Here is a 70,152-nt window from a genome sequence, read left to right on the forward strand (position 1 = left end):
AGAATCTCTTCAAGCTCATCGCTGGGTCTGGGTGTCACGGGCCACGGGAATGCTGGAGGCTGCTGCCCTGGAAGGGCCCTTAGAGCGCAGCCGGGCGGTGGCTGTTTCTTCCAGAGAAAATGCTAATCTCGTCACGTGCCCGCCGGTGTGACTTGACTTTTGCTTTCCATCGTGGGCAGCGCTGCCAGAGGGAAGCCCCGGGCTCTGCTTGGAGCCCAGAGATTTCTTCCCCAAAGGGCGAGGAAAAGCTGGGGAAACTGCAGCGATTTGGTAGCCAGGGAATCAGTCCTGCAATGGGATCAACTGAAAGAGTCACGGACAGTGGAAATCATCGCAACAAACCCAATGGAGTCTGATCCCACCCTGGAGATTGTAAAATGTCTCAGAAGGACCAATCAGGCAGGTTCATTTAGCTTCAGAATGATTCCTCACATCCCCTCATGTGTCCTGCTCATTGCCTGGCCGGATTGTTACTAACACAAAGATTAAATAATCCGAGGTCATTTATTTTACTCGTTATGTAAACACTATGTTCCAAGTACATTCACAGAGATTGACACTCCGATGCCTTTCAGATTCTTGTCCTAGCAGCGTAACTTGGGATTTGTGCGGCATGTTGGATTAGTCATTTGCTTCTTTTGTGGGTATGTTTCATTCAAGAACACTGGGCCCGATCTTGTTCTCAGTGACGTCCCAGGGAGATTTGTAACAAATAACTTCCTGTATTGAGAATACCGGACGAGATTTACTGTGCCACCCCCAGCTGTTCTGTCCTTCTGCCTGTTAACGTGACAGTTTCTACCGCTGCCTGTGGGGCTGAATCCTGTTGTTTCTGACACTTTCAAGGGAAAAAAGGAAAATTATTTCCACAATCAATCAAGACAGAAAATTGCATCCTGTTCTCCTTCTGAAGTGAGGGGGAATTAAGCATGTGCCTAAAGCAGACCATGAGCTCAAGTGTGCTGCTGAATAGGGGTTTCATGACATAATTTAAAAAGAGGCAGATTTACACAGCGGTTGACAGATCATCTCCTACTGTGGGAACAGTCATTGGAGGGGAGATTTCCCGAGGAAATCTAAAGGACTAACGGTAGTAAAAAAATTAATTGTAAAACACTATTTCACAACAATAATTCACTTTTGTTTTGTTTGAAATATTTTTAATTTCCATTTTTAATCAAATATCATTGAAACAAAATTATTTTCGTTTTTCAAACATTGTTATTCTTGTTTTATCAAGAATAGGGGAAGGGTCAGTAAAATGTTTGGATTTTATTAGCATTCCTCTTTTGAATCAATTTGAACTGTATATTCTCACTTAGCATCATTTCATTGAAAAATTAGAAACATTCAGATAATAGGAAAATTCATTTTTAAAGTTTTTTTCTAAAATCATTCTATTGAAAAAATAATTTTTGTTTAAACATTTTGGAGAGCTACAGTGTTGTCAGCTCACATAATTTTTTTGTGAATGTTAGCGTTTTATTTTAAGTCTCACGCTATCTGCTAATTTTCCTAAAGCCCCAGATCTCTAATATTATGATTATGTGAGAATCTCAGATATCATTTAAGTAAAAACTAAAGTTCTCACCCTCATGGTTGCAGACAAAGTTTAGGAATATGACCTGAGTGCTCCCTCAGGGGTCAGAAACCAAAAGGCAAAAAATGAGAACTTAAAATGGATTGTTATCATTAGAATTTTAAAGCTCATTATTTTTAAGTCAGTCTCATGTCTGTTTTTTGACCTGATGTGATTTTGTGTGTGTGTGTGATTATTTTTTTAATTGATTTTCATAAAAAAACAGACATTGGGAAATAGAAAAAAAGTAACTGAAGTACAGTTTACATCTTTTCCTGAATACCTCATTCTTCCTGGGTTGTCCTATGACATTGTACAGTTTTACAATTTATCAAAGCTGCAAGACCAGACAACACAAAACCAGATAATACTACACAGACATAATATATTAAGGAGGGCATAACACTGACTTTTGAGTTTTGAATATTGGGGTTGGCAGTGCTGCAGCTCTGTTTCAAAACAAACAAACAAATTTGAGATTTGTACAATAATTCATCCAATCTACACAAACCAAGGAATCGCGTTTATTAATTTCACCCCTCAAAGTGTTGTTGTTCTTTGGCAAGGAAGGTCTGAAGGAAACATCAGACACTCAGGGTGGATGAAATTGATTTCATTTTTAATTACAAATATTTTTTTATTTACATGAGTTTTTTAACTTGGATTTTTGAATTAAAGATAAGATTTTTATTTTTTAAAATAAACCATTTCAAATTTAAATTTAAAATTCAAACAACTCACATTAAATCCTAAACTCCTATAATCTGTTAAAATCATTTGAATTAAATATACATAAAATAATATTCAAGCAGTACATGTTTGCGGCAGAAGTTTTAAAGACCGTCAGACCACTGGAGTCGTAGAAGTTACTGGCTAAGCACCTGGAACCAGGGAGCTTGCTGAAGTGCTAAACTAGTTTTTGACAGCAGTAGCCTCTTAGGCAGGTTCAGAGAAACAGAGAAAATATTTTCTTAATTTCAGTGTATTCAGTTAGCTCAGTTCAATGACTAGTTCATTCAGAGCTGAGAAACTGTTTGAGTTGAAAAAGTAGGAAAGCTTTTTATCCTCTTCCAATCTATGAATAAAACGTAAGGTGTGGGAGGATGAGCTCTACCTGTTCTAAAATCTTGAAGGACGTGGTGACCTTAAGAAATCAGTTCAATTCACTAACTACAGATAATAGTTCCTCTGTTAAAGAAATCAATTTTAAATGCAAAATTTGTTTTGATCAACTTATTTTTTTCTTCAATATCCAGCACATTTCAGGAACTTTTATTTAACACATAAAAACAGTTTTAAAATGCTGGTTGTTTGGATGGTTTGTTTTGTTGTTTGTCAGTTTGCACAAGTAAAAAAATATCGAGTAAATAAGAAGTGTGTCATTCACAATTGTTAACATAATTAAAATGTGAAAATGTAAGAATCGGAATACATGAATGAATCTGAATAAACGAATCTCAGTAAATGTACGGAGGTATAGTGCAGCCTCCTGGTGAGCACAGAGAAGTACCAGATTTAGTGTAAATGTTATACAGCAGAATCTCAGAGTTACGAACACCAGAGTTATGAACTGTCTGGTCAAACGCACCTCTTGGAAACGGAGGTGCACAACCAGACAGCATCAGGGCCAAAAAAAAAGACAACAACAAGGAAATACAGTACAGTGCTGTGTTAAATGTAGACTATTAAAAAAAAAAGGGTAACGTCAAAAAAAAAATTTTGCTAAGGTAAGGAAACTGTTTCTGTGCTTGTTTCATTTAAGTTAAGATGGTTCAAAGCAGCATTTTTCTTCTGCATAGACCAGTTTCAAAGCTCTCTTGTCAATGTTCAGTTGTGAACTTTTTAAAAAAATAACCACAATGTTTTGTTCAGAGTTACATACAACCTCCATTCCTGAGGCTCTACTGTATTTAGTGCAAATCAACATATTTTAATGAAAAGCAGTCTTTCTTTAGGAAACTCCTGGGATGGGGGTGCAAACAAGGTAAGGGAGGGCATGACCAAAAATGTTTGGGGACCACTGTCCTAGACAGAGGAGCTCCCCTAGGGGGAGAAGCTGCCAGAGAGGACAATGACAGCAGCAGCTGTAGAAGGACAGAGCCCTGGAGAGCTGTCCCCGGCAGGAGAAAGTGGACGCAGAGAATAAAGGCACAGTCTGAAATGACCCCAGCTCCAGGAAGGAGGGCTGGAGTCATCTGATTCCACGATGGAAACTAATCCAAGCCCAGCTCCGGGAAGGAGGACTGAGGGCTCCAGACTTGAAGACAGTGAGGAGCTTGAGTGAGAGCTGGAGGCTGGAGCAGAGTGAGGGAAAAGATTTTATTTTGGGGTTTACTTGGACTCAGAGTGGACCCCAGCAGAGGACTTTTTCTCTCGCATCTTTTAGACTGTGAGACATAATTTAAGGAGTGCCGAAGAGGGTAAACTTAGGCAAGTTGCTTGCCAAGACACCCTGAAGCGGCTGAGGATGATATGTGAGGGCGCCACCCCATGACGAGTCTACAAAACTGGAACCCATTTAACAGAACTGCTGCCCCTTCCCCATGCAGACAGACCCTCGCTCTCTTCAGTCTGTCTGTGTGGGCCCCTCACCACAGCATCTGACCCCAACAGAGCCTGCATCACAGAGTGGGAAGCTGGAGCAAATACCAGGTTTTGGGCCACCCACCTGGCTTCCAGTGACCCTGTCCCAGCTCCCAGGCTGCTCCCACTCCCCCAGAGCCTCCAGCTCCCCCTGACCTCAGGCTGCCTCTGCCCTGTCCTGTTCCCTGGGGGGTGACCCAGGGCCCAGCATGGAGCCATCAGGGTCACTACAATACTGTCTATCACACCCAGAAGACAGGCACAGGGTGGGCTCAGGGAGTGGCTGGCCCCACAACGGGACCCTCGTGTCCCCTCCCTCAGTTCTTGCTGCTGCCCTTGCTGGGCCTTGTCTGCACTCAGACCAGGAGCCCTGTGGGGCTGGCAGCCCCTTGTTCTGTCTCTGCAGTGCCTGGCTCACTCGTGGGTGCTATACCAATAATAACACTCACTGCCCAGCCCCGAAGGACTGCATGACAGCGCGGGGCCTTCCCCATTGCACACGGGGACTCTGGGGGTGCAGGGATCCCTGGTTACTCTGCCCCACACATTCACCCAGCGACTCTCCCGAGCTGCCGGACCCGGGTCCCTGGGGTCAGAGCACGGGCAGTCGAGTGGCACTGACCGGCCGGGGCTGCTGGGGTGGGTGGCAGGAAAGGGTTAATCCCAGCGTGGTGGCGCTTTGCTGCCCGGCCCTGGCTGGTCTCTGCCCTCTGGGTGCAGCACAGGGCGTGTGTCTCTGAGCAGGTCCCTGCCCACTCGCCTGGCCACTTGCCCCAGACACAGAGAACCCAGGTGCCGAGGGAGGAGCAGCCCCAGCAGCGCCGCATTGGCCCTGGCACAGGCTGAGCCTGCGAGCGCAGCGGCAGAGGCAGCGGCAGAGGGGGGGGCTCAGCCATTGAGAGCAGCAGGGTCCCCCCACCACCACCCGCAGGGGAGGGGTCAGCGCTGGGACAACAGGCCGGGCTGGGCCAGGGGCTGGGAGCTCTGGCAGCCAGCGCGGTGCCAGCACCAACGGCCCTGCTGGAGACCCTGGGCCTGGCCAGCCGGGAGCAGCCAGCGAGTGACTCAGGGCCTGGGGCCCTGCCCAGGACGGGGTTTCCGGGGGGGTGACAGGAGGCTCCCCAGGGGCTGGTGATCCCCTAGAAGGAGGCACAGAGGTGACTGGCTCAGGATCCCGACAGGCTCAGGGGCCAGGGCTGTGGAATGGCCCAGAGCCCAGCCGTGTTCAGGGTCCGGTGGGCACAGACTGTGCTGGGCTGGGGGCAGCGAGGGGGGAGGGGAGCAGGGATGTGCTGGCTCCAGCCAGCCACAGAGAGGAAGCTGCTTCCCCCACAGCCTGGGGTTCCTGCTCCCCGGAGCCCTGAGATCCTGGCCCTGCAGCCGGCACCCACTGGGCAGCCTCCATCGGCCGGGACAGACACACCCAGCTAGGCCCTTTCGACTGCCCCCTGCTGGGGGTGGGGCGTGGGAAGAGAGGAGGGCGGGGGTAGGATGAAAGGGCCAGTTCAACTATCACAGACCGAGCTCACTGAACCTTCCCACTCCCCCTCTCCTCGGCCTTAGTTTCCTCTCTGTCCCTCCTTGTGGTCAGGTTTCTGCCTTTGCCCCCGGTTTCCGTGCTGGGGTTGTGGGGAGGGGTTTGGATGGGGGCAGCTCACGCTCAGACGTTGTGACAGGGTCACACTCTTGTGAGTGAGTCTCACTCAGTGAGCAGGTTTCAGAGTAGCAGCCATGTTCGTCTGTATTCGCAAAAAGAAAAGGAGGACTTGTGGCACCTTAGAGACTAACAAATTTATTTGAGCATAAGCTTTCATGAGCTACAGCTCACTGAATGCATCCGATGATTTTAACCCCAGTTGTTTGATCTTTTGTGTGATGTTGTTCAACTGTGTGTTGATTTGGAACTCCCTTTTCTGGAACTGGGCTCTGCACTGGGGACAGGTCAGGGCACCATGAGGCATTATAGTTACCAAATACAGAAACCTCCCCCTCCGTTCCCTTCTCCTCACTGTACTGGGTGACGCAGGCTCGGCAGAAGTTGTGCCCACAGGCGATAGTCACCAGCTCCGTCAGATATTCCAGGCAGATGGAGCAAATAGCTTCATCTTGTATTTCCCCTGCTGTAGCTGCAGCGGCCATGGCAGCCGGGTGACCATCTGTTCTCCCTGCCCTTGGCTGTGCAGTGTGGGCTTGTGCTGACACTGGGAGGGGCGGCCTGCAAGTATCTGCTAGTCCCAGCCACAGAAGGAGAAGAAGAAAAAGGAGGAGCCAGGACGGGGAGGGGGAGAAAACAGGAAAGTGAAACTGAAGGAGAGCAAAAGAGGGGGAAGGACAGGGAGAAGGCAGGAGAGAAGGAATGGAGGGAGGTGAGGAGAAGGCATCGGAGAACGGGGGCAATGGAGAAAGGGGGAAGAATATGAACCAATCTGATGTGTATTGCTGGAAGGCTGGAAGGGAGCGCATATCCCCTGCCCCACAGGCAGGAACAGTCTACCCCACCCCAACACTGACTGGGGATTGAAGTGGGGACCTACAGCGCCTAGCACAAGTCTCTACAGCTGGAGCTAAAGAGTCAGTCTGTGAAGTTCAGAGCTGTAAAAACCCACAAAATAAGGTCTGGATGAAGCATGGTCTGAGGATGCTTAACCCCCCTCTCCCCCCACACCCCGCAGAGACCAGGGTGAAGCCCTAGCAGTCCGGTTTACTGAGCCCTGCCTCAGCGCACAGGGCTGGATGTGGTGATTTCTCCGGAGCCCATCCAGCCCCACATTTCTATCAGTGAGCTCTGGCCTGTCTGAGACTCTCCGGGCCTTGGAGCCTGACCCGGCGCCCCTTGCAGTCAATGGTCAGATTCCCACTGGCCATTGGATCTGGCCCTCGCGCACATCCCATCACCTGTGTATTGCACTCAGGGCCGGTGCAAGGATATTTTGCGCCCTAGGCGAAACTTCCACCTTGTGCCCCCCCTTCCCCCTTGTTTCCCCTCCCCGTGTACTGCTTCACTACGGTACAAAGTGGCAATGACAATATCAATATGACAAATGTCAACAACACACGCATATCGGCACGTAAACACACACACTCCAATACTGAACGTACCCACACAATGGACACAACGTATTCGCGACGTGATGCAGCAGCACTTGCCAGAGTCTGAGATCTGAAACAACTCCACAGACATCGTGAGCCTCAGTCGACAACCTCCGAAAACGAGTCAACGTAGCACGATAACCAGCCTGTCAGAACGGGTGACGGCCGCGCGCAATGAGGAAAACGACGTCACACACACACACATGCGCGCACACACACACATTCTGGGTACCCAGAGCGGGAGGTTTCCATGTTTGGTAACTATAATGCCTCATGGTGCCCGCTTGTCTCTGCAGTGACCAGCTGTGGCTCCAGGTGAGCACTTCCCATAGAAATCCTGAGACGGGTAAACTGCCCCAAGAAATTTAAAAATGTCCTGGGCTAAATGTAGAATAAGGGGGCAGGCAGGGGTCTCCGAGGCTGCTCGCTATGGGGAGCTGGGGCACCAGCAGGAAGGCTGCGGGGGGCACACGGGGAGGCAGCGGCAGGTACCCAGGTACCCTCAGGCTTTGGGCAAGGAATCCCGCTCCATCCCCCTAGCACTTGCCTGCAGCTCCCATCTGGTCTCGCCACGGCCCTGCTCCATGAACAGTCCCGCCTTAGGGGGACGAGCCTGTCCCACCTCACGGGCCCGTGGGGGCTGTGCTCTGCCCCAGAGCAGGCCGGACCCCATGCTCCCTGCCCCGGAGGGGGCTGGCCTGGCTCCCCCCAAGGCCGGATTAACTTTTTGTGAGCCCGGTGCCAAACATATTTGTGGGCCTCCCTGGGGAATGAAGAGGCCAGGGGCAAGAGCACAGCGGGCAGGGTGGATTTGATTTAAATCATGACTTAAATCACTAGTTAGGAAGACTTGATTTAATCATGGGTTTCTACATAAAAGTGCATTCTTGTTGGTTGTTATAACCTTAATACATATTCTTCACAACTCAGAGACAGATGTAGGTTTCATTTTTAGAAGGCAAGCACTATACATTTGTAAACCGTGATTTATTTTGAAAACTTTTCAGATGAGTTTTACAGCTATATCAGAAAATGAATGATTGTTTGGTTATTTCATTTATCAAAGATAATTGAAGCAGATATTTATGAAGTCATTGGGAGGTGAACTATCTCCAATTCAAGAGGTTAATCATGACTATTTGGAGGATTTTCTTGCCAGGCTGTATTAGGAGGAGAACACCACCAGACAGACGTTTAAATTGTTTTATTTAACTAAAACAACAATGTTAAGTATTTTTTTCTTCAACAGCAAACATAATATTTTAATAAAAAAGCGTATGTCCCTCACTTCTCACATTTATCTCCAGACTTCTTCTCCTTGTCCAGATCTATTCCACCCCAAACAATCTTCTATTCATTGAACTTTTTGAAACTTTTCACTTTTAAAGAGAGGTAAGGGGTTGACCCTGTGTACACAAATTTGCAGAGGGACAATAGAGTTGAGGTCTGTTATTTCTCACCGCTATACATTATTTATTTATTTTAAAACAGTTTTGCTGTTAACAAGCATGTTACCTCTGGAGACACAAATCCACAGTTTGAGAACTGCAAAACTAAGCATCTCTGATGGTATTTTCTAGACTGAGCACTGAGTCCCATTGGATAGATAGAAAAATTAACTTAAATAATCTATACAGAAGCCCCTGGAACCCCATAAGATTGGGTCCCTAATCCATGAACTATTAGAACTCATTTACAAAACTTTTCTTAAACATTACATTAATATATTGTCTCATACTATAGAATTAGAATTTATAATCCCTATCCCATGATATAATGTATCTTAATTAAAACTATCTTTAGATAGTTTTTTCCCTCAAAAATCCGATTTAAATTTGAAAAATCCAATTTTTTAATTTTTTTTTAAAGTCATTGATTTTTATCCACCCTGACAGCTGGGCATGGTGGGGGGGAAGGATTGGTCCCCAGCTGGAGCGAGGCAGGGGCCAGGGGCAAGATGAGCACAGTGGGTCATGGCGGCAGGATTAGTCCCTGCTGACTGGAGCAAGGCAGGGGCCGGAGGCAAAAGCACAGCGGGGTGGGAGCTAGGGTTGGTCCTTGGAGCAAGGGAGGGGCCGGGACTAAACTGCAAACGCAGCAGGGCTGGGGAGGGGGTAAACAGGATCCCTCCCTCACCCCTGCCCACATAGAGCTGGTACCTACCTTCTCCCTGGTTCTAGCCCATCCTCTTCGTCTCTCTCTGCACCGAGCTGACGGTGGGGGTGCAGGGTCTGGGAGGGAGTTAGGGTGCAGGAGCAGACTGGGGGTTGGGGTGCAGGGTCTGGCCAGGAGCTAGAATGAGGGAGGGGGCTCAGGGCTGGGGCTGGAGGTTGGGGTGTGGAGCACTTCCCTGGGGCAGCTCCCATTCGGTGCGAGGGGTGCAGGTGGGGATGTGGGGGGCCGGGTTCAGGAGCTCCCATTTGGTGCTCAGGGTGGTGGTGGGGATGTGCAGGAGTCAGGGCATGAGGTGGGGGGCTGGGTATATGTGGGGGTGCAGGAGTCAGGGCTGGGGTTCTGGAGGGGTGCAGGAGTCAGGGCAGAGGTATGGGGGTGTGTGAGGGGGTGCAGGAGTCAAGACTGGGGTCATGGAGGGTGTGGGGGGGTGCAGGGGTCAGGGCAGAGGGCTGGGTGTGTGTGAGGGAGTGCAGGAGTCAGGGGTGGGATCATGAGGTTGTGGGGGAAGGTGCAGGAGTCAGGGCAGAGGCCTGGGGGGTGGAGGAATCAGGGCAGAGGGCTGGGTGTGTGTGAGGGCGTGCAGAAGTCAGGACAGAGGCCTGGGGGGTGGAGGGGTCAGGGCAGAGGGCTGGGTGTGTGTGAGGGCGTGCAGAAGTCAGGACAGAGGCCTGGGGGGTGGAGGGGTCAGGGCAGAGTGGCTCATGGCAGGGGGGGTGGAGGGGATATGTCCCAATTCCACCGCTTTCCCCAAGGCCCCACTCCTGCCTCTTCTCCGCTTCCTCCCTCTCCCTCTCGCAGGCAACAGCTGATGGGTGGCAGGGAGGGAGAGGGAGTGAGGGGGGAGGCGGGAACCCAGCACGCTGGGGAAGAGGCGGGGGACGGGGGAGCTTGGTGGCCGGCACAGCCTGCCCTGTTGAAGCAGGACAGAGCCCCGGGAGCCGCAGCACCAAGATTCTGCCCCAGCAGGGGAGAGCAGGGGACGGAGAAGAGCGGCGGCTGGGGCCCCTTCGGAGTGTGGGCCCAGCGCCATAGCTGGTGCCATGGTAAATCTGCTACTGCCCGCGGTGCTGCCCCGCCCGCCGCAGTGAAAGCTGGGCCCGCCCCTCCCCGCCGGTCCGTCCCCCGGCTCTGTGCGCTGTACAGTGGCCAGGCAGCGCCCCTGCTCCTTGGAGAGAAGACAAGTTAAAAAGTAAACAAAAAATTGGGGGGCACCGCTTTTTGGCGCCCCCAAATCTTGGCGCCCCAGGCGATCGCCTAGTTCGCCTAAGGGTTGCACGGGCCCTGAGTGCACTGTGCGTTGTTAGGGGCCTAGCGGCCCCCTGGGTTATTGTTACAGGGAGACACTGAGGTGAGCTCACAGAGTTCTGTCTTGTCTGTTAAATCTCCTCTGGGTTTCCGCCATCCTGCCCCTGAAAATGAAAATGTCAGAAAGTAACAACAGCCCTGGGGCTGCTCCGAGTGACTCTGCAGAGACCCTGCAAGTTCTCCTGCTCCCGAGGCTGAAGTGCAAACCCCAGCCCAAGCCAGGTGCCAGATAAGCCTCAGGCTGCAGCTTTCAGGTGAATGTGGCACACCCCAGGTAACTGAAGAGGAAGGAGCAGAGGGAAACTAACAATGTGATTTTATCGGCTATTGTTTCATCTGGCCACATTATTTTTTTCCAAGAAAATAGGCTCAGTCCAGTGAGAACAAGGGAGAAAAACAGCATTTCAAAATTAAGGGGAAAAGTTATCAAGACACCCTAGTTAATGACTAGCTCTACCCACCATTCCCAGGGTATTCTAACCACACACTAACCCACAGAAAGCTTCCTACCAACACTACAGAAAGATTCTGCGTGGACTCCTCCTGAAGGTCGAAACAACAGACTGGACTTCTACATAGAGTGCTTCTTCCGACGTGCATGGGCTGAAATTGTGGAAAAGCAGCATCACTTGCCCCATAACCTCAGCCGTACCGAACACAACGCCATCAACAGTCTCAGGAACAACTCTGACATTATAATCAAAAAGGCTGACAAAGGAGGTGCTGTCGTCATCATGAATAGGTCAGCATATGAACGAGAGGCTGCTAGACAAATCTCTGACACCACATTCTACAGGCCATTACCCTCTGACCCCACTGAGGGTTACCAAAAGAAACTACACCATCTGCTCAAGAAACTCCCTAAAGAAGCACAGGAACAAATCTACACTGACACACCCCTAGAGCCCTGACCAGGGGGATTCTATCTGCTACCCAAAATCCATAATCCTGGGAATCCTGGACGCCCCATCATCTCAGGCATTGGCACCCTAACAGCAGGATTATCTCGCTATGTAGACTCTCTCCTCAGGCCCTACACTACCAACACTCCCAGCTATCTTCAAGACACCACTGACTTCCTGAGGAAACTACAATCCTTTGGTGATCTTCCTGAAAACACCATCCTAGCCACGATGGATGTAGAAGCCGTCTACACCAACATTCCACACATAGATGGACTACAAGCCGTCAGGAATAGCATCCCCGATACTATCACGGCAAACCTGGTGTTTTCTGAATTTCTTGACTTTGTCCTCACCCATAACTATTTCAGATTTGGGGACAATTTATACCTTCAAGTCAGCAGGATTGCTATGGGTACCCGCATGGCCCCACAGTATGCCCACATTATTATGGCTGACTTAGAACAACGTTTCCTCAGCTTTCGTCCCCTAACGCTCCTACTCCACTTGTGCTACATTGATGACATCTTCATCATCTGGACCCGTAGGAAGGAGGCCCTTAAGGAATTCCACCAGGATTTCAACAATTTCCACCCCACCGTCAACCTCAGCCTGGACCAGTCCACACAAGAGATCCACTTCCTCGACACTACAGTGTTAATAACCGATGGTCACATAAACACCACCCTACTGACTACTATACTGACCTACATGCCTCCAGCTTTCATCCAGACCAAATCACACAATCCATTTTCTACAGCCAAAACAGACTCCAATGTGAAACTGTAGAACTGGAATTAATTTGCAAACTGGACACCATAACATTAGGCCTGAATAAAGACTGAATTAGGGCTGGTTGGGTCATTACAAAACCGAAACCTAATTTTCCTCATACTAATTTCCCCCTACTGTTACTCACACTTTCTTGTCAACTGTTTGAAATGGGCCACTCTCACTAACACTACAAAAGTGATGTTTCCTCCCTTTGTATCCTACTGTTAGTTGGATTGTCTCGTTAGACTGACCTCACACTTGGCAGGCAACTCCCATCTTTTCCTGTATTTATACCTGCTCCTCTATTTTCCACTCTAATGCAGAGGGGAGCCTCTGAGGTCAGAGTCTCCTTTTTTATTGCACATCATTGAACTATTGCCTGACAGACGGACCCTGAGTCAGGGCACCAGCGACGCTGAGCCTGTGTGCCCCAGAACACACTGACAGGGAACAGTCATTAAACACCCCACTGCCTGTGCTGACCCAGCTCAGGGGATCTAAGACGCTTCAGGTGCGGCTCTGAAGGGAGTTCCAGGGTAAGGTGCAGAATTCCCTGCTCCGCTACAGACTCCCTGTGTGGCCTTAGGCAAGTCACCTAGGCCCAGAGTTTCCAAGGTGTTTTGATGTCTATGATGCAGATAGGCGCCTAGTGGAATTTTCAAAGATGCCTGGGCACTTAGCTTCCAATGGGAGTTAGGCACCTAGGTGCTTTTGAAAATCCCACTAGATGCCTAACTACATCTTTAGGTGACTACAGACATTCAAAACTTTGCCCCTTAGTCTCTGTGCCAGATTTGCAAAGCTATTTAGTCTCCTAAAGATGCAGACTGGAGCCTGGTGGGACTTTCAAAAGTGCCTGCGTGAGTTAGGTGCCTGAGTCCCCATGAATTCCCTTTAGCTCCTGCCCCTTCTGCATTCATCCTATGCATATTCCATCGACGGCGCTTGCCGGCAGGAATGTCCATGCAAACAAAGGATTTCTACTAAATGTTATAAAATATTCCTGGGAAGCAATGTCTGAACATTTAGGTCCTGACCCAACAAGGTCCTTAAGTATGTGTAGAACTTTCATCAGGCAAGGAACCCCACCAAAGCATTAATCACAAATATTTGCACCAAAACCCTGTTTCTAAGAGTTAAATTCAGCCAGTCAAGAAACAGAAACAATCCCATGTGACCTATGTGTGCAATCATAACTAACCCCACAGAAATCAATGTATATGACAAATGTATTTGAACAAATAAATGTGAGAAAATTGTGATCAGTGTGTGGGCAGCTGACAAACAGGAACAGAAACTGAGCTCACTGGACAGGTCACATTCTGCACATTATTTCCCCAGCTCTGCTTTCAGCCCTTCTGTCCTCCCCCGGCCCCTGCCCCACCTGGTCTTGGTCTCTTGACTTTTATTTATGCCTTTACTCTGCCTGGAGAATTACTGGTGTTACTATTATTCCATATTATTTCTGTAGCCCCCTCATGGGCATATTGTATGGTCCCTGCCCTGGGTGCTCCCAAGCAGGGCTGGTCTCAGGGGCTCACTAATGGGTGTATGGAAGGAGAAGTCTGCAGGCCCAGGGCAATAGGTCAGGGTGGGCATCCAGGCATGGAGGCAGGTGCAAAGATAAAAGAATATAGGGTGGGGTATAAGCTAGGTAAGAGGCTGAGGTGTGGAGAGGGTTGAGGAGCTTCCTGGGCTCCCAGGTCCCATTCGCCCATCCTGGACCCCTTGCACACACAACCCTGGGGCTGGGCTCTCCCTCCCCTTCCCCAGCTCTCCCCACTCCCCATCCCCACCCCTCCCTCCATTGCGCTGAGACCAGTTTCCCTGACACAGCTAAGTTGGCAGCACAAAGCAGCCCGTACAGCAGGGCCTGGCACTCTCACTCTTGGCCCCTGTGGCTGTTTCACTCCTCGCCATGGGCAATGAGTCCCTCGGGCAGTAAATGCCGGGACATTCCCTGTTGCTCACTGGCCCCATCGCACTCACTGGGATCCTGGGCTCGGCTTGTCTTTGGGAGTCAGACCATGCAGTTATTGGTCCTGAGGGGACCTGGGAATCCCCCCAAGCCAGGCCTGGAGCCGACCCCACTGGGCTTCTCCGGGAAGCTGCGAGGGAGGCTTTAGAATGAGGGGACTTAGGTCTCCTCCCCTAGAACATTCTGAAATCCCACTGCAATTTTCTGAATTTGACACAATAATAAAAAAAAGTTGAGGCCAAACATTGCAAGTGCCCAGGTGGGACCCTGTGTGGGGGAAGCAGCCTGTGGTGAGCTGGCCGAGTCGTTCAGGGGAATTTTCAAAGGTGCCTGGGCACCTCGCTTCCAATGGGAGTTAGGCACCTAAGTGCTTTTGAAAATCCCACTAGAAGCCAAGCTACATCTTTAGGTGTCTACAGACCTTCTGAAATCTGTCCCTTAGTCTCTGTGCCACATCTGCAAAGTTATTTAGGCTCCTAAAGATGCAGAGAGGAGCTGAGTGGGACGTTCACACCTGCCTTGTAAGCCGATTTATATTTTTTTAAAATAATGTAAAAGTGGACTGGAAACAGGAAGCGTTTAACAGTTTCCCTCTATTCCACAATATCACCATCATAAGGAAAATGTATATAACGAAGAATATCAACTTTATTCATACTCTTTTGAATACAGAAACAACCCAGCACTCTTGGATCAATAGCTCTCAAAAGCAAATACTTTCTAAAATTAAAACAAAATGTCGCCCCTTCTTTTGCGATGTTCTTCAGGAGGCAGCAAACACTTTTCATTGTTGTCCAGTGGGGGATGGGGCTGCCCCTTGCCCAGCCTGGGGCAGGAGTGGTAACTGCGGAGCGGGGGCGGGGGGTGGAGGGCAGGGTGTCACGACACTCACCCAAGCCACAGCTGCTCAGGTCCAGGAAGCCCCCTCGCCTCCCTTGTGGTGGGTGACAGAAGGTGGGGGAGGGGGCTGCTGTCACTTGTGCACCTCCTCCCCTGCTGCTGCCCCTCACCATAGCATCACTGCGGGTGGGGGATGGGGCATCTCCTTGCCAAGCGTGGGGCAGGAGAGGTGACTGCGGGCGGGGGCACGAGTCCAACACAGACCCATGCCCCAGCTGCTCAGGTCCAGACTCCAGGAAGCCTCCTCGGAGTTGGAGTCGTCTCCCAGTAGGTGCCGGGGGGGGGCTGCCATCACATGTGCACCTCCTCCTCTCCCCCCTCCGCAGGCGCAGCGGCCACCTCAGCCTGCCGCCAGCGCCGGTCCCTGTGTTGTAGCCAGCAGCGGCCGGTGAGGGAGCACTGCGCGGAGCAGCTGGCGGGGCCGGGGGCGCTCCAGGGGAGGCCCCTGGGGGCAGCAGGTGGGGCCGGGGCAGAGACCTGGCCCCAAACATTGGTGGATCCAGGCTCCCGGGCCCTGAATATTGCTGGAGCACAAGCACCACGGGCCCATATAACTCGCCGACCCTGCAAGGTGAATTTATGCAAGTTCTCAGTTGCAGAAATTTGTCCTGTATTTACTTACTTCTGAAAAACACCAAAAGTTAGATTCTGACTGTGTGGAGACATCAACTATTCTAGAAACCACATTATAATGTTTACTTTGCTTACTATAGATGGGATTATAATAAAAATGTCATAGGAAAGATCCAAATGAGAACTCTAGCCTGTGTTCTTGCACATAGGTTGTTAAAACTGGGAATTGCTGAGAGCAGATTTAATCGGGCTATATCCAGTATCCCAGAAGCGATACCAGTATGTACTGACAGCTACAGATGATTTTTCAAAATAGGTAGAAGAATTTCCACTTAGAACTATGAAAGCACATGAGGTGGAGAAGAAGACATGTGAAATTATATATGAACATGGCTGTCCAGAGCAGACACTGGCAGATCTAGGTTCTGAATTGAATAATGAGGTAACAGTTTACATTTGGTGTTATTTTCACTATATGGTCAATTACATAATCATGGCCGGGTGACACATAGCTTCAGCAGACCATGCCACCTAGACAGCAGCAGACTGGATAAAAACACAAATGAATCCATCACAAGATAATGTTAGGGTATTTATTTCCAAATAATCAACGTAAGTTTCAGGCACTCTGCCATGGATGGCATACTGTGAATAAATCTTCAAAACTGAATTATTACATTGAAAATGTTCATAACGCATCACATTTAAAACAAAAAGTAGTCCTAGGAATGCCATGTGATGTGCCTCCCATCATACTCTGCTCAGCCAGCTCTTCAAGAAATTAGGTTCAATCGCTAATATCAAGGAATTGGACCAATCGGTCACTATTTTTACAGAGCATTCCAGAAGGTGGTGGTCAGAACCCAGAGGAATGGTGATGAATTTCCTGGAGCAACTTTCTTTTCTTTGTACTCTAAACCTCACATGACAACAAAAATAGCACCCTTTCGACTGATTTATGGCCGAGAAGAAAGGTCTCCCAATAAAATGTCACCAAATGTCATGTTATGTGTCATTAAGTGCCAGCATCTTTACTACAATTAAGTTAATTTGTGATGATTCAGTAAAGGAATACAACCCCTTCTCCATTTCTTTATCAAACTACATTTGTTGTGTCCTTATAACCAAGAACATGGAAACCCTGGCAGTACTTTGAAATCAACAGTGGACACTGACAGTACATTCCCTGCAAATAATATTTCTAAAGAAAAATAACCAAAAAAATGAGATTGTAGAAGACGTTTTCGTATTCCGCAGGGGTAGGCAACCTATGGCACGTGTGCCAAAGGCGGCACGCGAGCTGATTTTCAGTGGCACTCACACTGCCCAGGTCCTGGCCACCGGTCTGGGGGGCTCTGCATTTTAAATTAATCGTAAATGAAGCTTCTTAAACATTTTAAAAACCTTATTTACTTTACATACAACAATAGTTTAGTTATATATTATTGACTTATAAAAAGAGACCTCCTAAAAACGTTAAAATGTATGACTGGCACGCAAAACCTTACATTAGAGTGACTAAATTAAGACTCGACACACCACTTCTGAAAGGTTGCCAACCCCTGGTATCTAAGAATACAGCATTTGAGTTTGGGGACCATGTTTTGTGAGAAAAAGAAAGGAAGGGTCATATCTTGATTCACGATTATATGCAGCTAGAAAGTGAATTAATGCTGACAGAACTTCAAAGAATATTATATAATCTTGTATGAGTGAATTTAAATATATTGCTTCATTAATAGCTTAAAAATGATAGAATTAATTTTCAAAGGTGTAGTGCAGGAGGTGGGTGTATGTGCCCTGCCTTCCAGAGAGAACCAGTCAAGACAATAAAGAGAGGAGGAGAGGGAGAGAGAGAGAGCAGCTGCACATGTGTGTAGTTGTGATGTTTATGACACACGTACATTGTAACTGAACAACCCCGTCTGACAATTTAATAGTTTATTTAGTTAAGACAAATATTCTGGATTTCTTGAAATTCCACAGTTGAAATACAAATGATGTTATTGAGAAAAGTTAAACTTCAACATAGATTTGAGGGAAGAATCAAAAATAAATGTAAATAATTCCATTTCTAAAAATATGTTTAGATGCTTGTTTCATAAATACTGTTGAAATGTAAATTGAAATATTCTTGTTTTTACACCTTGTTACAATAATATTTTCTAAATTAGAATAATCTTTTTTATTTCATATTTTACCTTGAGAGTTCACATGGGTAGAAAATTCTGGCAGGAGTGAACGACCCCATCCCCCACCATCTGCTACCCCTGGGGCAGGGGACGGGGCAAGGTGAGGGCTGGGGGTTGCCAGGTGTCCGGTTTTCGACTGGACCCTGCAGTGGAAAAGGGAAACTGGCAGCGTCCGGGCAGCACAAAAACTCCAGTAGCTGCAGTAACCGGCCTCCACCACAGGGGGGTGGGAGAAGCAGCAGCGCTGGGGGGTCCGGTCTGTGCCGCGGGGTCACTGTCAGGGACCGAGATTCCCCTCGGCCGGAGCCGGGACCGGGCAGATGATCAGGGGAGCCGCGTTTCTACCCCCAGCGTTGAGACCGGTATAGAAATAAGGGCGGAGCGTCCCGGAGAAGGTGTCAGTGAACGTGAAGAGATGGGACCCGTCAGTCACATTGTAAAACGAGACCTCGCCTGCCTCATAGTCCAGGAAAATCCCCACCCGGCCGGGCCGGACGCTCACGGGGAGGGGGGTCGAGGGGGAGGTGAGGGCTGCGTATCCCCCGTCCCTCAGCCACACGGCCCAGTATCCATCCTCAGGTGAGAGTGTGACCCACCCCTTCCTGCTCACAGATTCCCGACAAACCCCCAGAATCCATCTCGTCTTGTCTCCCACCCCCACCTCCCAGTAACGCCTCCCGCCCGCGAACCCCTCAGCGCCCAGGACACAGACACAAGGATCAAATCTCTCAGGCTTGTCGGGCAGATCCTGGCGTGCGTCTCCGAGTCTCACACGTTTCCGATCCTCAGACAGGACGAGGTTGGGATGAGCCGTGTCTGGATCCAGAGTCACGTCCACTGGGGAGAGAGTCACAGAGTCAGAGCTGGGGGCAGGGGGCAGGGGCTGGTCACTGGGATTGAGGGGAAATTAACCTGCGTCCCCGTTAATCGCTGGGGGGGGGGGTTGTTGCCTGAGGGGAGTCAGGGCCCCTCTGCCTGTGAGGAGACAATGGGGGGAAAGGGCAGGAGGAGCGGGGGAGGGGTGGGGAGGTGTCAGTGGGGGCGGGGGAGGGGAGAGGCTGATGCTGGGAGAGGAAAGGGGAGGGGCAGGTGACAGGAGTAGAGGGGGGAAGGGTAGAGGGGAGGGGCAGGCACAAGGGCAATGTGGGGACAAGGGAAGGGGCAGGCACCATAAGAACAGAGGGGGGTGAAGGGCAGGATCCTGGGGGCTGCAGGGGGTGGGGGGAGAGGTGGGCTCCATGGGAGAAGAAGGGGATGGACCCCAGAGGGCTGCGGTGGGCAAGGGAAGGGGCGGGCACCAGGGGGCTCTGGGCGGCAAGGGAAGGGGCGGGCACCACAGGGCAGATGGGTGTGAGGGATTGGGGGAGCTTCAATGGGGCAGGGGAAATCAAGGGGAGGGTGAGCTGCCAGGGGGTGAGATGATGAGGAGTGGGGAGGCGAAACCATGGGGGGTAGCGAATGGGCAGGCACTGGTGCCGGGGGGCAGAATGGGGGGTGAAGGAGCAGGTGAGCAGAAGGGGGGCAGAGAGAGGGGTATGGAGAAGGGCAGGACCTAGGGGGGCAGAGGAGTGTGAAGGGAGATGTGGGCACCAAGGGGGGCAGAGGGAGGATGAAGGGAGGGGTGGGACTCAGAGATTAGGAGAGGGGGAGGGGAGGGGTGGGGCAGTGCTGAGGTGAGGGGAAGGGCAGAGACCAGGGGTCTAAAGGGGGTCGAGAGAAGGGACTTGCACCAGGTGGGCAGAGGGGACAAAGGAAATGGCAGGCACCAGGGAGGCAGATGGGGCAAGGGTGGAGCTGGGACTTGGGGCAGAGGAGGAGCTGGCACCAGGGGACGAGAGGGGTGGTGAGGGGTGCAAGTGTCATGGAGGCAGAGGGCGAGGGGAGGGGAAGAGTGAGAAATAAAGAGAAGGTGGCATGGATGATGGTGGCAGAGGGGCGAGAGGAGAGTGAGGTCAGTGGGGCAGAGGGTGGTGAGGGGGTAGGCACCAGGGAGGAAGGGGACAAGGGGAGGGTCAGGTGTTGGGGGGCAGGGGAAAGGAGGGAAGGGGTCGGCACCAGAAGGGTGTGGGGGGTAAGGGAAAGGGTAGGTGCCAGGGGGATTGAGGGGGTTGAGCAGAAGGGCAGACACAGGGAGGGCAGAGGAGGGGAGGGACAAGCACCTGGGGGCAGAGAGGGGCGAGGAGAGAGGCAGGGGCAGGTGGGTAGAGGGAGGTGTTAGGAGACGGCATTGGGGAGAGGCAGGTGCCAGGGGGTCAGAGAGGGTGGGGAGAGAGGCAGGTGCCAGGAGGGCTGAGGGGAGTAAGAAGGGCAGAAGCCAGGACAGCAGAAGAGGGTGAGGGGTGGGACGGCCATCAGGGGGCAGAGGGGGTGAGGGAAGTGGCAGGCACCAGGGAAGCAGATGGGAGGGAAGGGGTGGGAGACATGGCAGCAGAGGAGGGAAAGGGGAGAGGTGGATGCCAGGACATAGCAGGGGTGTGAAGTGACGGGTGGGCTCCAGAGTGTAGAGGATGTTTGGGGGAGAGGGGAAGGTGCCGGGAGGGCAGGGGGGGAAGGAGGGGGGTTTCCGGTGGGGCAGAAGTGGGTGAAAGGCAAGGGCACATGGCAGGGAGGCAAAGTGGGGGGCAGAGGGGCCTAGGGAAGCAGAAAGTGGGTGGGAAGAAGGGGAGGGGCGAGGAGGAAGGGTCAGAATAGACGCAGGGTCCAGGTGGGCACAGGGGTGAGAAAAGGGTAAGGGAGGGGCAGGAGCCAGAGGGGTGAGGGAGAGGCAGGCCCCAGGGAATCTCTCTTGCTTTGGGGTCATGTGTGGTTGGTTTCTTGCTAAGAGCAGGTTGGTGCTGGCCCCACACACACTGGGGGTGCAGCCCTGCCCCAGGGGGCGCAGCTGGGGCTCCCCATGCTGGCGGGCCCCACGGGCACCACCTTCCAGTCAGGGAAACCCCACAGCCAGACCCTCCCCTCTCCTGGCCCAGCCCGTCCGCCATGGGGCAGTGGTCTGGGTTGGGCTCACTGGGGCGGCAGTGCAGTGGAGGATTCTGGGGGGGGTGTAAATGTGTACTAATAGGCTGTTGCTAATGAGGCCAGGGCAGTGGGGAGGGGAGGGGGCATTTCCCCATTTACTGCCCCCTCCCTCTGGGGGAAGCTGCACCAGGCACCAGTCCCAGTTCACATCCGCACAGCCAGTCTGCCCTGGGGGTTTGCATCCATGCAAGGAAACCCCGGCAGACATGGCCTGAGACACTGGTGTGCCAGGGGCCGTAACCCCTCCCGTCACTGGGGTTATGGATCAATAATTACAGGGTGACTGGAGCAGGGGGGCTGGACTCCGGGTCTCCCAGGTCGGGGCCCGACACACTGGGCTGCAGAATCAGTCTCGCTCCCACGCTCTGGCCCAGTGCCCAGGGCAGTGTTTAGACACAGGGGGACGTCATCAGACCCCCAGTGCCCAGCAGCTCAAGCCCTCATGGCGTCCCACGGGGGGATTGAACAGGGGGCTCCCCGCTGAGGGCCCAGCCACGGGGCTAAAGGCTGGAAGGGAAGCAGCGGCACCTTTCTGTTCATTGAAACTCGTCAGCAAACTTGACATGGATTCGCGAATAATTTCTGTCGATCCGAAATATAATTTTGTAGCAAATAAACTATTTGTCCAAAACATTTCACCCAGCTTCACTGTAAACCTGTCCCAGCAACTGAGGAGCCCAAATCCCAGTGACTGGCAGTGAGTGACTCTCAACATCCCCAGAAACGCAAAGTTACTGGCAGGTCAGACTCAGGACATCAGCTATGAAACACTCCAGAGCTGCTATTTAATTTGCCCTGGGTAAAAAAATTCCCCCCGAGCCCCTGATCTCACCCCCAAAATCAGGCTGAAAATGGAGACCCCCACAAATCAGCCTGAACTCTGCCCAGAGTGATTGTCCCATGGACGATGCTGGCGGCACAGACCCTCTGCAGCTGCACCTGGGTGTCTCCCAGAGCAGATAATGGTCACAGAGACCGTCCCAGAGCCCCAGGGGCTCCGGTGTCTCCATCTAACGACTGCGCCAGCCACCCCCCTCGCTCTCATTAACCAGCCCTGGATCAGACGCGCTGGGAACTTTCAGACCCAGACTCTGGACACACTCTGGGTTCATGTGCACAGCCCGCGGCAGCGAGTCTCCGAACGGGGTGGACAGATTCAGGCTTGTGGGGCTCCCTATTGGGCACTAAAAATAGCCACATAGACGTTCAGGCTCAGGCTGGAGCTCAGGCTCTGAAGCCCAGCGTGGAGCCAGGTCTGCCCCTCACAGCACAGCGGGGAGATTGTCTGTGTCCACGTCCCCTTCACCCCATTCCTGGGACAGGGAACAGCAGCCCCAGGGCCCCTCCCTTCACCCCCAGGGCAGGGGAGCGAGAGCCCTTGGCCTCCTGGGCAGTGGGGCCTCCCAGCACCGATTCCTGGGTCAGTGAGAAAGTGTCTCCACCTGGAGAGCTCTGTGCACCCGGCAAATACACAGATGTGCCCGTGGATCAGCATCCGGGATGGTCCTCTCCCCAGGAGTGATGGAAGCTCCCGAAAAGTAGAGGGCCCACTGGAGCCTGAACCACGGCCCCGCCCTCCCATGTGGGTCCTTCTCCTGGAGCTCCTGCCCCCACACCACCCCTTCTCCCCGAACCGCTGACCTCACACTGCCTCTTCTCCCCGAGCCACGGCCCTCACACTGCCTCTTCTCCAGACCCCGCCCCCGCACCACCCCTTCTCCCCAAGACTCCACCCCTGCACCACCTCTTCCACCCAAACACCCTGTCCCCATGGTCTTTCATCTCTGCCCCCTCCTGCCCCCCATCGCTCGCCCTTACAGCCGGTAAAAAGTGGGATACCTTGCCCTCCTATCAGTAAAAGTGATTGGGCCATGGTCTCCTGGCCCCTCTCTTCCAGTGCCATTTATTCAGCGCACCCCCAACCCTGGGAGGTGAGGGGGCCTTGGGCCAGTGTCAGTGAGTTCAGTGCTGGGGGTACAAGTGGGGTTTACACCCCTCCTGCTGGAGCTCTGTGTATGATTTAGTTGCGGATTGGTCCTGCTTTGAGCAGGGGGTTGGACTAGATGACCTCCTGAGGTTCCTTCCAACCATGATATTCTATGATTCTTTGATTCGAGGGTACGAGGACGTCACAGTGGCCATGTGAGCCCCGCATGTCCTGCCAATGTGACTCAGCCTTGACACCGGCTGGAGTCTCTCCCTGGGGAGGAACCTTCCCTGTGGCCCTTTCAGGCCTTGGCCTCCCTGCGGAGGTGGCCGGTCAGGCTGCCATTAACGAGAATTACGACATGAGCTCCTGTTTGCTGGGAGCCGGACTCTGAGCCTGGGCTGAGATCGGTGACTGGGGAGTGAAAGGCCCCAGCTGCCCTCACTGCCCCCCTGAGCCAGCCCAGCGTCCCCAGCCATTCAGTGCGCTAACAGCGATGCTCACACCTGGTGACACCCCCAGTGCCCGCAGCGGGCAGGGCGAGGGCCTGTCCAAGGAACAATGGGTGCAAGCTGCAGCAAGGGAGACTGAGGCTGGAGATGAGGAAACACTTTCTAAGTCTCAGGGCAGTGAAGCTCTGGACCTGGTCCAAGGGAGGCTGCGGGATCCCCGTCACTGGAGGTTTGTGAGAACAGATTGGACGAACCCCTGCCAGAGATGGTCTAGGCCCTGCCCCAGCACCAGGGGCTGGGCTAGGTGATCTCTCCAGGTCCCTTCCAGCCCTGCATTGCCATGAGGCTAGGTTACAGCTGTTCCTGGGACGTGGTGTGTGGCACGTGGCAGAGTTAACACTGTTAGTGACCATAGCAGCTCAGCGTCCCTGCCAGGGGCCTGGGCTGGCATGTGGCTGCCTGTACCCAGCTCAGCAGGGTGTTACTGGGCCGTGTGGACAGGACCTAGGGTTGATACCTGTCCACAGGGTTGCCAGGCCTCCATCCTTCACCACAAACACCTCATCCCCAGCCCCACCCCAGAGTCCGCACTCCTCCCTCACTCTGAACCCCTCGGCCCCAGCCCGGAGCCCCTTCCTGCAACCCAAACCCCTCATCCCTGGCCCCACCCCAGAGCCTGCACCACCAGCCGGAGCCCTCATCCCCCTCCCACACCCCAAACCCCTGCCCCAGCCCGCTGAAAGTGAGGGAGGGTGGGGGAGAGTGAGCGACGGAGGGAGGGGGGACAGAGTGAGTGAGGGCGGGGCCCCGGAGAGGGGGAAGGGCAGAGCCTCAGGGCAGGGGCAGGGAAGGGGTGTTCCGTTTTGTGAGATTAGAAAGTTGGCAACCCGACCTGTCCAGGTTTTCCCAGGATTGTCCCTTTGTCCATGTCACTCTCCTGGGAAATCTGTGAGTCTGCCCAGGCCGTGACGAGTCCCAGGTGTGTCAGTGGCTGCAGTGGGGGAGCTGCGGGGTGACCGTGCCTACGCAAAGGGAGCTCTGGGTCCAGAGCGCCTGGGAGCTGCAGAGACGGGGCAGCTCGGAGCAGTGAGTGAGATCGGGAGCTCAGGGCCAGCAGGGCCCAGTCACCCCTGTGCAGGTACCGGCTGCGGGGGTCACTGCCGGGGGCAGCGGGGTAGATCTGGCGCCATGTCCTGCTCGGTGAGGTTGGTACTCGGGGCAGTCCAGGAGCAGGAGCCTGTGGTGGCTGGTGCCCTCTCCCGGGATTCGGATGGGGAGACGGTGCCCGGGTGAGGGGACAGGTGATGTCCATGAAGCAGGCAGATTTCCTGTTTTGTTGGACCTCAGAGATGGCGACCCTAACAGGACCCCCAGCGGTGTTTGTGTAACTGCCCTGGATGCCCCCCTCCCTCCCAGCTCTGTGTGGTAGGATACCCCGGAGTGCATGGACCCCTGGGCCAGTGGGGCTGCAATGTGTGTGCATGGCCCCTGGGCTCTCTGGAAATTGTTGGCTAAAGCCTGGTCTGAGCATAGAAACCCTGCCGCTGGGAAGGGAGAGCTGAGCAGTTCAATGCAAATGATGGACAGATAAGAAAGTTTGTTCTGTAGATCCCAGGTACCGCCCTGGAAAGGTGACACCAGGCAGAGGTGAAAGTAAGCCGGTACGCCCCGGTACGGCATACAGGCAAGAGGCAGTGCGCCATACTGCGGTGGATCGGCTTCCCCAGGCGCAATTTAAAGGGCCTGCAGCTCCCAGCAGCGGCTGCAGCCCCCGGCCCTTTAAATTGCTGCCAGAGCCCTGGAGAAGCGGCGGCGGGGCTGGGGAGGCGATTTAAAGGGCCCGGGGCGGTAGCGGCGGCGGAGCTCTGGGCCCTTTAAATCGTCCCCGGAGCCCCCCAACTGCTACCCCAGGGCTCCTGCAGGGTCCAGGGACGATTTAAAGGGCCCAGAGCTCCGGCCACCGCTACTGCCCAGGGCTTTTAAACCACTGCCAGAGCCCCCTGCTGTCGCTGTTACCCCGGCGGAGGGGACAGGAGGGGAAGGGGAAGGAGGCACTTGCCAGTACAGGGTGAGCCAGGGCTGGCTCTGACCCCCAGTCCCGCCCCTTCCGCTCGAGGCCTCGCCTCTTCCAGGGCCCAGAGCCGGCCCCAGCCCAGCCCCGTACCAGTAAGTCCCTACAATTACTTTTATCCCTGACACCAGGGGGCAGTATTCCCTCACCAGTGTCCCTGCTCTGCAATAAACCTGGGACGTCACCTGCCCCTTTCCATCTGCCCCCAGTGACATTGCTTTCTCAAGCCTATTGAATCTCATAGGAAAATGCTCTGTGCAGGGAAAGGAGCACAGAGCTCCCAGGGGGAGGTTAGTCTCACCATGGATAAAATATCAGCGCTATGTACAGTACCTGCGTAGAGCTGGGCGCTTCTCCACCCTGCAACCAAACACAGAGAGACGGGTGAGAACTCCCCTGATCACCGACACGCTGAACAGGAGACAATGTGAGACAAGGGTGATACTGGGGGGAATGGAACTTACTGAGCTCAGCCTGGAGTTTGTCTAAAAATAAAACAAAGAGAAATGAGTCAATATCACATAGAGTCAAGTATCAGAGGGTAGCCGTGTTAGTCTGTATCCACAAAAATAACAAGGAGTCCACTCCTTGTTGTTTTTGTGAATACCACATAGAGTGACCAGATGTCCCGATTTTATAGTACCGATATTTGGGGCTTTGTCTTATATAGGCACCTATTACCCCCCATTCCCTATCCCGACTTTGCACACTTCCTGTTTGGTCACCCTCATATCACATTATCTTGCAGAAGAGAAGCGAGTCAAAAAGACTTTAAAGCAGAGAAGATAAAATCCTTAGACTCAGCCTGGAGGCTACGTCAGCAACCAGAGCCTGGCACCTCCTGAGCAGCAAAGGAATTATTAGCAAGGGGAGAAATATAGTAACCCCACTCGGCCAGGCGCAAGAGGTTGTTAGAGCTAAACAGGGACCCCCCAGCAAGTGGAAATATTAACCCTGTGAAGCCAGTAGAAAGGAGCATAAAGTACATCGGGTGAAGTGCATGATGGGAATTAGGAGGCTAAAATGGAATTAGGAGAGTAAACATCCAGTGAATAAAACAAAGACCAGGGAATTATTTCAGTCCATCAGAATCAGGAAGCCTGTGAGAGAATCGATGGGTTCCCTGAATCCACAGGGGGGAAGGGAGCGATTGGGAAGGGTAGGGACAATGCTGAGAGACTGACTGGTTTCTTTGCATCAGTTTTCACCACAGAGAGTGTTGGGGAGAGACCTGCCCTGGAGCTGCTCTGTTCATGAAATGAATATCAGGGATTGAGGTGTGAAGAGGAGATATTGGAACAACTGGTAAGTTAAAGAGCCAGGAGCCACCAAGAGCAGCGTGGATCCCTGCCAGGGGGCAAACGCCCAAGAGTTCTGAAATGACGTCAGAGCGATATGGCTGAGCTGCAAACAATAATACGCATCTCTCATTAAAATCAGCCACTATTCTGGAGATTCAGAGGGTTGGGAATGTTGTACCCAGCTTTAAAAATTTGGCAGGAGTAATTCTGAGAATTACAGCCCAGTGAGCCTTACGTCAGTACTGGTAAACTGGTTGAAACAAAAACTAAACCAGAATTCTAAATCAGCTATATGAGAATGATGGGGAAAAGTCCAACTAGCACAACTGGAAAAGAAAACTGTGGGTTTGTCTGCACCACGGCTGCTGGGGGGCTTCAGCAAAGACACTACCTACGCTGAGGGGAGGGATTCTCCCATCATCATAGGTAACCCACCTCCCACAAAGTCAGTAGCTAGGTTGATTCTTCTGTTGACCTAGCATTGCCTATTCCAGGGGTTAGCTTGGTGGGTTCACACTCTATTCACACTCCAGAAAAACGTAGCTATACCAAGATAAATTCCTAGAGTAGACTAGGCTTGTGTCTCACTAATCTATTAAATGTCATTGAGTATGTCAGTACAGTGTGGCACAAAGGAGAACCCAATGGCATAACTGATGTGGACTTTCAAAAAGTCTTTGAAAAAGTTCCTCACAAAAGGTTATGAAGGAAACGAAGGCTGTCTACACTACCACTTATGGCTCCAAAACTTATGTCACTCAGGGATGTGAATATTCCACCCCCTGAGCAACGTAAGTTACACTGACATAAGTGTTAGTGTGCACAGCACTATGTTGGTGGGAGAAACTCCTGCCCACATAGCTACCACCGCCCGCTGGAGGGGAATCATTATGCCGATGGGAGAACTCTCTCCCGTCGGCATCGAATGACTCCACTAGAGATCTTACAGTGGCACAGCTGCATTGGTTCAGCTCTGGTGTTATAAGCTCTGTAGTGCAGACATTAGTCATCATGGAGTGAGAAGTATTGTCCTAGATCAGAAACCAGCTAAACAACAGAAAACAAAGAGTAGGAATAAATAGTCAATTTTCATATGTAAAAAGGTTAGCAGTGGGGTGCCTCAAAGTTGGGTATTAGGACTGGTGTTTAGTCTATTTCAGCAGTTCTCAAACTGTGGGTCAAGACCCCAAAGTGGGTTGCGACCCTGTTTTAATTAAATTGCCAGGGCTGGCTTAGACTTGCTGGGACCTGGGGCCGATGCCCGAGTCCCACCACCCGGGGCTGAAGCTGAAGCCCGAGGGCTTCAGCCCTGGGTATTGGGGCTCAGATTACAGGCCTCCTGTCTGGGATGGAAGCACTTGGGATTCAGCTTTGGCTCTGACCCCCCACCAATGGGATGGGGCTCAGTTGGGCTCAGGCTTCAGTCCCCCCTCCTGGGGTCGTGTAGTAATTTTTGTTGTCAGAAGGGAGTTGTGGTGCAATGAAGTTTGAGAACCCCTGGTCTGTTTATCAGTGACTTGGAACAAAGGATAAGCCCTAAAGTGGCAAAATTTGCAGATGACACACAATTATTTGGGTTACCAAAAAAGTCTGAGTTATTTCAGAGAGACCAAGCTTGGATAACTTGATGGCTGATGAAATTCAGTGTGGGTCAATGTAAGGTAACGAACATTACTAGGATAATTAGACCTATGCATGCAGGTTATTGGCCTTAAAACACTCAGGAAAAAGACCTGGGCATCACTGTGGACCCCTCTGTGAAGAGCTCTGCTCCATGTGCTGTGGTACTTAAAGAATGAAGTTTCAGGATGCACAAAGAACAGGACAGAAAATCACACTTATATACATCCTCACCAGTACTGGTCACCCTGTCTCAGGAAGGATATTACAGAGACGGGCAATAATTATGATTTGAGCCCTGAAGGCAAAGCCATATAAAAAGTGATTGAAAAAGATGGGACATTTTAATTTAGATAGGAGACATGACAGAGATATAGAAAACAGTGAGTGAGAGAGAGATAAATTGGGTTCTCAGACCTACCTACCTTCCTTCCTAGTGCAAGAACAAGAGGATACTCAACTAAATTGAAAGGTAGCAAATTTCAAACTATAAGAAGAAATACTCTTGTTTACATGATGCATAATTAGCCTGTGGACCTCCTTGCCACAAGGTACCATTGAGGACAAGAGTTTAACAGAAATAAAATGAAAGGACATTTATATGGCTAATGAGAACATGCAGTTTTACAGTGAGTAGGGTTAAAACAAAACAGACAAGCAAAGAAAAACCCCAAATGGACAAAGGATTCGAAAGGCTCAGGTACTGATAGAGAAATGCAAATATCCAGAGTCATGATAATTCTCAAAGACACAAGCATTCTGGAAAGGAAAGAAACCCCCTCCTGCTTCAGGGCACAAACCAAACACTAACTGATGGGGGTCAGGAGGGATTTGAGGGAAGTGAGCTCTCCCTGGGGGCAGATTAGTCTATCATTGGGGTGATGGGACTGGGTGGGAGGGGGGTGGAGCCCGCAGCCAATAGCACAGGAGAGCAAATGGGCAGAGTGACACTGTAGCAAACAGCACAATGACATCATCAGCCACCATGTCCCTGGCCACCTTCTGCCTGGCAGGTCACACCGGGGGTGTTAAGGACTACAGCCAGCTCACAGCATGGGCACAGTGCTGGCTACACAGAGGGCAGAGTGAGCCAAACCCGCTCCCTCCCCTGGCTGTGCGGGAGCAATAAACCCCTGGGAGTTCAGGGAGTGGGGTTTGGGTCTGTTCATTCCGTGTCCTGAGTGTGAGGGACGAGGGGCAGAGCTTCTCCGTGCACCGCACAAACCAAACTGACTTTCTGTTCACAGTGAGAGCTCTGAGAGCTGCCCAGAGGGTTTATGAAACTTCTTGTAAAGTCTGAGATTCCCCCTCCCCTCCCCAATGAAATGAGCAAAGGGACCTTCCTTTCTCTGCCCCATGTGCCACTGGAAGTGAATAACAGAAGTGTTTAGGCAGAAGATTTAACTCAATTATTGCAAACTCATTGGAGTCATTGTTTTGCTGGTAGAAAGTAAAACACACACAGGGGCGCTCTGCCTAGCTATTCCCACTGCCCGCATTATACGGGGGACACAATGCATAATGTGGTTAAAATGCCAAGTAAAGGGCCATCTCCTCTCCCTTTTGCCTGAGTGAAGGGAGGCTCCACACTGAACTCGATGGTGTTTCTGTCTGTCTGCAATGGGATAACTTTTGAAAACCATGTCCCATCAGCTCCAGCCTTTTAGGGCGTGCTCTAGGCTTCCGTGAGCAGAAACCTACTGACTTTGGTGAAAACTGAAGAACTGTAGAAGCCTGATTTCCACTAAACTCACCATTTGATCCCTCAGGATCCAGGGTGAGGCAGTGACCTCAGGGTTAGGGTTTAAGGTGAGGGGGAGGTTAGAGTTAGGGTTAGTGCACCCCTCACCCCACTCCAGTCACCCCCTATCAGGGTTCCCTCCCCACTCTGAACTCTGGGGTACAGATGTGGGGACCCGCATGAAAGACCCCCTAAGCTTATTTCTACCAGCTTAGGTTAAAACTTCCCCAAGGCACAAATCCCTTCTTGTCCTTGGACGGTATTCGCTGCCACCACCAAGTGAGTTAGACAAAGATTCAAGAAAAAGAACCACTTGGAGTTCCTGTTCCCCAAAATATTCCCTCAAGCCCCTTCACCCCCTTTCCTGGGGAGGCTTGAGAATAATATCCTCACCAATTGGTACAGGGTGAGCACAGACCAAATCCCTGGGTTTTTAGGACACTAAAAACCCATCAGATTCTTAAAAAAACCAGAACTTTATAATAAAGAAAAAAAAGTAAAAGAAGCACCTCTGTAAAATCAGGATGGAAGGTAATTTTCAGAGTAATAAGATTTCAAAACACAGAGGATTCCCCTCTAGGCAAAACTTCAAAGTTACAAAAAACAGGGATAAACCTCCCTCTTAGCACAGGGAAAATTCACAGGCTAAAACAAAAGATACTCTAAAATATTTCCTTGCTATTACTTACTATTTCTGTCATTTTAGATGTATCATTCAGTAGGAGCTGGATTACTTGCTTGGTCTCTCTCTGTCTCCCAAGAGAACCACAGCCCAAAACAAAAACCTTCTCCCAAAGATTTGAAAGTATCTTCTCCCCTTATTGATCCTTTTGGTCAGGTGCCAACCAGGTTATTTGAGCTTCTTAACCCTTTACAGTTAAAGGAGGGATTTTATGCTACCCTTAGCTGTATAAAGAACAGGAGTACTTGTGGCACCTTAGAGATGAACACATTTTTTTGAGCATAAGCTTTCGTGGGCTACTGTCCACTTCAACAGATGCACAGAATGGAACATATAGTAAGAAGATATATATATACACACAGAGAACATGAAAAGGTGGAAGTACCCATACCAACTGTAAGAGGCTAATTAATTAAGAGGAGCTATTATCAGCACGGGGCGGGGGGGGGGGGAACTTTTGAAGTGATAATCAAGATGGCCCATTTCAGACAGTTGACACAAAGGTGTCTGGATACTTAACATAGGAAAATAGATTCAATTAGTGTAATGACCGAGCCATTCCCAGTCTCTGTTCAAACCTAAGCTAATGGTATCTAGTTTGCATGTGAATTCAAGTTCAGCAGCTTCTTGTTGGAGTCTGTTTTTGAAGCTTTTCTGTTGCAAAATTGCCACCTTTAAGTCTGTCACTGAGTGATTAGAGGTTAGCTGTATGTTTATGACACCCCCTCCCCAGCTGGGCTTCTTGCCCCAGTGTCAGCCGGACACCCAGCTGGTCTCCTCACCCCCATATACCAGCCAGGCCGTTCTCATCTCCGCTCTGGTCTGAACTCTGTTGATTTGGGTGAAAAATCAAAAAAGCCTGATTTTAGTGGAAATTAGTTTTTCCAGTTTTCTGCTTTTCACCAAACTCAATAGGATTACAGCCAGAGTGGGGAGAAGAGGGACACAGTTGAAGGTGAGTGGAGGGGGGAGGAGCCCAGCCTGGGGTACCACTGGTCCTATGTAAGCTATGAATTGGGCAACCCTGCAGATAAAAGATTTGCCAGGTAATTGTGCTCCATGATCTAAACTTTCAGGGTGAGATTCTGTGCTCAGAATCTGCAGCCCAGGGGCACTTGAGGGCTCAGGCAGCTTTAAGCGCCACCCCGTATCCTCCTGATCCCGGGTGCTCTGGATGCCAAAGCAGCCCCCACTGTAATTCAGGACTTGCCCGCAGGGCAAAGTTACACCAGTATAAAATAAGTTGGGCATTTAAACCACTCATGTTATACCAGCATAGTGCTCCATATGAATACTCTTATTTGGTAATGGGAGTGAGTTTTTCTGACTTAGCTTGTGCCTTTAGTTACAGCAGCCTTTCCCTGGGTGCATATGGGCAACAGTATGGCCCAGGATCTCTGCAGCGCTGTGCCCAGGGACCCTCTCTTGACACCCCCCTCTTGTTCCCAGGCCCATCTCCCCTACACCAGGGCTTGTGAGTGGGTCCTCAGAGCGCAGCCCACAGCTGTTCTCTGCACTGCCTCCACTGGAGGAATCCTCCCCCAGCTGGATCCAGGCCTTTTGGAGCCCAGTTATGCGGTTTTGGTCCTTTTACTGACCATAAGGAGTTGAAGTGTGGGTGAAAATCTCATGCTCCATTTATTAAAATGTGTCTAACCTTTCTGGGCATGAAGGTAGCACTGAGCAAGTGACCTGGTGTAAGCAGTGCTCCAGCCCAATGAGATCTGCTTGAGTTTGCAGGCAGCGCTGTTTGCTGCTCACACTCATCACAGTGGGGTTGGGATGCTGACATTAAAGCCTGATCGATGACAATTTAATTGTCACCATTTGCAATTCTCTCACTGCTGATCATTTTAACAGAAACATCCAGCTCACGTGCTTCTCCCTAATAGCTGGATGCAAGGACTGGTACTGAGGAGGGGGGCAGTGGGGCAATGGCAGATACTGGGGCAGAAGGCAGTGGGGCAGCTACCTGTCATCAAAGGTTGCTGGGGTGAGGAACAGTGAATTCAATTCCCTCCATCCAAATACAGAGTGACCACTCTTATGCTAAAACAGGAAGGGAGAGAGGAGATACATTTCCCTTTCCTTCCCCTCCCCCGATAGGAAATGCCTTCTGGATACGAGAGCAAACACACACACACACACACACACAAACACACAGCACACGGTCACTGAGGGTGAAATCCTGCCCCTTCCCTCTTTACATGGCTGTGGAAGGGGGGATCCCAAGTGAGAGATCCTGTTAAATACTGGACAAGTCTTATAGTCTCCAGCATTGAGCCTGGCCCGTGTGGGCTGCTAGACAGAGCTGCTCAGGCCCTGGGCTCAGGATGCCATTTCTGTAAATTGCCCCTTCCCAGCTCATCTGTGTCAGTGCGACATAGAGAGAGAAAAGGGGGAGAGGCTGGATTTCATTCCATCACATGTATGGTGAAGTTCCTAGTACTGTTTAACGCAGCTCCGCTGTAGTTATGAGACAGAGAAACAAAGAGCCGGACAAATGGGTCACACAGATAGGTCTGTCTGTGGAGGCCTCTGCCCTCTGCGTCCCTGCTGCCTCGGACTGAACTGCAGTGATGGGTGGTTCAGCCTCTCCCCACAGGCTGTGGCCTCTATGGGTCATAGCAGCCATCCCTGCTGCTTGAGTCCTAGACCCACTCACATCAGATATGGCTGTTGTGGGAGGGAAGGTCTCTGTTTATCGAGTTCCCTGTCTGGTGCCCTCTGTGCCCATCCCCTGAATGGCCCCAGCTCCGTCCAGCTCCCGACTGTGGAGTTGGGGGAGGGAAGAGAGTGATGGGAATGGGACTTTGACCTGGGCTGGATAAGGAACAGGGTCTTGCTGGCTCCATCCTAGGCCAGCTCCTGAACTTGTGGGTGGTGTCTGCCCCTTGGTCCTAGGAATAACAGGGAAGAGCTCCTTGCAGGGGCTTGGAAGATAGTGGGTGTCCCAACAAAGAATGGGGTGAAGGTGCCCTTCCTAAACTGGATGCTCAGGCCACTATCACTGCTGAGCACAGCCTGAGTGAGAGCATCTTGTGCCCAGTGTGAGCAGCGTCTCAGACCAGCTGTGCAAATCCTGAGTGTGTTAGTTTTATTACAGGAATCCTAGCCACAGCTCACCAGTGCAGCTGGTGCAGAGAATTCTCTAAAAGGCCCAGGGAACAAGACAGTGACAGTTAATTGTTCTGATTGTTTAGTGCTTGGAAATGAGCCCAACAGAGCTCTCTCTGGGCACATACATGATTTTTACATACAACTCAAAATGAGTTAATCCCTGCCACCTAAACATGGACTCAACCCACATAACGTATCTGTTAAAGCAAGGGTGGGGAACCTTTTTCTATCAGGGGCCACTGACCCACAGAAAAAAATAGTCGGGGGCCACACACAGCCCCACAGGCAGGGGGCAGGGCGTGGAGGCTCGGGGCTTCCCCTAGGCTCTGGAGTGGTGCTAGAAATTAGGGGTTCAGAGTGTGGGATTGGGCTCCAGGTTGGGGCAGGGGGTTGAGGTGTGGGAGGAGGTAAGGGCTCCATCTGGAATGGATGAGGGGGATGAGGGGTTTTGGGTGCAGGAGAGGGCTCCAGCCTGGGGCCAAGAGGTTTGGAGTGCAGGAGGCGGCTCAGAGCTGGGGCAGGGGGTTGGGGTGTGGGCTCCAGCTGGGGGTGTGGGCTCTGGGGTGGGGCCGAGGATGGGACAGCGGTTTGGGGTGCAGGAGGAGGTTTGGGGTGCAGGCTCCAGGATGGAGTTTGGGTGTGGGAGGGGGCTCTTTATTCATTTATTTATAAATGGACACAAATCTGACATCAGGAATTATAACATTCAGAAACCAGTTGGAGAACACTTCAACCTCCCTGGTCACTCAATAACAGACCTAAAAGTGGCAATTCTTCAACAAAAAAACTTCAAAAACAGACTCCAATGTGAAACTGCAGAACTGGAATTAATTTGCAAACTGGACACCATCATATTTGGCCTGAATAAAGACTGGGAGTGGATGGGTCATTACAAAACCTAATTTCCCCCCATACTAATTTCCCCCTACTGTTACTCACACCTTCTTGTTAACTGTTTGAAATGGGACACAGTCATTACCACTACAAAAGTGATTTTTCCTCCCTTGGTATTCTACTGTTAATTGAATTGTCTCGTTAGACTGACCCCCCACTTGGTATGGCAACTCCCATCTTTTCATGTGCTGTGTATTTATACCTGCTCCTGTATTTTCCACTCCATGCATCTGATGAAGTGGGTTCTAGCCCACGAAAGCTTACGCCCAAATAAATTTGTTAGTCTCAAAGGTGCCACAAGTACTCCTTGTTGTTGTTTTTTTAAAATCTCTCTCTCTCTCTCTCACCAAGTTCCCGCCTCTTGTTACTTAACCTTTTGCTCTGTGCTGCCTCCAGAAGCAGTAACTGGCCAGGGGGATGAGAACAGCCAGGAGAACCAGGATCACACCCAGAGCCACCATCCAGGGATTGACTCGCGGGAAAAACAGCTCTGCAAGAGAAAGTGCCATTGACTTGGGAGCAAACACACACAGAACGAAGGCAGGACATTGACAAAGGTGACACTGTGACTAGTTAAAAGAATCTCACAGGGAAATACACAGTGAGATGTGGCTCCTCTGTGCTTTATTATTAAACCAGTGAGAGCCCAAGCTTTAGCCTGGTTACTGAACACGGTTAATTAATGGGAGGGGGCATGTTGGGGGTAGGGAGGGGGTAGGGTGCAGCTCCATTATGCTACTCCTATCCCCCACTGATATAAGTTCAGGCATTCCCTAGGCTGCTCTAAGCGATCCCAAGGCTGCAGCCAGTGCAGAGTGGCCCTTAGAATCAGAGAGTTGTGACCAGCTGCCTGACACCCCCGACTCTCCTCAGCCACATGAAAGAATCTGGCCCAAAATATGTTAATGCAGGATTTGAATAAAAACAAAAGTTGAGCCTGGAGATTCAGAGTAATAATTCCTCCAGAGTCCTCTTCCCTGGGTCCTTGCTAAGTGATTAGTGCGGTGTATTGAAAACTGTGTAAAAATTATAAGCTAACACTTGAAGTCCTGAGGGGATTCCTGGTCCTAATTGCAGGCTAAGGGGCTCTGTAGGGAGCGTACATCTGGGTCCTCTGCAGTCAGTCTGCAAAAAGCCAGCCTAGAGCAGGATGGGTTTGGTTCTGCCTCTCTGCCTTAGGGAGCAGCCTGCTTTGTCTCTCTCTGTATTTGGCTGTGGCATGTTAGAGTTCTGGATTCTCAGAAATAAAGCAGTGTTACATTGCAGCCTTTCAGGAAGAGTATTTATGTTTTGTTTCTAACGCTCCGTGTGTGTGCTGTGAACATAACAATCAGGTAATACTGGGTATATCATAGACTAACCAGCAGTGCAGCACGATGAGACCTCAGACAAAAAGTGCTTTACAAATACAACATTCTTACAATTATAGTGATGAAATATTCATTCGAGAGTAACCAGATAATAACACATAAAATCGCAAACTTTTTTTCTCAAAATTAAGGTGCTCTTAGGTAAGATTTTGTTTCTGCATATTTTGGGCCTGAACTTTTATTGCTGGTATTTTCAGATGTAGTCTAAGTAGCAACGCTCAGACCATATTCAGGGCTCTCTTGTGCTAGTCAGGAAAAATGACTTTATTACCCAGATTTTCATAAATATTCAGCACCCACAACTCTCACTGAGAACAAAGGAGAATTCCCTCGCCCTCCCCCACTGAGAACTGTGATCCTCACAGCACACGCGCGCGCACACACACACACACACACACACACACACAGAGTGAGATACAAACATAGGTTGCAGTGTATCATGACTTTATTTCTTAGAATCCAGAATCTGAATACACAAGAACCCCAGAACAGAGTGGGGGGGCCTCCCTAAGGCAGCAGGCACAACTCACCCCACCTTGCCTTACGGTGTCTCGTCCATAGGCAGAGTTAGTGTGCGGCAGGCTGGGGTGTCAATCCACCGTGCTCTAATGGGCTGTGTGCACCCTGCTGCACTGCACTAAAAGTTCCCTGGTGCACGTTGATCTGTTCCCGTTTCAAAGTGGGGTAGATCAAAGAACACCTTGGAGTTTTTAGTGCATGTAGCAGGGTCCACACAGACAGTTAGTGCGCGCCAGGCTAGTGAGAGGTGTATTTACACCCCCGCTTGCCACAAACTAACTGTTCCTGTAGACAAGCCCTGATTCTGCTCACACACTTTGCTACAGAGCCCCCTAGCCTGACAACAGGACCTGGAAAACCCCCCACTCTTAAAGTGATAGCTTGCAATTCCAACACAGTCCACAGTACACCACAAGAACAGAGGAGAATTCCCTCTGCCAGCCCCACTGAGCAGAAAAGTGATTGCTGGGTGCTGAGCTGTTCTGAAAATCTGGTCAATGGTGCTAAATACCCTCAACTCCAACTGGAGTCAAAGGTTATGTCTACATTGCAATTAGACACTCTCAGCTGGCCCGTGCCAACTGACTCAGGCTCACTGGCTCAGCTAAGGGGCTGTTTAATTGCTGTGAAGACATTGGGGCTTAGGCTGAAACCTGAGCTCTGGGACCCTCCGACTTCTCAGGGTCCTAGAGCCTGGTCTCCAGCCCAAGCTCGAACATCTACACCACAATTTAACAGCCGCTTAGCCCGAGGCCCTTAGCCTGAGCCAGCTGGCCTGGGCCACCAGCAGGTTTTGAATTGCAGTGTAGACATATCCAAAGAGAACTGAGGTTGTTCAGGACTTTACAAGACGTGCTCAGCACCTTGAAGGTTCAGGCCAATAAAACAGGAGTCACAATAATAAATATTCTCTGCCCATGTCTGCAACATCTCAATCTATCCATATGCGGCACGGACAGGCACTGACCTGCTATGGAAATCTCTGACTCTCTCTCCTGGTCGAGTTGGGGGTTCCTGACACAGCAGGACACTTTCTGGTTGGACTCTTCTGTTATAACAATGGCAATCTCTGTTTGAAACAGGCCATTGGACTCTTGGGATATTTTTTCAGGGGCTGATGGTAAGAGCTGCCCCTGGAGGTCTCTCCACAGCACCTCGGGTTCTGGGTACCATCCGGCTGATCGACACACAACCCGGATCCCTCCATCCTGATGTCCCTCCACAGAGATGGCAGGAGCAGAGCCCAAACCTACAGAAGAAATAAATAAACTTGTGATAATCCTACAGTTATCAAAAGCCATTTCCTATTAAACTGAGAATTGAATGTGAGTCCATGGATGCAGTTGCTGAGTTAAACTGGCCAGATTCCAATTTGATAGAATTAATCTTAATGTCAGGGCTGTTCTATGCACATACTTGCTCCAGTTTAGTTAAAGTGGTTTTCTTAAACCGGTGCAAAACCCTGTGTGGACACTCTTAAATCAAGAAGGAATCGAGTCAAGCTTAATTAATATAAGCCATTTCCAAACCATTTAAGAGTGTCCATAGAGGGTTTTGCACTACTTCATTGTAACCAGTGCATGTGTATGTACAGACAAACCTTCAATTAATTCACTACCAAAAAACTTTGTTACTGGGGAGTTCAGGTTGCCTCGGCTGTGCCTTGTACCCTTCCAGAACGTAGAAGTTGGCAGCAGAAAACTGGACTTCACTGAGAGACAGGAAATACACCCACAAAATACACATATTAGATAACAAAAAAACGCAGGGTTAAGGTAATGCCTTCTGCACCATATCACACTTTTACTGATGAGCTAAACTGAAATAAAATGAACTTAATCTGAATTATCTTAACCCGGCCAGTGGGAGCAGCGACCCCGTGGGGGTGGCAGGTGGGAGCAGCGAGCAGGTGGCTGGCAGGAGCAGCGAGCAGGCGATCGGTGGGGGCAGCCAATGGGAGCAGTGAGCAGGCAGCCGGCGGGACCAGCGGGCAGGCAGCAGCTGGGGGCAGCTGGTGGGAGCAGCGGGCAGATGGCCCGCGGGTGCATTTCCCGCCCATGGCAGGAGCAGAATGCACACAGATGTACCTATGAACGCTGGGTTTGTGCTGATCAAGCACAACAACTGTGAGTGGTGTGTTAAACGGGGGGCACACTACAAGAACTTGGATGTTGGACTCAAGAATGTGAAGCAAAGGACACTGCCCAGCATACTCTGGGGAGGGTGTCTTGCTCATGCTTTTGTGTTTATGGATATCGCTTGTGCTGTTTTCTCAGATTAATGCTAGGTGACTTTTATTAAAGAAACTATTTCTATCTCAGACTCTGTGCTTGTGAGAGGGGAAGAATTGCCTCTTAGAAGTGCCCAGAGGGTAGAGTGAAATTTTTGCACCTTACTGGGTGGGGGCTAAAGCTGGTTTTGGTCATATTGTCGAAAAGGAACCCCTGGATATTGAACCCGGCCCTTCTTGCTGCCCACTCCGACTGGCAGAAAGGTTACATTATTATAGCACTTTTTGATTGTCATCGTAACTTTTGTCAACAAAAGTTGGCAGTGTAGACAAGGCCTATTTCAAGGTGGGTGGATTTTTTGTTTTTTGTTTTGATTTTGTTTTTCTTTTTTGAGATGTAATCTGTATCCAGGAGATAATTCAGAAGGTGCTGAAACTATATTTGAAAAGAAAATAAATTACACGGGCAAACACTCACCGGGAGGGGTGATGGGGATGGAAGAGGAGATGGGAACAGGGGTTGGGTCTGCAGCAAGGCATGTGAGTATTATGGGGAGGGGGATAAATGGGAATGGGTGGAAGAGGAGGAAAAAAGGGTTGGGGCCTCCTCAGGTAAGGGGAAGGAGTGGGGTGGGAGGTATTTGATATGGTAAGTGTTGGCAGAAAAAGTTGTGGGTTTAGGGGCAGGGAGTCCTGTCAGCCCCAAATTCTCCCTTTTCCCATTCTGGGACCTGGGAGAGCCCTACCCTTTTGCAGGGCTTTGAATTCCTTTTTCTTCCCACTGTATGTCCTGGGATCTGGGAGACCCTGCCACTCTTGGGGTGTCTAACCCCCTGATGTGATCTGTGATCAAGGGGGAGTGGGGTGGGCCCCGAATGTGGTGAAAATGTAAACATCTGCAATGCGGGAAATGAAAAGTTAAAATACACATCATGCCTGGGTGGGGTTGCCAGAGTGTGTGGGGGAGGGGGAGTTGGATTGGGTGGGCCTGGAACATGGCTGGGGAAGTCTGGCTGGGCCAGGGGCAGGGGCCCAGCTCGGCATGGTAGTTAGGGTGAGGAGCCCAGCTCAGTGTGCAGCTCAGGCTACGTAACCGAGGTAGTGTGTGGCCCACCAGGAAGCTGCTGCCTGTGATATGTGCTCCCAGAAACGTAGGGCAGAGGGCAGCTACATGTTGTGGGGGATGGAGAAGGAAACAGACACACCAGTCTGCTCTCACACGCTGAAAGTAGCCGCTATATAATAAAACTGTCAAGGTGTTGGGACAGAGAACCTGGATGAGATTTCTCTCACCAGCCCTGTTATGAGCTACACACTGCAAACATTGCAAAGAACAACCATCATCCCCACTGCACTATCACGGCAGATACAGGGGGGAGGGGCAGTGGGCAACCGAGGAGCAACTGAGTGGCCTAACAGAGTTCCCAGGACAGGGACTATTCCTTGTTCTGCCTCTGAGCTACTAGGGGATCTTGGGCAACTCATGTCTCTCCTCTGTGCCTCAGTTTCCCATCTGTAAAATGGGGATAATGATGTGAAGCTCTTTCAGATCTACTAATGGAAAAGCACTATACAATACTTTTGATTATTACGTAGGCAAAATTGTGGAGGAACTGCAAACCTAGGTGAGAACTACAACCACCTAAATGGCCACTAACTCCTACAACAAACGTTTCCCTTTCTGTTAAAAAAAAAAAAAACCTAGAAAATTCACGGACAAAACCTTCGTTAGCACAAAGTTCAGGCTGCCTGGTGATATCATCTCCTGCCCTTCCATAGCACCGTGACAGCTCCACCCCCTGCTCCCACTGCTCTCTCCACGGGTCAGGACAGCTACACTGAACACCGGGAATGCAGCTGCAGTGCAGGCAGATACATGCTGCAATTCAAATCTGTGGAGCACAACACAAACAATCGCACCTCCCTGTAATCCTTCCTTGTGTCTATTCACTGACAAAAAAACTCAGTTACCTCCAGGCAACCTTAACTCTGTGTTATCTCCTGCCCTTCCAGGAAGCTGAATTCAGCAAAACTCAGATCTATAAAACCCAGAAAATCCATAGTGAAGGTAACACCCAAACAACCTTAACTCTGCCCCTTTGGAGATGGCAAGAACCACTGAGAATTAGCTGCATGCACTGTGCTCGGTGTAGCTGTAATGATGAGTGGAGGGGATTATTTGGAGCATATTAGTAGAGCTGTCACTGTGATATGCGGAGTGGTGCAGGTGTACCTTGAGGGATCAATCATGCCTCATTTCAGTGCTGAGTTATGCAGGTTGTGTCAGTAGCAGGGCACAGCCTCCTTTGCCATGGGGATTGTCAGCAGCCTGGTGTCAGATATGCCAGTGATCTCCAGGGCTTGGTGAGCGGTAAGTGAAGGCAACGTCCCAGAAGGAATCCTCAGGGCAAGGGTGACGAGGCGATAACATTTTGCAAGTCAGGGGTGGTTTGTGTGCAGCAGGCTCAGTGTTTGAATGGAGACCAGGAGTTCGCTGCACCTGGCCAAAACCTCATGTCCTCGTTACAGAACTAGCTGCACCTCTGTCCCCTGGCTGCTCTCTCTAACAGCACCTTCAGATGTCAGGCCTCCTGCCTCTGCCTGTCCTGGGGGCGGGAATTCCTCAAATCGCCCACTCTTAGACCAGGCTCTGGGCTACAGGGCTCTGTGTATCAATCACTGTTACCCTGAAGGGGCCAGACATGAGCCAAGATCAATCCCAGCTGGTGGCATCAGTTTGGGGAGGATCAGAGTCATTGTTCAGCCCCAGGCGTGCACAGAATAACTGTAATAACCACAACATGTTAATGTCACCTGACTGTTCAGGAGTGTCAGTGCGTCTCGTTAACCCCTCGCTCTAATGCCCTCAAATTTGGGCCACTAACCCCACCCCAGACTCCAGTGAGTCGCAGCAATTTTCAAGACAATCTGAGAATGCGTCCGGGGTTTAGAGAACTTAGAAAAACGGATATTAAACAGCAAACTAGAATCGACCTGATCCAGAGCAGAGCTGCCGACCCACGACAATGAAAAAAATTGTGTCATCTCACAGTGAGCCTTCTGACTCCACTTATTACCCTGCTGAGTCATTAAAACATCGGAACAAGTTACTGACCTGCCACCTGCAGTTCCAATATAGCAGCTTCATAAGAGACACTGGACTGAAAAAAACACTTGTACTGTCCCTCGTCTGACAGTCGGATATCGCGTATTCTCAAAGAAACACTCCCACTAGTGATGTCATCTTTCAAGAGCTCAGTTCTTCCTCGATATTCCCGCATTTGCTCGCCGTACTGATCCTGCCCATCACGGTACAGGTGCACCGCTGCAGAGAACTGGGATCGGAACCATCTCAGCTCCATGTTCTCAGCGCTTATCCTGGGGAAGAGGTGGCAGGGCAGGATGGCCTCCCCACCTAGGGAGGCAGTGATTGGATGGTCAGGTCCTGTCACTGTGAACTGTGCTGTGAAATGTACAATGAAAAAAGGAAATTAAATCAGAGAGGGGCTGGAAGTGGCATTAATTCAGCAGTAAGACACACAGTAAGAGAGCGCCCTGCGTTAAAAGTGAGAGACCATTTAAAGACAAAAGCCTGACAGAGCAAATTTATCGTAAACCAATCAAAGGTCTGAACACATTACACTTATACCAAAGGATTCGCATCTGGCACATGGGACTCTCTGGTAGGTTCCAAATTCTTTCAAACCTTTGTCTAAGGGTTTGTCCTCTTGGTTAACAGGTCATGTCACTTTGCAGCCCAAGAGCTTTTATACCAAAAATCTTTGTTCTCTTGGGCTTCTGGGACATGGTCTAACCCAGTTTATGCAATTCTCCCTAGGGGTGGTACATCTCTGGAGCTGTTACCTGTCCCACATAGATTACAATCCCAAACCCACAAAGATACATATAACATGTATAGATACGATTGATAAAGGGGGTACAAAAACAAACAGAACATGCATAAAGTGAATTTGATAGTTCCCAAAATGCCACATGTGGCTGCAATATCCATCACACAAAGTTCTCATGTGAGGGTTATACATTGTCCCTATTAGGGCTCTAACTTCTCATGGGCACCCTGGGGATAATGATGCTGGGGGCCTGGTTCTCTGACACACGAAGGCCTTTTCGTGCTGCTCCAGCACAGGGGCCTCCTCATTTGCAGGGTGTGTGCGTGTGTGTGTGTGAAGGTTTACCAGGTGTAAAGATATGAAAACAGATCATCGCTCTGCCGACAATGGCATTAAAGGTAAAGTCAGAGGGCAGATAATGGAGACGGGGGAGGAGGCAGATAGAAAAGTGTAAGAAACAGGAAACCGGTCACTGTGGAACTGCACAGGATGTGGGGGTCTCGGTGCAGAGACTCAGCATCAGGAGAGACAGAGAGAGCTGGTTAAATTAACAGGATGGAAACCACAGCAGGAGTAGCTATGGAGCCATCCCGGGGGTGGAGTGGGTCACTATCAGGGCTTCACTGAGGACACAGAGTGAAGAAGCCGGCAAATATCCTCACATCCTCACTGTGAGATGAGGTCTCGCTCTGAGCCCTAGTCATATGTGTCTGGTGCAGCATGAATGACTTGTGGGTTGTTATGTCTAAACTGGAGTCTAGGATTCAGGACTCCTTCACGGCTGAAGAGTCTGATTTGTGAGTATACGGTCTGTCAGTGCAGTGTATAGGAATTGGATAGTGCCCTTTTAAATAGTTTGTGAGCCCTGTAGTGGTGCTCACTGTGCTCTGTGTTTTAGAAGCTGCCAGAAATCAGCCAGAGCAGTAGGATGAACGCAGTGTACAGGCCTGACAAGATGCTGTATAGATAGTAACCATGGTTACTGGGGACCCAGCTGTGCCCTGTGGTTTCTCCACGTTGCTGGTTGTGGGCAGGTTGAGCAGACGTGGTTTATAAGACAAGGCAGTGATGTGAGATGTACGGTGATGACCAGCAACAGCAACAGTTGCAAACCCAGCGAGGAGGCCGGAGCTCCTACCTGACGCCAGCCTGTGGACCTGTAGAGTGAGGCAGAGAGCGACGTAGCCAGGCAGAACGGAGCTCACTGTGGAGCCGGGGGAGAACGAGGGAACCTTCCCCATCATCGTAGCTTGGTCTGGGGAACAGGAGAAATAACAAACCAGACGGTGAGTGTGATGCACTGACAGTGCCATGGTTGTCTGACTTTCACAGCTCTGGTCCATTGATCAGTTATGTTTACATTAGCACAATTCCGAATATTCGTACACTAAGGTCAGAGGGGACCATTAGATCATCTAGTCTGATCTGTGGTACAAGCCAAAGACTCTCACCAGTTTACCCCTGTACTGAGCCCAAACTTGTGTTTGACTGAAGCATCTTCCAGAAAGTTACCAAGTCTTTACCTGAAGACAGCAGGAGATGGACAATTCATCACTTCCCTTGGTACTTTATTCCAGTGATTAATCACCCTCACTGTTACAATTCTGTGCCTTAATTTTAATTTGTTCATTTTTAAATTCTAGCCACTGGTTCTTGTTATGCCTTTCTCCACTGTATTAAAGAGAATTTTAGTACCATGTGGCAGATGGGGAACTTTACTGAAATATTTGTGTGAACTATCTGTAGGTCTCTGTACTGATCCCCTTGGGATCGCTGCTGCTTTGGGGGAAAGAATTGCTTCTCTCTCTGGGACAGGCCGAACAGGCTAGGTATCTGAGATGTAGAGCCACTCGGACTGTCTGGGCTGGGATCAACACAGATCAATGGAGGATCTTGAAAAGACAACGGGAAGCCTCAACAACTGAGCATCAACTCCTAGAGCAAGTTTCTTCCCCCCACCTCTCTGCAGGGAAGAGGAGCAACAGCCCAGACCTGGAGCACAAAGGGAGAAGGTGTCAGGTGTCTGTGTTAAAGAACTGGGCTGACAGAGACACAGGAACTCACTTGGGATTTAGACACAAAAAAAAGGGACAGGGAGCGAGTGAGCCAAGCTGGACCCTGCAGCAGCATGGCTCGGCGGAGCCCCAGCTCTGGACCCCTCTCTTAAACTTTGCTTCTCTGGCCTGACCTAAGGACTTTCGGATTCCATAGGCCAGGTGACTAACACATTGTTACTTGGTTTGGAAAATGCTGCCTTGTGTCACTTCAGACATTCACTGAGAACACTGAGCCCTGAAAAGGTAGGACAAGTCTCCTGCAGGAGTCTGGGTTGGTTGGACTTGCTGCAAGGAGCCACGGAGAAAGCCAGGGATCGCTGGTGCTCAAAGGCCCAGTTTGTGAGTCACTGAAGCCATGGACCTGTCTCTGTGGAATTGTGTGGATCGTGGGGTCCAGAACAATAAAGGCGTCACTCCCAAGGGCCTGGCTGAGGGCCAGGGCACAGACCAGACCTTGTGAATCCATGACAGAAAGTCACCTCTCACTCTTCTCTTTGCTAAACTGAACAGATTGATCTCCTTCCGTCTCCTTCTGTGAGGTGTTTGCTCCAGCCCACAAATCATGTTTGTGACCCTTTTCTGCAGTGTCTGGGATATTTTGGGGTGCAGTCATGACCTGTAAGGGGTTGCATCACTGCCTGCCCTCCCGAGTGTGGCTGCTCAGAGGCCCCAGAAACCTGCCCACGTCACACAGGCACCTGCCTGGGAGCAGTTCAGAGTTGAGCTCTCTTGGAAACGCGGCCCTTGGCCTCTATGGCCGCTGGCGCCTGAAAGAGGCTGCGTGGCTGTGAAGGGCAGTGGGGGGCTTCCGGCAAGGGTTCACACCACATAGCGCTGATGGAAGCTCTGGCTGGGTCTGGACTGTGACAGGACAAAGTGGCTGTAACCTGCCTTAGGCTAGGACGACTGCAGGGGCTGGCATGGCCCAAAGAGCAGCCACACTGGGGAGGAAGTAGGTGAGAGCAGGGCTGGCAGGTGAGTCACTCACTGAGCACCTGCATTCGGTGGCGGCTGCTGATAGCAAGCCAGTGAGAGGTAAAGTTCCCCCCTTCCTGCCAGAGACCCCCCTAAGGGAAGCAGCAACCTCACATGCCCACCTTTGGGGTGAGCCCCCCCCGGAATGCAAAGGGCCTCGAGGGCACAGACAGGTGCTATTTACACTCGGAGGGGGAAATTTTCACAAACACAGGGGAGTTAGGATCAATGGGGCTTGTGCTCCTGAATTCCTTAAGAGCTTTAGAAAATCTCCCCCTCCCTGCATCAATTTCATCCAAGCAGGCCCCAGGTGTTTCCCTTCCATCTTTCACCCTCTCACTCTGGAGCTTCATGGTGGTGAGCTGATGATGAAAACACCTGCACACTTCCAACAGTGCCCCCCAGGAAAATTACAACTGGTGATCGGTTCCTACAGCTGTCTGTAAATGGAGCAGACCAACAAACGTGAACCGGGCAGTGGAGAAGTGACTGGACAGGTCTCTGAATCTGTGTGGGCATCTCTACAGCCACAGCTGAGTTCCCCGTGGGAAAGTGACACTTTATCCCCCAAATCCCAGGAGCGAGGCCCTTTCATAGCAGCAGCTCCTCTGACTAATCAGCACCATGAGTCAGGAAATACCAAGGGAGCAATTCAGCTGGGGTTACAGTGAGCGAACCCCCTACCTGCAGAGTCCTGTGGAGTCGTTTCTGAGCTGTTCCAATCTCCCAGCTTCGCTAGCACCCAGAGCCATTCTCGCTAGGGAGAGCTCCTGCTCCCAGTGACTGGTTCCCTTTCCCAGGCTGTATCATCCATCCTGCCGGAGGGGTCAGGGAGCCGCAGGGATTAACTCCAGCCTGCCCCTGAGCTTTTCATTAAGTTAATATATTTTATATGTAATGGAAGCGCTGTCCTCTCTTGGCACATCCACCAGTTTCAAAACCGAAAGAAGGAGAAAGGCAGGAACGTGACTGTGACTGGCTCCTCCTCTGTACAGTTATGGCACAAAGATCAAATTCCTCTGACACACCCACAGTGCTAGGGAGAGGGCAGCTTCGGTGCCAGCAGCCTCAGCTCTTAACTTTGCCTGGTTACACAGTCAGTTCTGCAGGCTGTTTTCTTGTGCTCCGGGAGTCGCTGTCATTACCTCAGCCCTGTGTAGAGAATGGGACCAAAGTCTGCATCAGCAGCTGTGTTAATTCACCCTAGTGCCCTGAAATAGTCCTCATTCTCAGCCCCACCCTCCAAACACATGCAGGATTCGTGGCTGAAAATACTCATCAGTGCAAAATTAGCCAATGACTATTGGGGGGATAGGGTTTGCTGCTATGCTCTCCAGGTGGCCCAGCCCCACCCTTTGGGCCTCAGCTCCTGCAATGTTGCTCAGACAGCCTGGCTCAGACACTCCTCTCCTGGGCCCCAGCTGCTCTGCTCTTCTCCAAGAAACAGGTGCCAGCAAGCCAGGGAAACAAAAAAGCAAGATGGTGCCTGGCTGCATGCAACAAACCTGCTGAATTCTCTGGGATCTTGGAAAAATGCTAAATCCCATCACTGGGGAATGTTGTGATAATCGGGGTAAAAATGTCCCTGAATTGTGAGCTGAGCTGTGAGAAGTGAACAACATTAATAAAATATCACAATAGCCTATAACAATAAATGCTGATAGGAAGAGCTGCAAACAGAGCCAGAGCTACCCCATTGGGTGCCCTAAGCAGGAATAGTCGGGGGTGGCCCTGACCCACCCCTGAGAAGTCTAACTGCATTATTTCCACAAATCATGGACCCTGAGCTGCTCTGGGCCCTAGGCTACTGTTTAGTCTACTTATGCCTAGCATTGCAGGTGGGCAGCTTCTCAACTCAGGGGAAGGGAAGGGACCTAGTGGGCGGGGCAGAGTAGGGGTGGGGAGAGTTGGAGTAGGGGGCGGAGTCTCAGGGGAGGGGGTGGGGCCAGGATAGGGCACCTGCTGGCAAAACCAAAAGTTAGCACCTATGGCCTCTCCCCATCCCCCACCCAGGCAGTGACTTATCCCGTGTCCTGGCAGGTGGCTGGGGTGGGGTTGAAAGGCACTGCCAGGGGACCTTGTGCATGTCTCTTCCTCGCTGGTGTCTCTATCCCTGGCTGGTCGCTTTGCCCATGTGCTGGGAGCTCAGAGCTGCTCCCCATGGAGGGAGAGCAGGAGAAACCAGCCTCTGGTGACTGGGGGTCTGGGCAGAGCAGGGCCCTTGGGGGAGAGGCTCAGGGGTCTATGCGCTGGGCTGGAGCCTGTCCGGTGTCACTCTCTTGTGTGTCCCTATCCCTGCACCCCCTGCCCCATCCCGGTAGCTCCTGTTCTCCCGGCCATCCCCTGGGTGGGCTCCAGCTGTGGGCTGGGACTCTTGCCAACTTTCGGACAGAACAAAACCGAACACCCTTGCCCCACCCCTTCTCTGAGGTCCCCCCCCCCTCACTCCATTCCCCCCCCCATCGCTCGCTCTCCCCCACCCTCACTCACACGCTAATTTAACTGGACTGGGGAGGGTCCCTTTTTGATTGCGTGTTTGGTTGAAAACTGGACACCTGGCAACCCTAAGTGCCAAGGTGCTGCACTCCCTCCACCCCCTCCAGCTGTGTCTGGCTGCAGCCCCCCAGGGGTGGGTGCGGGGTTGGTGTGATCCCTGCCCTGCTGGGAGGGGCTGTGTCTGGGCCCCCGGGGCTTTGGTGGGGTGTGTCAGTGCAGGGCAGAGCAGAGAAGGTGCCTCGGGTCACAGGGCTCCATGGATGGGGGAGCACCCGGCCTCCCCCCACCTGGCCCCCTGGCCTGGCCCGGCTGTCGGAAGACGCCTGCCCCGTTCATCTCCATGGGCGCGCTGCCTGGGGTGACCATATTTCCTCAAAGGGCAAACGGGACACGCCCTGGGGCTAGCCCGAGGCCCCCCCACCCTATTGCTCAGAGCTGGCCTGAGCCCTGCACTCCCCCAACCCAGGTCTGGCGTCAGCCCCCCCGGCCCATGCGGGGCTGGCCGGAGCTGCTCATGCCCCCCCGCCCCGCCCCGCCCCGCCCTGCGCTGGCCCGACCCGCACCCAGGTCACTCACCGAGGCTGCAGCCCCGGTTCCGCACTCGGGGTCACGGAGCCGGAGGGTTGGAGACCGGACCCGCCCTCGTTATTTGTGTGAATTTGTAGCTGAATTGACGGGGCCGAGCCCCCCCCGGGCCTCCCCGCGCTTCAAAACTGAAAGTAACAAAGTAGCGGGAAGTGAAAGTAACGGTCTGTGGCCCTGAGAGGAAATTCCTGTTAAAGTCCCTCCCCCCGGGCTCGGAGCTGGCGGGGTTGGGCCTGGCGGGGGCAGTTCGGCGGGGGAGCCAGTGTCGGGGTGTCAATGCCCCCCCCCGCTGTTCCAGCCCCCCAGGGATCGCTGGGCTCTCAGTAATTCCCCCGCCCAGCCCAGTCCCCACAGCCCTGTCGGGGGGGGAAACGAAGCAGCAGCAGCAAAAAGCACCAGCCAGGTCACCCCCCCCGCCCCGGGGGGAGGCGGAATGAGGACGGACAATGAGGTGAAGTGGGTTTTAGCTTCTGCTCAAATAAATGCGTTAGTCTCTAAGGTGCCACCAGGCTTGTTTCTGCTGACACAGACGAACCCGGCTGCCCCTCTGAAACCTGTCAGAATGGGGAAGGGGGGGGGGGGGGGATGCTGCCGGGGGAGGGGAGCTGAAATCCGGAGTGACTGAGTGGGACCGGGAGCGGATCATGGGGGGGGGGGGGGGGGGGGGGTGACTCAGGAACTGCCCGGCTGTAGCTGGCTTGGCTCCTGCAGGCGCTCAGGGGGGCAGAGCCGGGGCCGGGGGGGGAGGTCAGGGAGGGCAGCAGCAGCTCTGGGACTCACAGCGCCCCCCCGGAGCAGAGCTGGGGCAAGGAGGGGCCCGTGGTGCAGAGTCACTTTCCTGCCCGGCCCCGGCCCTTTCCCCGGGTCTCTCCCCTCCGCTGCAGGCTCCGGCTCAGGGGCTGGTGTGGGCTGGTGTGAGCACCCCCCGGCATGCAATGGCCAAGTCTGAGTGTCGGTGAAAGCTGCGGGGGGCTCAGGGCTGGGGCTGGAGGCGGAGGCTGCGGGAAGCGGCGGGTCCGACACTGTTACCCTGTCACCAGCAGCCCGGGGGGGGAGGGGGAGTCCCTGGGGCGCCCTGGGCCCTGACCCAACGGGCTGGATTCTTATAAATCACTTGAGTTCCCCTCCCCCCAGCCCCGCCCCTTCCGGAACAGGAGCAGGCGGGGGAGCAGAGCCCAAATCTGGGGCCGTGTCCTTGTTGCTCAGCACAGATGCTCCCAGCCACCGACACCCTCTGCAACTCCCCCTCCCATCTCCCCAGCAGCCCTTAGTCACAGCAGCATCCCCTGATGTGTGAAATGGGAGGGTTTGCAGGATCAGGCCCTCGTCGGCTCTCATATATTATTGCTCCATATTTCATACAGGGGAAGGCGGGATCCAGGAAGGGGGTCTGAGCGGAGGGGGTGCGGGAGGGGGAGAGACTTCAGCACTGAAGCCCAGATGGGGAAGTGGCTGAGATCCAGGCAGCTGAAGCTGGCCAGTGTGTCAGGAACTGCTTCACATCAGAATTTGCTACCAGGAGCCAAAACCGAAACTCACTTGAAGACTGGAGCCTAAGCCTTGGTCTACACTACGAGTTTTGGTAGAATTTAGCGGTGTTAGATTGATTTAACCCTGCACCCATCCACACAATGAAGCCATTTTTGTCGACTTAGTGGGCTCTTAAAATCGATTTCTGTACTCCTCCCCGAGGGGATTAGCGCTGAAATCGACATCGCCAGCTCAAATTTGGGTTAGTGTGGATGCAATTCGATGGTATTGGCCTCCGGGAGCTATCCCACAGTGCTCCATTGTGACCGCTCTGGACAGCACTCTGAACTTGGATGCACTGGCTAGGTAGACAGGAAAAGCTCCACGAACTTTTGAATTTCATTTCCTGTTTGGCCAGTGTGGCGAGCTCATCAGCAGAGGTGACCAAGCAGAGCTCATCAGCAGAGGTGACCATGGAGTCCCAGAATCTCAAAAGAGCTCCAGCATAGACTGAATGGGAGGTACTGGATCTGATCGCTGTATGGGGAGAAGAATCCATGCAGGCAGAACTCCATTCCAAAAGACAAAATGCCAAAATATTTGAAAAAATCTCCTAGGGCATGAAGGACAGAGGCTATCACAGGGACCTACAGCAGTGCCGCATGAAACTTAAGGAGCTTAGGCAAGCTGACCAAAAAACCCAAGAGGCAAATGCACTCGGGGTCAGAGCCCCAGACATGCCGCTTCTATGATGAGTTGCATGCAATTCTAGGGGGTGCCCCTACCACTGCCCCACCCCTGTACATGGACTCCTGCAAGGAGGGAGTCTCACGCAATAGGGATGAGCATTTTGGGGACGAGGAAGATGAGGAGGAGGGAGAGGTTGAAGATAGCACACACCAGGCAAGCGGAGAAACTGTTCTCCCCGACAGCCAGGAACTGTTTATCACCCTGGATCCAATACCCTCCCAACCCTCCCAACCCGGGCTCCCAGACCTTGAAGGCGGAGAAGGCACCGCTGGTGAGTGTGCCTTTGTAAATATAATTCACGGTTTAAAAGCAAGCGTTTTTAATGATTAATTTGCCCTTAAGACTTGGGATGCATTCGCAGCCAGTACAGCTACTGGAAAAGTCTGTTAACGTGTCTGGGGATGGAGCGGAAATCCTCCAGGGACATCTCCATGAAGCTGTCCTGGAGGTACTCCCAAAGCCTTTGCAAAAGGTTTCTGGGGAGGGCAGCCTTGTTGCATCCTGCATAGTAGGACACTTTACCACGGCAGGCCAGTAGCAAGTAGTCTGGAATCACTGCATAAGAAAGCATGGCAGCGTGTGGTCCCGGTGTTTGCTGGCATTTAAGCAACATCCGTTCTTTATCTCTCTGTGTTATCCTCAGGAGAGTGATATCATTCATGGTCACCTGGTTGAAATAGGGGAATTTTATTCAGGGGACATTCAGAGGTGGCCATTCCTGCTGAGCCATTTGCCTGTGGCTGAAAAGAAATCATCCCCGCTGTTAGCCACGCGGTGAGGGGAGGGGTGAAGCCATCATCCCAGAGAATTGGGTGTGGGGGGGGTTTAGTTGGGTTTGTGCTTCATGTTAACCCAAAAACATCAGCCCCTCCTTTTAAATGGCCAATGCGTCTTTTTCAATTTTAATCTCCCTTTTTTTCCTCCCGCAGCTGCAAATGCTTCAACGCTGCCACTATCATCTCTGTCCCAGAGGCTAGCGCAGATAAGAAGTCGAAAAAAACACACTCACAATGAAATGTTCTCTGAGCTTATGCTGTCCTCCCAAACTGAAAGAGGCCAGCAGAATGCGTGGAGGCAGACAGTGGAATCCTATTGCAGCAAAGCCATCCACTATGACCTGCACATTTCCCAGACTCACTACCCTTGATAGCAGCAGCTCAGTGATTACATTGACTACTTGGATCACGGCAGCCCCCACAGTAGTTTTACCCACACCAAATTGATTCCCGACTGACCGGTAGCTGTCTGGTGTTGCAAGCTTCCAGAGGGCTATCACCACTTGCTTCTCAGCTGTGAGGGCTGCTCTCATCTTGGTATTCTTGCGCTTCAGGGCAGGGGAAAGCAAGTCACAAAGTTCCATGAAAGTGCCCTTACGCATGCAAAAGTTTCGCAGCCACTGGGAATCATCCCAGACCTGCAACACTATGTGGTCTCACCAGTCTGTGTTTGTTTCACGGGCCCAGAATCGGCATTCCATGGCATGAGGCTGCCCCATTGCCACCAGGATGTCCAAATTGCCGGGGCCCGTGCTTTGAGAGAAGTCTGTGTCCATGTCCTCATCACTCTCGTCACCGCGCTGCCGTCGCCTCCTCGCCTGCTTTTGCAGGTTCTGGTTCTTCATATACTGCAGGATAATGCGCAAGGTGTTTACAATGCTCATAACTGTCGCGGTGATCTGAGCGGGATCCATGCCTGCCCTGGTATGGCGTCTGCAGGAGAGCAGAGTGGCAGCAGAAGTGGTCGTTCAGTGACAATGGTTTGCAGACCTACTGCACCATCTGCTGCCAGGACACAACAGCTGAGCGGGCTGCATGCTAGCCGTGTTATGGCGAGACAAGAGCAGCCTAGCAGAGTTGCAGCGGAAGCGGCCCTGCGGGACCACCAGGAGAGCAGAGTGGCAGCCCAAGCGGTGGCTGACAACCTGCAAGGTGGATTCATGAGAGCAGGAGAGCAGAGTTGCAGCGGAAGCGGGAGCCCATGAGAGACAACAGGGAGAAATTTGCTATCAAGACAAGAGCAGGAGAGCAGAGTGGCAACGGAAGCGGTGGTTCGATGACGACAGTTAGCAGTGCTACTGCACCGTCTGCTGAAAGCAGTATGGCGCCCGCACGGAAAAAAGGCATGAAAACGATTGTCTGCCGTTGCTTTCACGGAGGGAGGGGCGACTGATGACATGTACCCACGACAATGTTTTTCCCCCTATCAGGCATTGGGAGCTTAACTCAGAATTCCAATGGGTGGTGGAGACTGCGGGAAGTGTGGGATAGCTACCCACAGTGCAATGCTCCGAAAGTCAACGCTAGCCTCGGTACTGTGGACGCACTCCACCGACTTAATGCGCTTAGTGGGGACACACACAATCGACTGTATACAATCGCTTTCTAAAAATCGACTTCTATAAATTCGACCTAATTTCATAGTGTGGACATACCCTCAGTTTAAAGCAAAGTGAAAGCTGAGATCCCGGAGAACATGGCAGGTGCTTCGCGGGAGAAGTGCCAGCACTTCCCGGCTGTCTCTGAGCCCTGTCAGTGAGCACAGAGGCTTGGGCCTGGTCTTAACGTGACACTTCGATCGCCCTGGCTTCTGTGCTGCCGGGCTGTAGCTGCGCTGCTGAAGCCCCTGCAGTGTCGACGTGGCCTGCGAGTTCCTGGGGCAGAGAAGCAGTTCAATGAAGAAGGGACTTGGAGCAGAAATTTGGGACAGTTCAGGCCAAACTGAGTGTGTCAGTGAGTCTGGTCCCTGTGGGGAGGGAATTCAGGCCATTTCCCTTCCTTCCTTCTGCAACCCTGGGCAGGGCCCTAACATCAGCCCATGTCCTCCCCTCTCTCCTGGGGTGACTTTTGTCGTTCAGTTGCAAGTGTAACCTAAGCTACAGTCCCTGAACTCTGCCTTGCCCGCAGTGAGGGCACTCTGCAGGCAGGCCGTACAGCACAGGCTGGCACTGCATGATGGCACAGCTGATATTCAATTCCATGCAGAGAACATTAAAAAAAAGTTCCGGTGGCGAAGTCAAGCATCCGGTGGCGAAGTCTGTGAAATGCCAGAATTAAGGTGCCTGAACAGCCAGGTCACCAGCATCAAGAGTCGACAGCTCAGGTTAGAGCATCAGAGGCAGGATTTTTAGTGCAGTCACAGTAGCTTTATTTCTCTGTGGGCTCCATGGGAGTGTTGACATTGACTCCGATAAAAGCAAGATCAAGCCCTATATAGGCAACCTGGGGGCTTGGGGCCAACTGCTAGAAAGGTCCAGGTGCTGCACCTTGGTTTTTGCTGCATTGTTTTCCCACAAGCCACTGGTATCCAGACTTTTTGGCTTACTCTGACAAGCTACAGTTGATCTCATTTTGAAGGTCCAGCCTGAGCATTTCTGTTTTGATGGCACAGTCTGGGGACGCACATTGTCAGGCTATAGGTGGATTCGGGTTTTATCTTTGACTCCTGCCCCTTGTAGTTTATGCAGCTGTAGCCATGGATCTCAGCATGCTCAGAGCTGCACGCCTCAGGGGGGCCTGGGAAGGAAATGGCTTGGGGACGTTCCCCTCTGGGAGCCCCATGACCCGCTCCTGGGGGCACTCAGATCCCAGAGCTCTTCGGCTTGGTTGGAGGAATTTACGGTGTCTGCCCTGACTCGGAAAGCTGCATATCTCTTCAGATACCCGCGAAGAGCATCCCGACTGCAAACAGCAAGTGTTGCTGATGTCTGGCTCACAGGCCAGAGAGCCCATCTCATGGGTTATAAAGAATGAGACATGGGATTCTCACAGACATGAGGAGAAGTTCATAGCAGGGTGGTTTGATCAGGGGATCATGGGCACACTGACACCCCCAAAACCCTGCAGTGGTGTTTTCTGTCCCACTGGGCAAGGCCTGCCTCCCTGCTGTGGGTGTTGTGACCTGGGGGCTCTGACCACTTGCAGCAACACCTTCCACCTCTGCACTGTGACACTAACCCAGCCTGGTGGAAAGGGGCAATGGGGGGAGGGGCTTTAGAGTGAGCCTGCCCCTCACTCAGCCTGCAATGGGGAGCCAGGCACAGCCCCATGGGACAGGACACAGCACTGCAGGATGAGTGTGGGCTGGGCTCACTCTCCAGGCCCCTGCCCTCTGGCCTGCCCTTGGCACTTGGCTGGGATTAAGGCTGCGGTGCTGAGGCAGAAGGTGCTGTTGTGGTTGGTCTGAGGAGGAGGAGGAGGAGGAAGAGGCAGTGGCAGAGTGAAGTGGCAGTTAGGGAAGCCCATTTGTGCAAAGCCATCCACAATGTCACGCTTGTTGCCCAGAGTCCAATGGTCGACTTTCCCACTCCAAACTGGTTAGCGACCAATCAGTAGCAGTCTGGAGTAGCCAGCTTCCACAGTGCGATCGCCACGCGCTTCTCCACCGGCAGGGCAGCTCTCATTCTCATATGAAGCAGGGCTGCAGGATGGGGCCCATGGGGGGATTAGACCCACAACCAGCCAGTGCAGCAAGGCCCTTCACAGGCACATTCTGCAGTCTCCAGAATGGAGGTACAGACCTGAGCTCCCATTTTCAGCGCAGGAAGCTCCATCCTCCAGTTCTGAAACGTTGAGCCCATACATTTATTCTATATGGAAAGAGACTCTGCCAGTCCTAGCTCTTGCTGTGCTGTTGTCTGCTGCTGGGGCACTTCCCCTCTTCTCACAAACACCCTCCCTACGGAAGAGCTGGGGCTGCAGCTCCCCAGACATGAGAGATGGTTCCTTTAACCCTTCAGCTGCTGCAGTTACTAACACACACAACTCCCACTCTGGAGCACAAAGGGCCAGAGTCTTGGGCCAGGCTGAGCTGCTATTTCAGCAGGACCTGAAGGGACCAGGGCAGAGTCCAATGGAGACATTTTAAGCCCCATCTGGGCCTGATCTGGAGATTAAAACCCTGCAAAAATTCCTGCTACAGAACAAACCGTGAAAAGTCCCTCCCCCACCGCACCATTCTCAAAGACCTGAGGAAACTTCTAGACTGGGGGGAGGGGAGCGCTTTTGTTAAATTGGAGCTAAAGGTTGCACGGGAGAGAAGTATCACTGGAGGGGAAAACTCCCCGTACTAAGGGAATTCTGTAGTTTTCTCAAAAACCACTAAGGTTCAAAAGCCTGGAGATTCTAAGTTAAGGCGACACTTTCAAAACAAACCCCAATATTGGACAGTCTGCCAGTGCACAGTTAGGTCACCAAAGAACCCAGGTTCTGTCCTGTGCCAGCACCAGCCTCTCACCCCCATGCCCCACCCCAGTGGACCATCTGTATGTCCTGGGCAAGGAGTGGTCTTTTATGGGGGAGGACTCTTTCTAAATGAGTGTTTGTTCATGGAGTTTCCAGGTTGGCGGGAGCTGTAGCAGGCCCACAGCCACAGGCCAGGTCTGCACTTGAAAATTAGGTCGACCCAGCTACGTTGCTGAGGGGTTTGAAAAATCCACACCCCTGAGAGATGCCGCTAAGCCAGTGGTTCCCAAACTTGTTCCGCCCCTTGTGCAGGGAAAGCCCCTGGCGGGCCGGGCCGGTTTCTTTACCTGCCGCGTCCGCAGGTTCGGCCGATTGCGGCTCCCACTGGACGCTGGAAGCGGCACGGGCCGAGGGACATACTGACCGCCCTTCCAGCAGCTCCCATTGGCCTGGAGCAGCGAACTGCAGCCAGTGGGAGCCGCGATCGGCCGAACCTGCGGACGCGGCAGGTAAACAAACCAGCCTGGCCCGCCAGGGGCTTTCCCTGCACAAGGGGCAGAACAAATTTGGGAACCACTACGCTAAGCCAAGCTAACCCCTGGCGAAGACAGCACTAGGTCCATGGTACATTGCTTCTGTCGACCTCGGGAGGTGGATTTCTAGTGCAGACATGGTGTCTGGCTGCAGAAACCCTAAAGTCTGACACTTCCCTGTATTTGCATAGTTAATCTACCTGTGCCACGGTGCCATCCAGCCATTGCCATCTGGCAATGGTTAGGCAAGGGGAGAGTTCAGACTTCTATTTTTCTGCTGAACTTTGTCAATTGTATTATCAGATTGGAAAGGCCAGATCTTGAAGACATTTTGTAAAGGAAGAAATGGTAAAATTCAGACATGAGTAGGAAATTTGGATCTACAGAGAGGGCTGAATCGAAGATAAAGCCCAGTTCATTGCCTGAGTGACCACCCCCATGGGGCTGTCCATGGTGACTGAGAAAGGAGGTTTCAGAGTAACAGCCGTGTTAGTCTGTATTCGCAAAAAGAAAAGGAGTACTTGTGGCACCTTAGAGACTAACCAATTTATTTGAGCATGAGCTTTTCGTGAGCATCCGATGAAGTGAGCTGTAGCTCACGAAAGCTCATGCTCAAATAAATTGGTTAGTCTCTAAGGTGCCACAAGTACTTCTTTTCTTTTTGAGAAAGGAGGGTGAGTGGGAGGGTGGATGTGAGGAGATTAGGAGCTTTGTTTTAACCGTGTTGCATTTAAGCTGATGGTGGGATACCAGTGAGGACAGAGACAGGGAGACAGACTGGAGGTTTTAGTTTGGACTGACAGAAACAGGCCCAGAGTGGATAGGAGTTGTCAGCATAAAGATGGTAATGAAAGCCATGGTTTTTAATGAGATTGCCCAGAGATAAGGTGCAGAGGCAGAAGGGAGGAGGGGAGGTGTGGAGTGAAGCTGAGGAGCATAGACTGTGAGCAGGGGAAGAGGAGGAGTAATAGTTTTACAGTAGTGCCTAGGTACCCCACTCATAGACCAGGGCCTCATTGTGCTAGGTGCTGTACAAAACCAGAACAAACAGAGCATGGGATGCTTGTGGCTAGGTCCTTCCAGAGATGCATTGGGGACACCACTGGGATGAGCCAAGGCCTCTCCTCCAGCCGCCTATCGCAGCACAGTACTGAGGGCAAAGGGGAATTCTGCCGCTGACTTAAGTGGGGCCTGGGTTCTCCCTGAGAGTATCAAGGCTGAAGGTCTCATTGCACTCGGCTGCAGTGACTGTCTGTGTCACTGATCTCCAGCTCTTCCAGATCACTCTCAGCCAGTTAAAGTGACTTTGCACCATAAGTGCAGTTTCGAGGGGATTTTGGATGGTGGCTGTTTTTAACTGTAGAATTGTTTAGTTTGTTTCTGAAGCCCTTGCACAGGATGTGGTATGGCTGAAACAGAATTTATAGCTGTGCGGCTCACGCTCTGACTACAGCCGGCCTTTACGTCCTCTGCAGGTTCTGCTTGTAAGACACCAAGGCTGAGAATTGGTCTGAGTTCAATGAAATGAAATTCAATTAAGATAAGTGCAAAGTATTTCATTTAGGAAGGACAAATCAAATGCACAACTACAGAATGGGGAATAACTGGCTCGGAGGTAGTACGGCTGCAAAGGATCTGGGGGTCATAGTAGATCACAAATAATAATAGGGGTCAACAATGTAACAGAACTGTGAAGAAGGCTAATATCAGTGTGGGACGTATTAACAGGAGTGTTCTGTGTAAGACAGGGGATGTAATTGTCCCGCACTGAAGCCTCAGCTGGAGTACTGAGTGCAATTCTGGGTGCCCCTCTTTAGGAAAGATGAGTCCACAGGTGAGCAACAAAAAATGATCAAAGGTTGAGAAAACCTGACCTCTGAGGGAAGGTTAAAAAACAACTAGGCATGTTTAGTCCTGAGAAAAGAAAGCTGAGATGGGATCTGAGAACAGCCTTCCAATCTGCTAAGGGCTGCTCCAAAGAGGACTGTAAATAGGCTTCCAAGGAAGGTTGTGGAATCCCCATCACCGGGGGCGGGGGGGTTGGGGGTTAAGAGCAGGTTGGACAAACACCTGGCAGGGATGGTCTAGGGTTTATTTGGTCCTGCCACAGCTCAGGGCCTGGACTGATGAGGTCTTGTGGCCCCTTCCAACCCTGTATTTCAATAATTCTGTGATCCCAGACTGATGACAACAGCCCACAAGGTGTCCTGCGGCGAGCAGAAACCAGTAGGAAAGACAGAAATTAAGTGGCCAAAACATTAGTGACAAGAACAAAGTGGAGCTAAGGGCAGCAGTCCCTGGCAGTGGTTGAAAGCTGGGGCAGGAGGAAGGGGTGGCAGCCCTTTTAGTGCCTCTGGCCACCACCGTGTTCCCTGTAGTGCACATCAGGCCTGATTCTCCCCTGCCTGTCCCCTTGCGTCGGCGTTCACACCTGTGCAAAGTGAGGGCTAACTTGGTTTTAATGCCACTGTTGGTGTAAGTGAGAGGAGAACTCTGGCTGGCAGGGTTTACCCCCCACTCTGCCCAGGTGTAAATGGCAGCAGGAGGGGCAGGGCAGGGGAGAATCCTGCCACTGTTGATTAAGGCCCCGGCTGACAATCAGCATCTCCTTCCTCCTGATCACTCGCATGCAATGGAGCTTTCCGGAGGAAGCCCGGTGACCGTGTGAGTTTCCTTCACTACAAACTGTCTCTCTCTCCTGCTACTGCCCTGCCAGCTGCCTTGCTCAGCGGCTCTGCTTCTGCCCTCACACTGAATCCCACACACAGCCCCAGCTCTCTCTCTGGGGACGTCTACATTGCAGCTGAAGGTGGAATTCCCAGCTGGGGTAGACGTACCCCGTAAGCTTTGACTGAGTTTGTGAGCTAAAAAGACCAGTGTCGCTGTGGCAGTGGGGGCAGCGGGAGAGGCTGGATGTTCAAGTATCTACCTAGAGTCTGGGGCGGGATCGTACTTGGGTGTCTGGCCTATCGCACCCCCCACACCATCACGGCTACTCTGCTATTATAGGTGTTGTACCTTGACCAAAGCCAGCACGTGTACGTCTCCCCTGATCCCTTTAGGATCCCTTGATGAGGGGGCAGGTCTAATTCAGGGAGATCGGGGGTTAAAAAGCCAGCTCATAAACAACCAGAGGAGCTAGTGAAGAGAAGCAGCAAACAAGGGAGTTCTGTGAGGGAATTTAGAAAGGGAGCGTGTAGCCAGATACACCTAACAAACAGTCCCTAAACTCCCTCCAGCCCTCAAGAAAGAAAAACACATACAAGGAGCAAACATACAACCCCCCGTACGAGAATCAAAGTAAAGCAGGAAGAAATCCAGCAGCAGGATGGGGGCTCTCCAGTCATTACACTGAATGCAGCGTGTGTTATTACCTCCCCTGTGGGCAGGTGGCGTATGTGGGAATTAGGTGCAAGCAACCCCTGGCCCTCAGCGACCGAGTACAGGCTCTGGAGACCGGAGTGGTGGAAGGTTAATGGGGAGACATACATACACTGGAAGGAGAGATACCGGGATTTCTAAGACCATAGATAAGCCCCACGCAGGGAAACCCCACACCGTCAGACGCTCCCAGGGTGTGAACTATGGATGGAGGCTCCGGGTGCACAAGCCTTCCTGCTGCCTGTGTCACAGATTTCTACCCACCCCAGGAAGGGTCGGGGTGCGGGCTGTAGCTGTGCTGTCCGGTTTGCCACCTTCTTTGCTTGTGGGGAATGATGTTCCGGCTGTGAACATGGAAGGGCTGAATCAGCCCCCTCAGGTAGCTCCAGACAGGCAAAAGGATGTGAGCAAAACCGCAGACAGAACAGCTGATGGGGAAAGGGGGGGTCACATTCCCCTGGTTAGACTCCCAGCGCATGGGCAGCGCGTTCAATAGGCAGGGGAAGGCTGAGCCTGCCCAACCAGCCCCGCCTGGCCCCACCCATGCTCCGCCCAGAGGCCCCCTCCCTCCGCTGCTACTTGGCCCCAGCCCAGGCAGGCTTCTCCTCTCCCAGGAAGGGAAGCCGGCTGGGGCTGGGGGTAGGGTGGCTGGGACTTGGCGTAGCTGGGGCTGCCCAGTGCCGGGGGGGCCCTGGCACTGGGATCATGCCACCCAGCGCTCCAGAGCTGGGGGCAAAGGGGGGCTGCCTGCCACCTGCCACTCCAGGGCTGGGGAGGGGGTGTGTGTCTGCACCTGCCCCGTGCTCTGGGGGGCTGCTGCTCTGAGGCTGGGTACCGTTTTGTGCTCTGGGGGGGCTGCATGCCATCTGCCAGCCCAGTGCTTCGGGGTTTGGGGGGGGCCAATCAGCGCTCTGGGTGGTGCTCACGGCTGCAGGGGGATCTGGCCTTGGGGGCAAGTGGAAGTGGGGACCATGGCCTCAGGTGGAAGTGGTGGCCAGGGGCCTAGCCTCCCTGAGCCAGTCGCTCACCCACCGCCCATGTCCCAGAGCAATTAGGTGACACCCCCAGGTTTGCAGGCAAGTGGGTGAGATCCCTGCTGCTCCGGAGAAGGGACAGACCTACTGACTGAAAGGGAAATCCGCTGGGCCCTACAGTTCAGCTCAGGGAATTAAGCTCTCTGCTAACCCATCGGAGGGACCCAGGAGCTGTACAGACCATGAGGTTGGCAGTGTCTCAGGCCACAAGGAGGGACACGGAGGCAGCTGCAGAGCACTGCCAATCTATGGCACCCAGCCAGGGGGGAAATGCCCAAGCGGTGGATCAGAAGCTGCTTGGGAGATGGTGAAAGATCCTGAGCCAGAGGGGAGAGGGAATTCAGCTCACCTTGACTCAGGGGGCGGGGAACCTCCATCCAGCATTGGGGCAGCCTAGGCATTGCATGGGAGGAGAGAGGGGGAGAACCAGGTCAAGTTTATATGCAAAGGTTTGGGGATTGAGCAGGGGTAAGAATTGGCATGAGAAAGTTCAGCCCCATGGGATCTGAACTGAGAACTTATTCAAGATGGTTGACAAGCGACTCTGTGGATTTTGGAAGAATGTCTGCTGGCTTACTAGCAGAATGTTTGTTATCTGAACACACCTTATGGAATTAGGATAAACTTTCTTGAATTAAGTTAGACCTCATTGAATTAGGGTTAATACTTTTGGGGTCCATTGTCTTAAAATTGCAGTTGTGTGAGTGTTGTTGTTGCATTGTATGTAGGGAGGGGGGATGCTAATGAACTTCCCCCATTATCAACCCTCGAAGTCGCTCTTTCCCCCACCCCCCAAGTCTGCATATGCTAGTTGGAACTGGATTCTGTAGAGACCCAGAGACAAAGAAAAGCTTTTTGGATAAAAGCCTGAGTTTAAAATGACACAGGGCCTCCTTCCTGGTCCAGCAAATGGACAGAACCCTGGTCCCCCGAGGGCCCCAATCCTTAGGGGAGGACTGGAAGGACTTGGCCTGCTGAGGCCTCATAACATTGGGTGCTTGTTCTGAGCTGAAGCTCTGAGGAGCTTGAACCACCAGGAAACCCCTAGGGTGGGGGGATGCCCGATAAGCTTATTAGCATGTGTGTAGGTCCTTCTATTGTTTTTAATGTCATCTTTTTACCTTAAGAATAAAGCTAAGCTTGCTTAGAAAGAGCTGGGTGGTTGTTTATTCCTGTAGCAATTACACTGTATCCATCTCTGAAGGGAAAGCAAGCAGGTGTCCGAGGGCAAAGTGTCTGGGCTGGGAATTACACAGTGAGGGCAGGGCACTGCGCAGCCTGGACTTACCCTGGTCAGAAGGGAGAATGACGTGGGTCTCCACCCAACCGAAGCAAGGGCTGGGGAGCTGGGAGCCTGAGAGTGGGTGCCCTTGCTGAATCACTGAGGGGAGATACAGGTGCAGTTGCTCTGAACTGTGACACCTATTTCTGTGAGGGGGGCAGGGCTTAGGACACATCCTTCTCATCAGCATCTCCCATTGGCTACCTTAGGAGGTGTCACAGATCCACAGGATCCGTGCTATGCCCCCAGCTTTGAAACAGTCTCTAAGAGGAATCTGTTCAGTGTGCCAGACCCCCTTGGGGGTCTCACTCCTCCTCCAGGGTAAGCCACGTGGCCTCACCACCTCCTTACACTGAGCCTCTGAGCTCCAGCACTCCTGCTTCACACGAGGAGCTCTGTTCAGCGAGTCCAGCTGAGATAGACTCCTGGGGGAGACTCGTCCACTCTTCAAAGACTAATGCACCTCATCTGGCATTTGCAGTGACACTCAAACAACATTGTCCAAAGAGTAGGATTTATTAATCATCTGGAAACAGCATAGGAAGTCCTTAGGTTAGCACAGACAACTGAAGGTTAAAGCATAGACCTTTCTATGCGGGTGCAATTCATCCCATCATCCAGATCATTCATAAAGATGTTGAACAAAACCGGCCCCAGGACCGACCCCTGGGGCACTCCCCTTGATACCGGCTGCCAACTAGACATGGAGCCATTGATCACTATCCTCTGAGCCTGATGATCTAGCCAGCTTTCTATCCACCTTATAGTCCATTCATCCAGTCCATACTTTTTTAACTTGCTCGCAGGAAAACTGTTGGAGGCTGTATCAAAAGCTTTGCTAAAGTCAAGATATATCACATCCACCGCTTTCCCCATATCCACAGAGCCAGTTATCTCATCATAGAAGGCAATCAGGTTGGTCAGGCATGACTTGCCCTTGGTGAATCCACGTTGACTGTTCCTGATCACCTTCCTTTCCTCCAAGTGCTTCAGAATGGATTCCCTGAGGACCTGCTCCATGATTTTGCCGGGGACTGAAGTGAGGCTGACCAGTGTGTAGTTCCTCAGGTTCTTTTTCCCTTTTTTAAAGATGGGCACTCCAATAGTCCAGGACCTCCCCCGATCGCCACGAATTTTCAAAAATAATGGCCAATGGCTCTGCAATCACATTAGCCAACTTCCTCAGCACCCTTGGATGCATTAGATCTGGACCCATGCACTTGTGCATGTCCAGCTTTTCTAAATAGTCCTTAACCTGTTCTTTCACCACTGAGGGCTGCTCACCTACTCCCCATGCTGTGTTGCCTAGTGCAGCAGTCTGGGAGCTGCCCTTCTCTGTGAAGACTGAGGCAAAAAAAGCATTGAGTACTTCAGCTTCTTCCACATCATCTTTCACTATGTTGCCTCCCCCATTCATTAAGGGTCCCACACTTTCACTGACCTTCTTCTTGTTGCTAACATACCTGTAGAAACCCTTCTTGTTACCCTTCACATCCCTTGCTAGCTGCAACTCCAATTGTGCCTTGGCCTTCCTGATTACACCCCTGCATGCTCTAGCCATACTTTTATACTCCTCCCTAGTCATCTGTCCAAATTTCCACTTCTTGTCAGCTTCCTTTTTGAGTTTAAGCTCACCGAAGATTTCACTGTTAAGTCAGGCTAGTCGCCTGCCATATTTGCTATTCTTTCTATATTTTGGGATGGTTTGTTCCTGGGCCCTTAATAAGGCGTCTTTAAAATACAGCCAGCTCTCCTAGACTCCTTGCCCCCTCATATTAGCCTCCCAGGGGATCCTGCCCATCAGTTCCCTAAGGGAGTGTAAGTCTGCTTTTCTGAAGGTTAGGGTCCGTATTTTGCTACTCTCCTTTCTTCCTTTTTTCAGGATCCTGAACTCAACCATCTCATGGTCACTGCTGCCCAGGTTGCCACCCACTTCTACTTCCCCTACCAATTCTTCCCGGTTTGTAAGCTGCAGAGGAGCACGGCCCCTAGTCGGTTCCTCCAGCACTTGTACCAGGAAGTTGTCCCCAACACTCTCCAAAAACTTCCTGGATTGTCTATGCACTGCTGTATACCTCTCCCAGTAGATGTCAGGGTGATTGAAGTCCCCCATTAGAACCAGGGCCTGTGATTTGGAGATTTCAGCTAGTTGCCCGAAGAAAGCCTTGTTTACTTCATCCTTCTGATCTGTTGGTCTATAGCACACACCCACCACGACATCACCCTTGTTGCGCTTGCCTCTAAACTTAACCCAAAGACTCTCAACAGGCTTTTCTGCAGTTTCATACTGGAGCTCTGAGGAATCATACCGCTCTCTTACATACAGTGAAACTCCTCCACCGTTCTTCCCGTACCTGTCCTTCCTGAACAGTTTATACCTCAGACTGTGGGACTTCTGCATAGCCCATGACATCTCCCAGAGGGCCTTCCACCTGCCGGGTGCCCGCAACACACGGCCCGATCATTTGAGCAGGGACTTCTCCTCCCAACACGAGTGGTCTCTCCACCCAGAAGTGGCTCACCAGCTCTTCCAAGCATGGGGAACACCCCAGGTGGACCTGTTCGCGACGACGCAGAACAGACATTGCCCCTGGTTCTGTTCTGGGGGGGTCTGGGACGGGGCGCTATCTCAGATGCCCTCCTCCTGTCCTGGTCAGATCAGCTTCTCTATGCCTTCCCCACATTCCCTCTCATCAGCAGAATCCTGGAGAAAGTAAAAATGGACAAGGCATGGGTCCTCTAATTGCCCCAGCATGGCCCCAGCAGCATTGGTACAGGACCCTCATGGGCCTGGCAGTGGCCATGCTGAGGCCACTGCTGCTCCGCCGGGACCTGCTCTCCCAGGACCGGGGCCATCTCCTCCATCCCAACCTAGCGGCTCTCCACCTCACGGTGTGGCTGCTCAGTGGCTAGGCGGGGAGGAGCGGACATGTTTGGAAGGGGTCCAGTGCATCCTCCTGGAAAGCAGACAGCCCTCCACATGCCGCACCTACTTGGTGAAGTGGTCCAGGTTCTCTAGATGGGCTGCTGAGCAGGGTGTTTCCCCAGTGGCCGCCCCAATCCAGCTTATCCTAGACAACCTAGGGCCTGGCGCCCGCATCAGTCAAGGTGCACCTGGCGGCCATATCGGCCTTCCATCCTCCAGTGCAGGGACACATGGTGTTCTCCCATGCTACGACTGGACGTTTCCTTAAGGGATTGGACCGTCTTTTTCCATATGCTAGGCCCCCTGTCCCACAGTGGGACCCGAACTTGGTGTTATCCCATCTCACGGGGCCCCCGTTTGAACCTCTGGCCACGTGCTCTTGGTCTCACCTCTCATGGAAGGTGGCCTTCCTGGTTGCTATCACGTCAGCCAGGCGGGTCTCGGAGCTCAGGGCTCTGACCTCCAAACCCCCGTACATAGTTTTCCATAAGGATAAGGTTCCACTCCGCCCACACCCCGCATTCCTCCCTAAGGTGGTCTCCGCGTATCACATGGGCCGGGACATTTTCCTGCCTGTCCTTTCCCACAAGCCTCACTTGTGCAATGAGGAACGCCGCTCCACATGCTTGATGTGCAAGGGTGCTGGCCTTCTACCGGGAACAGACTAAGCCGTTCAGAAAGTCATCTCAACTGTTTGTTGCCTCGGCAGAGTGCATAAGGGGTCGGTCGATTTCCACCCAGCGCCTCTCCCATTGGATCACCTCGTGCATTCACACCTGTTATGATCTGGCGAGTGTTCCTCCACCACCGATTGTGAAGGCATACTCGACTTGGGCCCAGGCCTCATCGGCTGCCTTCGTGGCCCACGTCCCTATCCAGGACATTTGTAGGGCCACTACTTGGTCTTTAATTCACACGTTTACCTCGCCCTATGCAATTGTCTCCCAAACCAGGGATGACGCCGGGTTCGGAGGGCCGTATTCCGTCCCGGGAATCTGTGAACTCCTACCCACCTCCAACAGATATAGCTTGGAATCACCTATTGTGGAATACACATAAGCAATCACTTGAAGAAGAAAAGACAGTTACCTTTTCCGTAACTGGTGTTCTTCGAGATGTGTTGCTCATGTCTATTCCACATCCTGCCCTCCTTCCCCTCTGTCGGAGATGTCTGGCAAGAAGGAACTGAGGGTGGGGGGAGCACGCAGCTCCCCCTATACCGCTCCATGGAAGCGCCACTCCAGGGGTCGCAGGGGTGCTCCCCCTACGGGTACTGCTAAGGGAAACACTTCCAGCACCAGTGCACATGGCAAGCACACACACCTATTGTGGAATAGACATGAGCAACACATCTCAAAGGACAGCAGTTACGGAAAAGGTAGCTGTCTTTTCTTATCGCCACCAGCTGCCTTCAACACCTGTAGCTTCACCACACCACCCAGCCCTGCAAACTACAATCCTTACCCACTGCACTCAACCCCCATCACCATGCATTTTAGCCAGCCAGAAGTGCAACACTCATCGCACAGCACTCCAGACAGGAAGACTGGGTATGAGAACAGGACATGTGCAATCTGTGATTGAACCATTCCCCACCCCACTCCCTTGCCCTTTCTGTTTCCCAAGCAATTGTGTTCCTTTTCAATAACTGAATTTTATTTTCAATAAATGGCTTTTTTGGCTTTGAAAACATTCTTTATTATTGCATTAAGTAAAAGATACCTTAGCCCATGAAAGCAACAGGCACTGCAAGTCAGTGTCGCAAGCACAGATTCCTACTAACATTGGAACCACTGTACTTCACTCTTGTGCAGGGCACCAAACATTACTGGTGGCTTTCAGCCTCAAATTGCTTCCTCAAGGCATCCCTAATCCTTGCAGCCCCGCACTGGGCCCCTCTAATAGCTCTGCTCTCTGGCTGTTCAAATTCAGCCTCCAGGTGTTGAACCTCCGAGTTCCATGCCTGAGTGAATCTTTCACCCTTCCCTTCATAAATATTATGGAGGGTACAGCATGCGGACATAGCCGCGGGGATGCTGTCATTGACCAGGTCCAGCTTCCCATACAGGCAGCACCAGCGGCCCTTTAAACTGCCAAAAGCACACTCCAGAGTCATTCTGTACCAACTCAGCCTGTTGTTGAACTGCTCCTTTCTGCTGTCAAGGCTCCCTGTGTAGGGTTTCATGAGCCACGGCATTAAAGGATAAGCGGGGTCTCCAAGGATCACAATGGGCATTTCGACTTCCCCCCAGTATTGGGTCCAGCTCGTTGTAGAAACAGCAGGTCGCAGGGGCAGCATTCAAATTGGCATTCCTCAGCAGTTCAGGCTCCATTCCCGCGGACAGAAAGGGAAGACAGAGCGTGCAGTACAAGAAATGTTGAAAGATGGCGCCAAATGTGGACAGAAGCACAGGGATTGCTGGGATGTGAACCGATGCATCATGGAGCGTTGGGACAGGACCCAGAATGCCCCGCACCGCATGCCCCCTTCCCACAAGCCACAGCCCCAGAATGGGAAGGGTGCTGTGTGGGATAGCTGCCCATAATGCACCGCTCCCAATGCCACTGCAAGTGCCGCAAATGTGGCCACGCCCAGTGCATGTGCAGCTGACCGTGTGAACAGACTGCAGCGCTTTCCCTGCTGCGCTCTCCGAAGGCTGGTTTCACTCCCAGCGCTCTGCATCTGCCAGTGTAGCCAGGCCCTTAGAGTCTTCTCTAAAAGAAACAGCTCCAGTCCCGCTGAGGGGGAAGGGTCTGTCCCAGCAGACTCCAGCAATCTGGTGTCCCAAGTGATCTGTATGCGGGAATGACACTGAAGAGAGTGTTCTTCCTGCCTTGCTGTGGACTAGAGCAAATGGAATGGCCAAAACGAGCTAACAAACAAAGGCAGAGACAGCTGCTTCTGGCACCTGGAACCCGCCCGGCTCTGGACGCGGCTGGCTTGTGCACTGCAAGGGGGCTGCTGAATTTAGTTATCCTGAGGGGTGCGGGAAAGGGTCCTGCCAGGGGGGAAGAAATAAAGCAGCCCGCCCTGGAAACCTTCGGCAGAGGACTGCAGGGAACTGCCCTGGGTCTGGGTGTCTTGGCCCCCCTGACTGCTGGAGGCTGCTGGCCCGGCCGGGCCCCTCCAGCTCAGCCGGGCGGTGGCTGTTTCTTTAAGAGAAAATGCTAATCTAGTCACGTGACCGCCGGGGTGACCTGACTTTCGCTTTCAATTTCGGGCAGTGCTGCCGGAGGGAAGCCCCGGGCTCTGCTCGGAGCCCAGAGGTTTCTTCCCCGAAGGGCGAGGAGAAGCTGGGGAAACTGCAGCGATTTGGTAGCCAGGACTCAGCCCTGCAATGGGATCAACTGAAAGAGTCACTGACCGTGGAAATCATCGCACCAAACCCCGCGGAGTCTGATCCCACCCTGGAGGTTGTAAAATTTCTCAGAAGGACCAATCAGGCAGGTTAATTTTGCTTCAAAATGATTCCTCACGTCCCCTCGTGTGTCCTGCTCATTGCCTGGCCGGATTGTTACTAACACAAAGATTAACTAACCCTGTGCAATTTGATTTACACGTTATGTAAACACTGCAGTACAAGGACGTTCACAATGATTGACACCCCGATGCCTTTCAGAGCCTTGTCCGAGCAGCGTAACTCGGGATTTGTGCGGCAGGCTGGGTTCGAAATTTGTTTCTTTTGCGGGTACGTTTCATTCAAGAACCCTGGGCCCGACCTTGTTCTCAGTGACGTCCGGGGGCGATTTGTAACAAGTAACTTCCCGTATTGAGAATACCGGACGAGATTTACTGTGCCACCCCCAGCTATTCTGTCCTTCTGCCTCTTAACGTGCCAGTTTCTACCTCTGCCTGTGGGGCTGCATCCTGTTGTTTCTGATCATTTTCCTTTTTTCCCTTGAAAGTATTTCCACAGTCAGTCAAGACAGAAACTTGCATCCTGTTCTCCTTCTGAAGTGAGGGGGAATTAAGCATGTGCCTAAAGCAGACCATGAGCTCAAGTGTGCTGCTGAATAGGGGCTTCATGACATAATTTAGAAAGAGGCAGATTTACACAGCGGTTGACAGATCATCTCCTACTGTGTGAACGGTGTGGAGGGGAGATTTCCTGAGGAAATCTATAGGACTAAAGGTAGTAAAAAAATAATTTTAAAACACATTTACAACAATAATTCACTTTTCTTTTGTTTAATATTTTATAGACTTTTTCATTTTTAATCAAATATTATTGAAACAATTTTTTTTCAATCATTGTTACTCTTCTTTTAGCAAGAATAGGGGAGGGGTCAATAAATTGTTTTGATCAATTTGATTAGAATTTCTTTTTGGAATCAATTTGAACTATATATTCTCATTTAGCAGCATTTCATTGAAAAATTAGAAACATTCCAATCATAGGAAAATTCATTTTTAATGTTTTTTTTTTAATTCATTTTCTAATGAAAACATCATTTTGTTTAAACATTTTTTAACTGCGGCCACTGGAAGCTGCAGGTGGCCGTGCAAATGTAAACAAACTGGCAGCCCACCAGTGGATTAGCCTGACAGGCCATGTGTGGCCCGCAGGTTGCCCACCACTGGTCTAACCTGTTGTGATTATTGACATGAACTGGGACCGTATAGATCATTGTTACA

General features: G+C 51.8%; 2 protein-coding genes and 1 long non-coding RNA gene across 10 annotated transcripts in view; 1 reads left to right on the plus strand and 2 right to left on the minus strand.

Annotated features, from left to right (window-relative positions):
• Positions 1–15,016: 15,016 nt before the first annotated feature.
• Positions 15,017–17,615, minus strand: LOC122462982. Its single transcript, XR_006285902.1, has 2 exons — positions 17,368–17,615; positions 15,017–15,910 (listed from the first exon to the last, which is right to left on the minus strand). It is a non-coding gene; the product is annotated as an uncharacterized LOC122462982 (long non-coding RNA).
• A 170-nt stretch (positions 17,616–17,785) lies between these two features.
• LOC114018749 (butyrophilin subfamily 1 member A1) lies at positions 17,786–49,172 on the minus strand. 3 transcript variants are annotated; one of them, XM_043528802.1, is made up of 10 exons: positions 48,952–49,172; positions 46,564–47,031; positions 43,986–44,102; positions 42,112–42,459; positions 37,734–38,015; positions 35,251–35,367; positions 25,984–26,004; positions 25,853–25,879; positions 23,503–23,671; positions 18,684–18,888 (listed from the first exon to the last, which is right to left on the minus strand). In XM_043528802.1, exons 3-10 carry the CDS (start codon positions 44,089–44,091, stop codon positions 18,837–18,839), a joined length of 1,122 nt encoding a protein of 373 aa, XP_043384737.1. In that variant the 5' UTR covers positions 44,092–44,102; positions 46,564–47,031; positions 48,952–49,172; the 3' UTR covers positions 18,684–18,836. The 3 variants fall into 3 exon arrangements, with proteins under 3 accessions (XP_037770838.1, XP_037770840.1, XP_043384737.1); XM_037914910.2 differs by lacking the exon at positions 23,503–23,671 and having other exon boundaries at positions 17,786–18,888; positions 48,952–49,163; XM_037914912.2 differs by lacking the exons at positions 23,503–23,671; positions 46,564–47,031 and having other exon boundaries at positions 17,786–18,888; positions 48,952–49,163.
• Positions 49,173–68,710: 19,538 nt separating this feature from the next.
• LOC119567731 (myelin-oligodendrocyte glycoprotein-like) overlaps positions 68,711–70,152 on the plus strand; it is an 8,173-nt gene continuing 6,731 nt past the window's right edge. For 2 of the 6 annotated variants that reach the window (XM_037914974.2, XM_043528912.1), the window contains exon 1: positions 68,971–69,205. In XM_037914974.2, coding sequence (XP_037770902.1) covers positions 69,111–69,205 — 95 coding nt within the window. In that variant the 5' untranslated portion in view covers positions 68,971–69,110. The other 4 variants (XM_037914975.2, XM_037914977.2, XM_037914978.2 and 1 more) reach the window with 3 other exon arrangements.

The sequence above is a fragment of the Chelonia mydas genome, chromosome 14, assembly GCF_015237465.2.
Source record: "Chelonia mydas isolate rCheMyd1 chromosome 14, rCheMyd1.pri.v2, whole genome shotgun sequence".
NCBI lineage: Eukaryota > Metazoa > Chordata > Testudines > Cheloniidae > Chelonia > Chelonia mydas.

Coding starts and splice junctions, on each gene's coding strand:
- LOC114018749 (XM_037914912.2), bottom strand. CDS start 44,091: ATGATGGGGAAGGTTCCCTCGTTCTCCCCCGGCTCCACAGTGAGCTCC. Junction 42,460..43,985: donor GGTCCACAGGCTGGCGTCAG/GTAGGAGCTCCG, acceptor TACATTTCACAG/CACAGTTCACAGTGACAGGA. Junction 25,880..25,983: donor CAAACTCCAGGCTGAGCTCA/GTAAGTTCCATT, acceptor GTTTGGTTGCAG/GGTGGAGAAGCGCCCAGCTC.